The following is a 72,089-nucleotide window of genomic DNA, read 5'->3' on the forward strand; positions in this document are numbered from 1 at the left end:
CTAGCCTGCGCATCCACGCAGACAGGTCAGGATCCATGCTTTTCACTTTCAAAGCCTATATCAATTAGAGAAACTGTTAGCGAACAGCATGGATCCTGACCAGACTGCGCTAATGCGCAGGCTGGTCTTGATCCATGCTGGTCGCAAACCTATTATGTTGGTTTTCGCATGGCGCGGCTCATTTTCATTGATTGTCATTTCAGTTGTGCATAGAGTGATGCCGGATATAACACAAATAGCTGAAAGTGACCTGTCGGGAAAGACATTCATTGTCTATGTCAATCTAATCCAGCCGATAACTCGGAAGCAACGATAGTGACTAGAATTTCATTTGTGAATGGAGAAATGAAAATTCGAGGATAGATAGTTCAATCTGTACATGTTAAGGATGCTGTTAGCCGATTCTTGTCATGGTTGGAGCAGTTTAAAGATGTTGTTTTATGTGCCCATAACGGAAGAAGGTTCGACTTTCTGATCCTAGTTGAATTGCTTGAGAAACTTTATCTTAGTGAAAAGTTTAGTTCCTGCTTTGTTGGACACAATGAGCATATTCAGGAAACAATATCCTAAAAGTTCACTAAAACAAGAAGATCTTGTCAAAACTCTTTTAGGAATTGCATATGATGCCCACAATGCTGTTGGTGATGTTATTAGTCTGGGCAAGCTTAAAACATATACGAATATTGACAAGAAAGAACTTATCAAAAACACCTTTTCAGTGTCTGCAGTTTATAACAATTTACAATTCAATAATGCAAAGCTTAGAATATCCAATCTCTTGATGTCTTGATTTACTCAGGAGTGTGCAAAAGACCCACCGCAGAAAATGTGGCCGGGTCAGGTTTGAACCTCGGCTACCTTCGGCTCATCCACAAACTTCGAGGCGATCGAGGACGGACTAAGTGATGTTTTTTTCTTAACTCAACAATGAAGGACTTCCAGGAGTAACCGATTCTAAAAAAGTATTGGAAGACTTTATACCAAAATTAATAGTCTATTTACTGAAGTAACATGCATAAATTTGAATAGTATTGAAAGTTTGTAGCAAAATGCAACAAATTGAAGAAAATCTGAAAAATAGGGTATACATTTTCTAACTTTTATTTCTTTACTTATAGGCAGTAAACTATTTTCAAATTGTGTTGTTATATTCAGTTGAATAAATAGAATCATGATTTTTTATAATTTTGCCTATGTCTCATTTTAGCCTATTTCCAAAGAAGCTCAATTTTTGACATCAAATATGCTAAATTTGAAAAAAAATCTGCAGTAAAAAGTTGGTAAAGTGTGTATTTTACTTGTTGAATGCTGAAATATCACAAATATCACAAATTTGAAGAATTTCATAAAAGTACCTATTACGGGATGTCACCATGAAACAATTTGTTTTAGGTCAACCAAGCTGATCGTTTCACGCACGTTAACCATCATTTTTATAGTTAAACTCGTATGGAATCTATTAAATACACAACTGATACAATCTTCAAACAAATACATTCAAATGGGTTGGTCAAGAAGTTATGTCATTATAATTATCTTGGGTCGAATTTGCATGTATTCTTTTGCAGCTGTAACGTGATAAAACGTATTGTTGTTTGATGGCCCTTCATGCTTCCGTAAAATCAACATTCATTACAAAAGTCTATGTCAGCAACATTCAGATACAGAAATTAATAGCACTTGACTTGTCTGTCTGCAATTTGTAAAGCCGTCGAAATTTCAAACTACTGTTGTTTCCCTGTTCCTGCAAAAAAAAAACTGTCTACCAAGAGAAATTGTGTGAGTAGGCATTTATTGTCCTTCTAAAGCGCAGTAAACTGATTTAAAATAGACAGACTCTGAATCTAGCAACATTTCATGTAATATTCGCGAGATACCAACTGATATAATACTTGCTTATCCTCTTGAAACGAATCGGTGATTTGAATTATTATTACTGAAATGTATAATGGATGGATATGATCAAATTACATTACTTGCCATACTTCAATAGAATTGTGTATATATATCGGAGTGTTTAAGCCTGACTAAACTTCAATAATAAATATCTATGTCTGACTGAGACACGGATGTCAAATCTTGTAGAACTACAGTTAACTACAGTTTGCTAACGATAATTTCGTTTTGTAAGTGCAGGAATGGTCAGAAAGAGTAGAAGAACTATATGAAACAGAGATAATTTTAACAAGAAATTTTAAGGAATGTCACTGCCCTACACTATGTAAAGCAAATGCTATATTTTCTTATAGCAGAAACGATTCGTAAATTGGAATGTCAAATTGATTATGTATGTCAAACAATCAACTTATCCATAATTTCATGCATAAAACACAAAACTAACTATAGTTATCTTTCGCTTTATCCTGTTATTACAATCCTATAGTCGTATATACGTCCAGCCCTCTTCAAGGTCTGTGTAAATCTGTCCGATTGTGGTGAAATTTTGCAAGTCTGCTAATTTAAAAATTTAAAACGTACGTCGAGTCTCATCATTTAAATCTGCTGAATCTAATTTATTAGGCTGGTTTCTTAGAATATGTTGAAACGCTCACTATAAAACCAGACATTCAATGATGCAATTATTGCTTAAATTCAATTTCGTGTAAACCTATTGTTCTTTCACATGATAAATTTAGAAGCATTATTATTGTCATATTCAAAAATACCCCCGAATTGTATTATATTGGGAAAAGAACATAAATGAAATATCGTTCTGATGTGAATTTATTAATTTCGAAGTTACCTTTCTTCAGGATAACTCATGCAACAGAATGGCCACAATTTACATTTCAGTTTAAAACGTCCAAGTCGCGAGTGGTTAGATATGGGGGCGTGGGGGTATTGCACATTCCCTTACCTCAACAAACATTTTCAAACCGTGTCTGCTGATATTTTGCTCAGTGGCTTTATATGCTTCCAATAGATTTTCTATTAGAGTTTACAAATTATCACAAAAGCAGTCTTCAAGTTCATAGTGACGGCTTTATTATACTTCCTTATCCGTTTTTGGATCATGTAGTTCATTCAATTTCTAATCTGACAGAAATCCATTTATTAATAATCAGGTACTAGGGAGCGTTAGAGGTATTGTCCATTCCATTTCCTCTAATGACCGACTCGATCAAACAGACTCTTCTGTTGTTTTGCTTGGTTGCGATATGTGTCCCTAAAGGATCTTTTACAGATTTTATTACATTTTATGTATTCTATTTCCGATGTATGTGTGAGGTATTCAACTTGCGGGGATAAATGTTATTTAGACTACTTTGAAATTTTGGAACATGGCACTATTTAAAGAAAGATTTCATGCAGCATTCACCGGTTTAAACTCCAAAGTGGTAATATTGCTAATGACCGCTTCAAGGAACTGCCCACTGTGTTCCTATATTTGTTTGTTCCGATCCTCTTGTCTTTGTTTGTATCTTTGTGCGTATGTTAATCATGTATATATGATTGCAGTTTGAAAAAGCTGCATTTTTTGAACGTCGCTTTCCCAATAGGATATTTGTGTTTTTCATAAAATGATCAGATTGGTTAACTTTTGTGAAATGTAAAATTTCTTCAACATTATTGTAAATTTTAACAACAGTAATGTAGCTTAGTCGTCTTTGTTAGTTGCTTTTTTTATATTTAAGTTATTCTTATTTTCAATCATTATAAGGGAATGTTTAATGAATCTTTTTCTTTGCGTTTAATCTAAATTGGTCCTTTCGACTAGTTCATGTTATTGAAATTTTTAAGCGTGTTTTATAGTGGAGAAATGTGCCCTTCTACTTCTCTTGTTTGACATTGAAGCTACTTCAAGTAAATTACTTCACTTACAATAATATGTCGTAGTCTGAAGTATGCATCCTGGAGTAATTTTATTCTCAATTTCCTGAATGTTTTATTGCTAACAGCGCTTATCGATACGGCCTTGATTCAGTTTAAAACCATGACGTGAAGTATTTTATCCAGCTTGAGAATCAGGCACTCAAACATAAAGTTAAATCTCAATCAAACTTGAAGCTGACATAACAGACTGTAATGACACGCTGCCCAAATATGCATTATGCAAAAACAGATGCGACAGATTGTTCGACAATATTTGTGTTTCAGTTTAAACTTTCTATTAACAAAGGTATAGCAAGTAAAATATGTTTTGTGTGTGTTCTGAAGTTATTTAACAGCGATTGAAACTTATATGATGTTACCGAGCTGTAAAGTCTCAATTATACATATTAAATATTGTTACATCTTACTGAAATTCTGTAAAGCAAGCCGCAATATAGGTTACTTTGATTCATTTCATATTTCTGTCACAGTGGATTGTAGTAATTAAGTATCCTACTTTGTATTTTATAGTATCACCTGGACGAAACGATGGCTGAGACACTAATAAAACAACTTTTGGTGGCTGCAAAATTAATATCACTAAATCACATTTATTTTGCCTTTGTTGCACAGACACAAGTATAGGTCATATGGCGACTTTCCAGCTTTGATCGTGGAGGGAGACCCCGGGTGCCACTCGGTGCATGATTTCATTACGAGCGGACACTTGCGTTCAATCACCGACCTTCCATAAGCCAGCTGGATGGCTTCCTCACATGAGGACTTCAACGCCCCGAGTGCAGCTCGAACTCACTTCGGTGAGGACACTAGACAGATTTACGTACGAAGGAAAACATGCAATTTCAGTAAACTTTCTATATTTCAAGCACAGAAACCCTTTTCATACAACTTGATAAATACAGTTTACAGGTATAGTGATAACAAAGAACCCGCGTATCTAATTTTGCGAGAGACAAAAAAAAGTTGTTTTTTTCTGTTCAGTTTCGAGCAGCTTTAATATTTCTTTACTAGAGAAGGCCGGTAGCAGGCACTCATTTAATTAAGGCATTGACTTCTTGGTCTGTATTTCCGTGTCATGTTTAACAACTTCTAGTTTCCCATATGCGCCATCAATTTTCGGTTTTATTATCACCTAAATTTCCCCCGGGAAGTATATAACAAGATGAAGTGCGTACAGAAGAACAATGTCAGATATTAATAAAATTGGAATTGCAGAAGTATGTCAGATAAGCGTACAGTTTGAACTGTTATGTATGCGATGTGGCAGAAAATAAGAATCACTTTTGCTGGCTCATTGTCCGGCTTACTAACTAGTGTCCGGCTCACTAATTAGGAAATGCAGAGACGTATAATCTCATACATAAGATCATACTTATTATGTCTTCATTAATGGTCAATGAGAATTATGTAATTTTAGGCTGTACATCATTCAACGGTCATAATAATACGTATTGGTCCAGTGGTAAAAAGACTGGATTAATTAATAAACATGTGGGCGAAGGGTAGAAACTTTTGTAAAGAATAACACGTACGGTTTATGTAGCCGAAAACATAACTATAGAGAAATATTATTATAGAAATACTAGTATTTCTTAAGATAGAAAACAAGAACAAAAAGTAACAATTTAAATACATCGAGGGCTTTCACAGATGCGTTAGTTAGTCTTAGTATTTGACAAAACAAAAAAAAAATGAATAAAATACTGCTATACGTATAAACAAACATGAGGGAATTTAAAAACAGGCTTTGGTTTTATAAATAATAGCTGCAGTTTATCATTTCCGTATCTATAATGTTTCATCATAAACTTTTCATATCTTTTTCATACTTTAACTTTAGTCTTTTAAGTAAGTAATTTTTGGAATAATGGAAGTAATAAGTGACGTAATTTAATCACGTGACGTCTGAACTTAGTAGCACATATATTTTTGTATAAGTAGCACGTATTATTTATGGGAGCCTACGGAGGTATGGTGTACCCAAAGGAGCAGTTTTATGCCCTGACTTATTTGTTTTGTTATGGTGCTTACCATATGTTATATATTTTAGCTTCTTCTGCCAGACGATTTTACCTGGTGATGTCATAACCCGGAAGTACAATGCCCGAGGTTCACTTGTCTTCACTCGCCTGGATGTGATTTTCCCAGCGCAGAGCTTTTGTCCCATGGTTGTGCCGTAAACCGCAAAGACGCTGATTTTTGTTATCCTCTGAAGTCAGCTCAGGGATGCAATCACCTACCACCATATGGAGCCAAAACGGAATCAACGTATTTACGGTTTAAAGGGACTTGATTTGAAGATATGTTATATATTTTTTGTGGTACTTAAAGTTCGCAATTAACTGAAAGATCTGTGCTACGTCACATTAAAATGGAACTGTCAGTGATAGAGCTTTGTATCTAGAGATACTGTACTTTGATTTTTTTTCTTTCTTTCTTATAATCAGTTTCTTTTCTACATATCATTTATTCATTGTTAATACTCATTTTATGTAAATAAATTTGTAAATATTGTAAAGGGTGTTGATTTGTTCTGATAGTTATTGTCGCCGGTACGGCCAGTCTTGTCACACAGATCATATCTTTATTTGTAAATTACTAGTATTTGTTTTCTGTAATAATGAGTACAAACACTATCTATCATAACATTGTATCATATAATAGGATTATCTAAACTCACAAACAATACAATTTTTATACTGAAAGACCAGACATATTACTCTTTTCTTTCTGTTGTGCCAGTTTCAGTCAGTGTTTTGTTGTTACATTCTTGTTCCTTTTTTTATTTGTTGTATAGTTTAGTACAACTAGATGGACACAGTCACACCCAAAGTCATCAGAAGAGAACTCAAGCTGCAGTAGGAAATGTTTTGCAATAATTCTTATGTGATTTTACCTACAGTTACACTACAGTTAATAAAATGTATACCAGGATGACGGTGTACTACCTTTTCATGTCTGTATATTTTCAATATTGTAAGGTCTGTGATTGTTTCACTCACAGATAGACATTATGCTTCTGTAACTGGGATGCATCAGGCAAATACTAACAGTTATTACACAAGTATTACATTTAGCCAACATAGTGCATTTGATCAAAATTCATTGTAAGGGGAGCATGTATAGATATTTGTCCATATTACTCACTAAGATGTTGTATTTTGTTGATAGCACTGTAATATAAATTCGCATTATCTAACTTATGATATATAAAACAGGGATTTGCGAAGTTGGTGTTTTTTCCAGGGGAGTACACATTCGGAAAGACAGTTGAAACGACTGAGGAAACTGGCGGATAGAGCCCTGATACCGTCCTCTAAATGTCGGCGACTGGAGCTGAAGAAAGAACGGACTGTCATACAAGGGGCCAATGAAGCAATGGAAGGGGACACATATCAGTCTGGCGTATTATTATATTTGTGAACTATATTTAGCCTCAGATATCATTTGTTACAATTACCAAAGGAAAGATCTAGACGAGTATAGAATTTTTGTATAGAATGGTATTCCTAGAAACTTCTTTTGATATTCATATGATTTATAATACTGCATGAGCCACCTCAGGCAAAAACCTATATGAAAGTGATTGTGACCATTTTGGATCCAGTCAGCACGGAAGTGTTATCTGTTCAATATCCAAACTGTTTGCGGCACATTTCTATAATAATGACTGAAAAGCAAACAGATCCATATCAGACTACTATTTAGCATAGGGTGGTTTTTGCTTGATGTAGCTAATATATGTAACAGATTATGTGAGTCTGACATCAATATTTAGGGACAATTTCATCTTTCCTACAGGGATTGGTCATACGGATATATAGAACGTATACCTGACACAATTGCCCGCGGCAACTTCAAACCAGTCGTCATAGATGGTGAGCCAACCGTCATAACATTTGATTTAGAAACAACTGGACTTAGTAAGGTTTTTTACCTTGAAATATTACAATGAGATATTATCTACTACTTTCCATAACAACCTTTCCTGGCAAGTAGAGTATGTTTGACTCAAGCAGATGGGTGTCCTGTATAAACAGTCACTTTTCAGTCCGACAGTAAAATATCCTTCAGTTGCTTAGCAAACAGTATGGATCCTGATCAGACTGGTCAAAATTATTCTAATGTTTGTTTTCATTTGTCATTTGAGTCGTGTCATGAGAAAACCAACATAGTGCGTTTGCGACCAGCATGGATCCAGACTAGCCTGCGCATCCACGCAGACAGGTCAGGATCCATGCTTTTCACTTTCAAAGCCTATATCAATTAGAGAAACTGTTAGCGAACAGCATGGATCCTGACCAGACTGCGTTAATGCGCAGGCTGATCTTGATCCATGCTGGTCGCAAACCCATTATGTTGGTTTTCGCATGGCGCGGCTCATTTTCATTGATTGTCATTTCAGTTGTGCATAGAGTGATGCCGGATATAACACAGACAGCTGAAAGTGACCTGTCGGGAAAGACATTCATTGTCTATGTCAATCTAATCCAGCCGATAACTCGGAAGCAACGACAGTGACTAGAATTTCATTTGTGAATAGAGAAATGAAAGTTCGAGGATAGATAGTTCAATCTGTACATGTTAAGGATGCTGTTAGCCGATTCTTGTCATGGTTGGAGCAGTTTAAAAATGTTGTTTTATGTGCCCATAACGGAAGAAGGTTCGACTTTCTGATCCTAGTTGAATTGCTTGAGAAACTTTATCTTAGTGAAAAGTTTAGTTCCTGCTTTGTTGGACACAATGAGCATATTCAGGAAACAATATCCTAAAAGTTCACTAAAACAAGAAGATCTTGTCAAAACTCTTTTAGGAATTGCATATGATGTCCACAATGCTGTTGGTGATGTTATTAGTCTGGGCAAGCTTAAAACATATACGAATTTTGACAAGAAAGAACTTATCAAAAACACCTTTTCAGTGTCTGCAGTTTATAACAATTTACAATTCAATAATGCAAAGCTAAGAATATCCAATCTCTTGATGTCTTGATTTACTCAGGAGTGTGCAAAAGACCCACAGCAGAAAATGTGGCCGGGTCAGGTTTAAACCTCGGCTACCTTCGGCTCATCCACAAACTTCGAGGCGATCGAGGACGGACTAAGTGAAGTTTTTTTCTTTACTCAACAATGAAGGACTTCCAAGAGTAACCGATTCTAAAAAAGTGTTGGAAGACTTTATACCAAAATTAATAGTCTATTTACTGAAGTAACATGCATAAATTTGAATAGTATTGAAAGTTTGTAGCAAAATGCAACAAATTGAAGAAAATCTGAAAAATAGGGTATACATTTTCTAACTTTTATTTCTTTACTTATAGGCAGTAAACTATTTTCAAATTGTGTTGTTATATTCAGTTGAATAAATAGATTCATGATTTTTTATAATTTTGCCTATGTCTCATTTTAGCCTATTTCCAAGAAGCTCAATTTTTGACATCAAATATGCTAAATTTGAAAAAAAATCTGCAGTACAAAGTTGGTAAAGTGTGTATTTTACTTGTTGAATGCTGAAATATCACAAATATCACAAATTTGAAGAATTTCATAAAAGTACCTATTACGGGATGTCACCATGAAACAATTTGTTTTAGGTCAACCAAGCTGTTCGTTTCACGCACGTTAACCATCATTTTTATAGTTAAACTCGTATGGAATCTATTAAATACACAACTGATACAATCTTCAAACAAATACATTCAAATGGGTTGGTCAAGAAGTTATGTCATTATAATTATCTTGGGTCGAATTTGCATGTATTCTTTTGCAGCTGTAACGTGATAAAACGTATTGTTGTTTGATGGCCCTTCATGCTTCCGTAAAATCAACATTCATTACAAAAGTCTATGTCAGCAACATTCAGATACAGAAATTAATAGCACTTGACTTGTCTGTCTGCAATTTGTAAAGCCGTCGAAATTTCAAACTACTGTTGTTTCCCTGTTCCTGCAAAAAAAAAAAAAAACTGTCTACCAAGAGAAATTGTGTGAATAGGCATTTATTGTCCTTCTAAAGCGCAGTAAACTGATTTAAAATAGACAGACTCGGAATCTAGCAACATTTCATGTAGTGATGAAACGATGATCGAGTTAAATCGAATAATCGTCGCCGGCAGCCGCAGGTCGCCGACTATCGATGTTGGAGTTCTGAAATCGATGTCGCTAGCGCTTTTCGCGCAATTGATCCCTTTCCGTTCATTCCATATATCCGTAATTTTCATACATTTCGTTAATTAAACCGCAAGGGACGTCACTCTCACACGTAAAATGGCAGAAAAAAGTGTCCATGAAAAGTTCGGTCGACTGTGTGGGCTTATTTTGGCTTCGAAAAAACAAAACAAGGACCACCTATTAAAGAAAACCTCAACATGCAATCTGTTATTTGCAAACTCTGCCGAAAATCATATGTGAACAAAGGTATGTTTTCGTACCCAAACTATTCGAACTCTTCGTAATTCGTATGGACTTTGTGAATTATTTAACAATGATCCCGATGTACCTCTCTGTGTCTGTCAATTTGTCAACCTTATTTTGAAATAGTCTTGAACTGTCTTGTTTTATATTTATCTTATCAAGCCAACGAGATTGAGATTACATTAATCAATTTTATACTTATAGAAATTTATAGTTAAAAGTAAAAATGCATTCCCTAAATACATTAAATGTATTCACCATGATCACTTGACACTTGTTATTGGTTTAATTTACTTATCAAGAAAAGTATTTACGAGTACAATTTTAATAAACATCCCTAGTCCCAAGTAATGATAAAAGCATAGTATATTTTTGTTTTATGAAATTATCTGAAATGTATTGCCTAAGTGGAATCTATAATAAGAGTATAATTATAGGTAAGTCTGAATGCTTTTACTTTCGATTATATAATCGATTGTGAATCGAAATAGCTGTTCAGATTCGATTCGATTATCGATTTTGTTTTGAAACCGATTTTACAACACTAATTTCATGTAATATTCGCGAGATACCAACTGATACAATACTTGCTTATCCTCTTGAAAGGAATCGGTGATTTGAATTATTATTGCTGAAATGTATAATGGATGGATATGATCAAATTACATTACTTGCCATACTTCAATAGAATTGTGTATATATATCGGAGTGTTTAAGCCTGACTAAACTTCAATAATAAATATCTATGTTTGACTGAGACACGGATGTCAAATCTTGTAGAACTACAGTTAACTACAGTTTGCTAACGATAAATAGTGTCGGTAATTTCGTTTTGTAAGTGCAGGAATGGTCAGAAAGAGTAGAAGAACTATATGAAACAGAGATAATTTTAACAAGAAATTTTAAGGAATGTCACTGCCCTACACTATGTAAAGCAAATGCTATATTTTCTTATAGCAGAAACGATTCGTAAATTGGAATGTCAAATTGATTATGTATGTCAAACAATCAACTTATCAATAATTTCATGCATAAAACACAAAACTAACTATAGTCATCTTTCGCTTTATCCTGTTATTACAATCCTATAGTCGTATATACGTCCAGTCCTCTTCAAGGTCTGTGTAAATCTGTCCGATTGTGGTGAAATTTTGCAAGTCTGCTAATTTAAAACGTACGTCGAGTCTCATCATTTAAATCAGCTGAATCTAACTTATTTCGCTGGTTTCTTAGATTATGTTGAAACGCTCACTATAAAACCAGACATTCAATGATGCAATTATTGCTTAAATTCAATTTCGTGTAAACCTATTTTTCTGTCACATGATAAATTTAGAAGCATTATTATTGTCATATTCAAAAATACCCCCGAATTGTATTATATTGGGAAAAGAACATAAATGAAATATCGTTCTGGTGTGAATTTATTAATTTCGAAGTTACCTTTCTTCAGGATAACTCATGCAACAGAATGGCCACAATTTACATTTCAGTTTAAAACGTCCAAGTCGCGAGTGGTTAGATATGGGGGCGTGGGGGTATTGCACATTCCCTTACCTCAACAAACATTTTCAAACCGTGTCTGCTGATAATTTGCTCAGTGGCGTTATATGCTTCCAATAGATTTTCTATTAGAGTTTACAAATTATCACAGAAGTGACGGCTTTATTATACTTCCTTATACGTTGTTGGATCATGTAGTTCATTCAGTTTCTAATCTGACAGAAATCCATTTATTAATAATCAGGTACTAGGGAGCGTTAGAAGTATTGTCCATTCCATTTCCTCTAATGACCGACTCGATCAAACAGACTCTTCTATTGTTTTGCTTGGTTGCGATATGTGTCCCTAAAGGATCTTTTACAGATTTTATTACATTTTATGTATTCTGTTTCCGATGTATGTGTGAGGTATTCAACTTGCGGGGATAAATGTTATTGAGACTACTTTGAAATTTTGGAACATGGCAGTATTTAAAGAAAGATTTCATGCAGCATTCACCGGTTTAAACTCCAAAGTGGTAATATTGCTACTGACCGCTTGAAGGAACTGCCCACTGTGTTCCTATATTTGTTTGTTCCGATCCTCTTGTCTTTGTTTGTATCTTTGTGCGTATGTTAATCATGTATATATGATTGCAGTTTGAAAAAGCTGCATTTTTTGAACGTCGCTTTCCCAACAGGATCTTTGTGTTTTTCATAAAATGATCAGATTGGTTAACTTTTGTGAATTGTAAAATTTCTTCAACAGTATTTTAAATTTTAACAACAGTAATGTAGCTTAGTCGTCTTTGTTAGTTGCTTTTTTATATTTAAGTTATTCTTATTTTCAATCATTATAAGGGAATGTTTCATGAATCTTTTTCTTTGCGTTTAATCTAAATTGGTCCTTTCGACTAGTTCATGTTATTGAAATTTTTAAGCGTGTTTTATAGTGGAGAAATGTGCCCTTCTACTTCTCTTGTTCGACATTGAAGTTACTTCAAGTAAATTACTTCACTTACAACATTATGTCGTAGTCTGAAGTATGCATCCTGGAGTAATTTTATTCTCAATTTCCTGAATGTTTTATTGCTAACAGCGCTTATCGATACGGCCTTGATTCAGCTTAAAACCATGACGTGAAGTATTTTATCCAGCTTGAGAATCAGGCACTCAAACATGAAGTTAAATCTCAATCAAACTTGAAGCTGACATAACAGACTGTAATGACACGCTGCCCAAATATGCATTATGCAACAACAGATGCGACAGATTGTTCGACAATATTTGTTTTTCAGTTTAAACTTTCTATTAACAAAGGTATGGCAAGTAAAATATGTTTTGTGTGTGTTCTGAAGTTATTTAACAGCGACTGAAACTTATATGATGTTATCGAGCTGTAAAGTCTCAATTATACATATTAAATATTGATACATCTTACTGAAATTCTGTAAAGCAAGCCGCAATATAGGTTACTTTGATTCATTTCATATTTCATATTTCTGTCACAGTGGATTGTAGTAATTAAGTATCCTACTTTGTATTTTATAGTATCACCTGGACGAAACGATGGCTGAGACACTAATAAAACAACTTTTGGTGGCTGCAAAATTAATATCACTAAATCACATTTATTTTGCCTTTGTTGCACAGACACAAGTATAGGTCATATGGCGACTTTCCAGCTTTGATCGTGGAGGGAGACCCCGGGTGCCCCTCGGTGCATGATTTCATTACGAGCGGACACTTGCGTTGAATCATCGACCTTCCATAAGCCAGCTGGATGGCTTCCTCACATGAGGAATTCAACGCCCCGAGTGCAGCTCGAACTCACTTCGGTGAGGACACTAGACAGATTTACGTACGAAGGAAAACATGCAATTTCAGTAAACTTTCTATATTTCAAACACAGAAACCCTTTTCATACAACTTGATAAATACAGTTTACAGGTATAGTGAATAACAAAGAACCCGCGTATCTAATTTTGCGAGAGACAAAAAAAGTTGTTTTTTTCTGCTCAGTTTCGAGCAGCTTTAATATTTCTTTACTAGAGAAGGCCGGTAGCAGGCACTCATTTAATTAAGGCATTGACTTCTTGGTCTGTATTTCCGTGTCATGTTTAACAACTTCTAGTTTCCCATATGCGCCATCAATTTTCGGTTTTATTATCACCTAAATTTCCCCCGGGAAGTATATAACAAGATGAAGTGCGTACAGAAGAACAATGTCAGATATTAATAAAATTGGAATTGCAGAAGTATGTCAGATAAGCATACAGTTTGAACTGTTATGTATGCGATGTGGCAGAAAATAAGAATCACTTTTGCTGGCTCATTGTCCGGCTTACTAACTAGTGTCCGGCTTACTAATTAGGAAATGCAGAGACGTATAATCTCATACATAAGATCATACTTATTATGTCTTCATTAATGGCCAATGAGAATTATGTAATTTTAGGCTGTACATCATTCAACGGTCATAATAATACGTATTGGTCCAGTGGTAAAAAGACTAGATTAATTAATGAACATGTGGGCGAAGGGTAGAAACTTTTGTAAAGAATAACACGTACGGTTTATGTAACCGAAAACATAACTATAGAGAAATATTATTATAGAAATACTAGTATTTCTTAAGATTGAAAACAAGAACAAAAAGTAACAATTTAAATACATCGAGGGCTTTCGCAGATGCGTTAGTTAGTCTTAGTATTTGACAAAACAAAAAAAAATGAATAAAATACTGCTATAAGTATAAACAAACATGAGGGAATTTAAAGACAGGCTTTGGTTTTATAACATGAAAAAATATTTAAAGTGACTGTAAACTTCAGCTACATGTATATTATGTGTTAATTTGTTGTTGTAGCAATCAGGTTATAATATCCTGTTTAATATACGGATGAGTTAATACTTATTGGCGGTTGCCTACAATTTGCTGAAACTTTTTGAATTTCGTCAGCTCGTTTAAACGCAAATTTTCCTTTAAAGGGACTGGTCTCCAGATCATTTGACAACAATTTTTTTTTAGATATCTGGAAATAAATGCTATATTTCTTAAGAAGGCTTTAAAACTTAATTACTGACAAACTATATGTTACAGAAACACATGAAAATAATTTTGCTGTTTTTACTACTTTTAACAATGAAACTCGAACTTTACTCAAGGTAAACTATCTCGATTATAAATATCTATATTTTGAAGACATAATTCACTAATTCCACTATAGCGATATTGGTTACGGCGACGGGAAAATGTCTTTATTGCCGCGGCGGTCCGGGATTCGATTCCCGACGCGGTCATCTTTTTTTCTTGATATGGGATTTTTAAAATATTTTAGAAACAAAAACTCATATTCTAATGTTCATGATATGACCAAACTTCAGTTTGAAAGAAATATTATTTTTAGCTGAATCTGGAGGTCAGTGCCTTTTAACTTTCTCGGGTAGAATTTTGTTACATTATTCAAACTTTCAAAAAACGTCCTGAATGGGGAGTAATTTTGAAAATTATATATGATGTTCAGAAAATGGATTTACTTGTTTGGAATGTGCAAAACACAAACAGACACAACTGCACAAGAAGAAATTAATCAATATAGATTTAGTAGTATGAAATAAGACAGTGTAACAAATAAGAATGTCAATATCGCGTGTAAGACAGTACATTTCCACTGCAAACTTACCAGTGAATTTATTATTCTTGTAAATTAAGCATTCCCTATAATCCTTTCCATTGGTCTAAAGACGGTGCACTTTAAAGACATCAATGAAAGAATGTCGTATTGACATGTAGACCTAGACATCATTACATACTGGTCTCTATCAGTGACGTCCTAACATGAAGGCATAACAAAATGGAGGTTGTAATAAAATTTAAGAACATTTGGGATGTATTATATTTTATATGAATACGGCTAGCCTTTATATAATTATACTCATTTCACTTTTAGACACTGGTCTTTATCTTAAAGTTCTGAAATGCAGTCTGTACTTTCAAGAAATTCGGTTTCAAATTAACTACGGATCAATTTTATCGACAGACCATCTGACAAATCAAAAATAAAAACGAACTGAAGATTGTAATACGGCATTTCCAGGGGCTTTATTATTAAAATGCAATTAGTAATTTATCGCATTGATGTTAAAACAATCAGCTAATGGTCCATTTTCGCATCCAGATAGTGCAAAACAATGATCCATTCGTATTGCTGAAGCTAGAAAACAATGCCTTTTAACAATGCCTTTTAATTTAATTTAATGTTTTGCAGTATGCATCGCTTATTCTATGATTGCCAGAAGACTTTTTTTTTCAAATATACTGGACTGACGGACGGATACAGGTAGGTAGGTAGGTAGGCAGTTAACTAGGTAAGCTGATAAGGAAAGTATATTATTTACAGTATGTACAAAAACAATGTATACATGGACACATTAAATTGATGGCAGATATTCTCGAATAAATATTTCATTATACAAAATTACTATGTTATTTAAATGAGCATAAACATACACATTGGAACTGTCATCAGTAAACTGTTTCTTACAAATGCAAATAAATGTACGTTTACTGATATATATTATGTAATCAAAGTTCATAACATGATGTTGCATATCAAAGTTTTATTTAAGATATTATTAATTTAGTATCCGTTAATAGCGTTGATCTTAATAAACAAGGGAAGATAATAGAATAGATTTTTACCCAGTTCTTCAGTATGTTAGGTCATTTGATTGTAATATTATTCTTTTTACATAGTAAGATCCATGCTTTCTGGTGTTTAACCCTTTGATTTCGAATTTCATTACTACAGGATCTTTAGAACGAAGATGTAGTGGCCTGGTATCGGATCTGTATGACGACTGTTTGAACTCCGCAACCGGATCTATAACCGCTTACATAGTACATTATTGTATCAGATGGTCTAACATATATTGTATAACATAAGCGAGTAAAACATAACTTTCTTCTTCTATTACATTATGACTATACACATTTTCTTCGTTCGACTGTCCTCGAGCGATTACGAACAGTTGATGCTATGCATCTACGGAACGTAGCGATTTCACATGTATGTTAAGGTTTAAAATATGGTTCTGGGTTAAAATGTGTTAAGAAACAGCTTACTAACACCCTTCACCACATGCGTGAAAAAAAGTATCAAACCACGCCCCCTGGAATAAAGGAGAGTGACAAGACATATCATCAGATAACTTACTGCATAACCGAATGCTTCAGGGGGTCCGGTAAACTAAATTTAAGTAACGTATAGCCTTACTTAAGGTAGAATACTACGCATTCACTTGTTGTGCGACCTGTTTACCTGTTTAATAGGTCACACGTACACACGATACCATCAGTTTAATTACCTTGTTTAAATTTGATCTGTTTTATCCTGTAAATAGTTCTGTTATTGTATAGATATGTATGTTAACATCAACCGATAATACGCTAATGGTTTTTTCTAGCGTGTAACAGGAGACATTTGCAATCGCGACCATGGTCCTTAAGATTTGCATATGAATAAATGAATTGCAGTTGGACACTTAACATGGTAGAATTCAAAGTGTATTCTGGGCGTATGAAAACAATCATGCGTAAAATCTGCCGCTGTTTCTCAACTCATCTTAGGATATTTGGATTAGCGTGTGTTATATTTCTTTTCTTCTGGATCTATCAACGTAAGTGGCTGTTTCATTATTCAAAAACTTAATTTAGTAAAGAGGTTACACGCGCTGTCTTCGTATACCAAGTTCATAATTGTAATTGAATAGCCACAGGCGCTTTTATGTTACAAGCATACCATTGTTTATATGCCAGATATACACTCAGGATAACTATCGCATTTTTTTTTCTCTGCAAAACTGACCATGTGTAAATGTCAACAGCCATAAATATTAGTGTATGTTAAACTAGGACCTGTCAAAAACGCGTTTGTTATCTATAATGGAGACAATAGATTCATGAATTAATATAAATATACTGTCTGTTGTTTCTTTATCTTTTTCAACTTATATCTTACTAAAGATTTAAACTCTACTTTTCAGATTATTCATCATAAATAACCGTTTTAACCCGAGTCTAAATAAATTTAAATTACATTTTCTGTTTGTTGATGATCATAAAGATAAAAATTATATGATCATTTGTGATAATATTACCTTATTTAGTATTCTAATGGCGCACAGGTGAATCGTCTAGACGAGGTAATAAATAAACATTAAATTTTATTATATGAACTATAAATAAATGAAATCTGATAGGCCAGGATATCAACCTCAGCACTCAAAATACCACGTGATATGAATTTTCGTATTTTCCCTTCGTATCGCAAAAATGGCTTTGCATAAAATTAAGATACAGTTACAATTAATATATTCCATCAGTCACATAACACGTTGAATTGAATTAGCCGCTCAAATAAAACAGTTACGGAATTTTATCAACTCATTTTTTTTCTAATGCATATATAATATCATACTGCACAGTTGTAATTATTATAAACTACTGTATAGCATCATGAGAAACCCGTTATCGTAAACTAATAGTGTCAGGACAGTGTATTAAGAGCATTGACGGCAAAAATGCAGTTTTTTAAAACAGGCTGAAATTGTTACAAATGCGTTTTATGGTCGTCACTTATGCTCAATACATGTTAAAATGCTAAAAATATTCGCTAAACTTAATCAGGGGCGGGATAGTGGATGAGAGGTCCTGACCATAAGTGTCTTTGGCTTCGAAATACCGTTCTTATGCCCAATCGGCTGAGCTATATAGTCGCTTACGATAATTTATACTAATAATTTATATTTGTAATTATTATGCTTTGTTTTACCCATAGAAGAAACTTACTCTGTTTTAAGCCTAGTGCCACTAAGAAAAAGCTATATATGTACGAATTTTAAACATAAAATCAGCAGCAATGTAAGGACAGGGCCCGGGCCTAGGGGGCTCGTGCAACCCCCCCCCCCCCCCCCCCCCCCCCACGACTACATTTTCATAACTGTATTTCAAAAATGTCCAGGAGGGAGACCCCTTGGGAAGACTCCCCACCCCCTCCACATACCTTCCCGCACTCGGCGCTGTGCGCCTCAGCGGCGACGTCTTCATACTAGACTCGCCCCCACTCTCCAAATCAACTAGTTCAGGATCCGAGCCCGAGGACTCCAGTTGATATTTGGCGAACCGTGAGAAGTTAAGCACTCGAATCTATACAGTATTTGGCCACATAATTGATTTTTTTTTCTATACGTGAAAATACGATAATTTCCGATAGAAAGCCATGTAAAAATTAAACGGAGAACCAATATTTTCAAATCGGTCTAGGAAAAAAACAAGCACAGGCCATTGTCTTTTTACAGTAAGTGAGTGAGTTGGGTTGTACGGCGAATCGACACAAAATGGTCAGATATCGCCGAGAAGAAGTTATATTGAAAACGCCAATTGTAAAGCATACCTAAAATCATTTATGTAAAAATGTAAAGCATAATCTAAAATCATTTATGTAAAAATGTAAAGCATATCTAAAATCATTTATGTAAAAATGTATATACATGTACGTATAAATATATACGTACGTTAAAATATCAGCTGCAAACATAATAATATAGCAAAAGATTTGACAGGCTGAATTTCTCTCAGATTAATGTTGCTTTGTAAAAACGGTATGATAAAATTCTACAATCATGTCGAGGAACATTATTTGTTTCGAACTGCCGAACTACGATTACTCTACTTCTACAAATGCCCGATTATATTTTAATTATTAAAGTGAATCTATTACCATTTGACAAAGAATTCTGGTATGTAAGTGCCAAGTGCGAGTGTAGGACTTGTTTTGTTCAAGCATTTTTATATAACTTCTATTGTTTCATTGATCTGTTGATAATAGATAAAATCTGTTTTAATATAATTATGTTTAATGCAACTTTTTGAAATTTTTTAATAAAACGTGTCTTATTTCGCAGGGAGAAGCATCAAATACAGTACCACTGGCATTAAGAGATTTTAACAAAACCGGTCCCTTCCGACAACATAATTTGAGCCGTGCCATGAGAAAACCAACATAGTGGCTTTGCGACCAGCATGGATCCAGACCAGCCTGCGCATCCACGCAATCTGGTCAGGATCCATGCTGTTCGCTTTCAAAGCCTTTTTCAATTAGAGAACCTGTTAGCGAACAGCATGGATCCTGACCAGACTGCGCGGATGCGCAGGCTGGTCTTGATCCATGCTGGTCGCAAACCCACTATGTTGGTTTTTCATGGCGTGGCTTAATTGTTTTCAACGACTCAAAAAAGGAATTGAAAAAAGTGGTCTTGTAAATTTATAGGTCTCTACATCAAGCCTGAATGTATATTAATCAGATATTTTTATGCTGTTAATGGAAATTACAAAATGGGTAATCTTTGATCTTAACAATTAGACTACACGGCATATCTAGAAAGTGTATTTTGTTTTACAACTAATATCATCACGCTGTTTCGATCATGCACTGACAAAGCAAGATTACATACCATTCAAGAAAATTCAGTCTGTGTATATTCCCAGTTTCGGGGTATAAAGCGAACAACAATGTTTAAAGGTGGATAATCAGATTTTGGCCATGTAACGGATTTGTTCGAAACTTTAGCATCTGATCATTTACACTCATTTATGTTCACTTAACACTTAATACAAATTAGATTTTCACTAGAGGTATCTTTAAAATTTCATTTCCCTATCCTGGTTGCCCAACCAAGATAGAGTTATTTTATCATAAGTATAAATTTGATAAACATACTTTGCCTAAGGAAATGTATAAATATTAGACATATTGTAATATATTTGTAAAATATTTGCATTAAAAATTATGTATTTAGATGGAATTCATTAGAAACGCAAGTTTGAAAAATTATTATTACCTCCCTTCGCCTATCTTGGTTGCGCAACAAAGATAGATTGGAAATAAATGGATTCAGAAGCTACACACAGCTTTAAAACTTGCATTTTGGTTCAGATTGTTCATTAGTTGATATGTCTATCAAATGCAAATGTAAAACTAGACATTGTATCGAAATAAAAAGAAATACCCAGCTTTTTATATACTTTCATATTAAAGGGAAGTAATTACAAAATTTTATAAAAATAATAAAATATACATTTCAAATAGGAATCTAACTCTATGTAATCGGCCTTTTTGTTCCTTAAATAATTCTCTACCAGAATATACAAAAAGTAAAAAATGTCATTAAATGTTGATTAAATGTGATTAACCACCTTTAAAGAATGCATTTTTTTTTCAGAATATCTAAGCTACCGCACACTGATAACAATGGCACAGCTGAGGAAGGATCTTATTATACCCCGTGAGTATAGACAAATGAGCCGTGTCATGAGAAAACCATCATAGTGACTTTGCGACCAGCATGGATCCAGATCAGCCTGCGCATCCGCGCAGTCTGGTCAGGATCCATGCTGTTCGCTAACGGTTTCTCTAATTGTTACAGGCTTTGAAAGAGAACAGCATGGACCTTACCAGACTGCGCGAATGCGCAGGCTGGTCTGGATGCATGCTGGTCGCAAAGCCATTATGTTTGTTTTCTCATGGCGCGGCTCAAATAATAAAACACGCTAATCACTACCATCAACCTTAGATTTTGATGAATTTTCATTGAAAACTGATAAAGTATGTTCGCACAATGCTGCTTATAAGTCACGTTACTTATTCAGAACTCGAGCTAATAAATGACTACTGCAAGAAAAAATGATATCTGAAATCCAGTGTTTTTTGGGGTTTGGTCTTGCGCCAAGTAAAGACAAATAGAAGATATTAACCTGTCTTTTTTCTCCTGTGTGATTCACTATAGTAACATTACGTCCTATACTTTTTATAATAAATCCATTTAATTATTTTATAGCCTTTGCTGAACAGGAAAATGGCAAGCACGATATTATTCTAAGTGCATATATGAACAGTGGATCAAGATTTACTGGCAGACTACTTGGCTTTATCAACCAATCATTCTTTTTCTACGAACCGCTGTGGAAGTTCACTGTCTGGGATTACTACAAGCCCCCTGATGTACGATGTAGCACCACGGAAGGCTCGTGTAGGTTAGATATTATTCAATTTATATGAATTTATAATCACAATAACCAAGCAAAGTACATCTTTATCATGATAACATGTTTGTTTCTACGTTACATCTTGTAGATAGGTTGCCATTTAAAAAAGTTAAGTAAACATTATATGGACTGAAATAGTGTCAAATCAGGTGAGCCAGTCATATGCAGTATTGGTATGGCGAACAAAACACTGATGGGCTTTCATACAATTCGTGTTGCTAATTCCGCGAATAGGTGTAATTCTTAAAGGTTTCTGTAAATGTAGCTGCATGTATGACATTTGTGCAAATGTTTGTTTCCCCCCCCCCCCACACACACACAGAATTTGGCTTACACGGCTTAGTATAACCGTTTCTCCACTTTAACAAATATTGTTACATACCGAATAAGTTGCATTCACTAGTATTGACATATAAATATTTCAGTTTATGGGATCAGGAAAATGATGAAATATCATTCTGTATAACAGTTCAGCGTAAACCGGCTCGAGAATGAGATAGGGGTGGATGAAAGAAACTGCATATTTCATTCCCGATTTCATCCATAATGAGTTATCATCAATATTTACTTGGTGTTCTAATCAATCTATTAAATCTGTATTTCGTGACAGGAAATAACTGTGTTTAAACTGCATCATGCAAAATATATTTTACATACCAGTAAACTTAAGTTTTGAAGTCCTATAAAATTACACCAGGCTATTCACATCTATTTCAGTTACATGCTCGATGTTATTTGCATCTGTTTCATTTACATTTCAAAGATTATACAATTATGAAAGTTTATTGAACTTTTATTGAACTAAAAGTTGATTAACACCTCTCCTATTCATCTGGTAATAAAATGTACTGATTGATGAGTAAGGATGCACTGCATATAACATCATGAACATTTTATTGCAAAGTTAGCCTGTAAGCTTATCTAAAAGTGAGTTTTCCCCTCACGAAATGCGTGTCATCCGTTGTTTAACATTAATTTCTTAAAATGATATTTCTCCTACACAATTTAGCCAGTTTCAGCTTTATAATAGTTGATTAGTCCTAAGGCCACACCAAATTGAAAAGTTGTTCATCGGATTTTTTTTTCTGAAAAAAAATGAGGCGGCGAGCGAACAAATAATTCAAATATTTGTTTGGTTTTTGAGAAAATCGGGAGCGAGCGAAGAGCGAAGAAATACATTTGTCTTCATTTGGCCCACGACTGACTAATAAAAACCTTAAAATAGAATGTATAGCTCTTTTACATTAAAAAATAATTCTCCAGGGATTGAGAAAATCTGACATGCAGACGCACAACAAAGCGAACTCGTGAAAAAAGGTAACAACATTGGCATAGTGTTCAGTGTAATCAAATAATGTATGCTTTTGAAAATGCTGTTAGAAAATATGTAATAAACAACAATGCATAACCTTAAACCATACTTATCACATACATAATTATGTGACTTGAATATTTACTGCTATGAAAATGTAGCATTTTTAGCTGACTTTAAAAAGTTTTTGATACATCAAATATCTCTGTAAGTGTTACTAGATCTATTAAAGCTTTTGATTTGAAACTTAGAATAGTTATTTACTGTCAAAGTCCACACCAGGAGAAACAATACTCTTATATCTGAATTTAGACAGAGTTATGTCCCTTTTAACATTGAATATTTTTGTTTAAGTTTTATATAATGACCAATAGGAGAGATAGTGTTTGTACACAAATCCGTTGTATTTTCTATTTTTATAACTGATAAGACAGTCATCGGGTGGACAGACCGTCGAACGTCCATGTTTTTTGTAAACAGTGATGTTTTTCTAACGGCCTAAACTTTCTCAAAACACAAATTATATCAATAATTTTTTTATCAATGGAAAGGTTATAAAGCAAGCAATTTATTAATTACTTTTAATTATTATTTCGAAATAAAATGGATTAATTATGAACGCTTAACTTACAGTGTTTTCCTAAAAGTTTTGAACATCACTATGCCGCTATTAAAAGTATATGTCATTTAAAACGATTTTCATTTTAAAAAGATATTTGAATACAAAAATATGAAAATTATAAGTATTTCAAAACTTTTTGAATTTTGAAAATCCATAAATGAACGAAAAATTTATTAAAAATTAAAAATTACGATCACATAGTATTACACAAACGATGTAAAAACATTTGTTTTGCCCACCACCAGATAAACAGATGTTAATGTGTGAAGTCACGGCGATCTCTCCTATAGCTCTGTTACTTTCAAAGCTTCTGACTATTATGCCCCTTTTACTGGCAAAGCTCTGATTCAGAAAAGTCGAGCATGAGGTCTTATGTACAGCTCTTTTTCTAACTTTAAACTTTCATAACATATTAAATTTGTTGAAATAAAGTCTCAATTAAGGTCTGAAATGGAGATTAACGTGCAATAACATTAGTCTACTAAATGATTTGAAAATCGAAACTGGTCTGAAAACAACTCATAATGTAAATTCCTTACCCCACCAACTTTCGTACATTTGGACAGGAAAAACAGAAAACAGATAAGTGACATGCATCAATAAGTATTTACCCTTACCAAAATAATGTAGATTGATGTAATCAAATAAATTAGTATGTTTTTCTTCATCCAGTTTTCAGTGAAATAAATCGATTTTTATGCCCCCGAAGGGAGGCATATAGTTTTTGAACCGTCTGTCGGTCTGTCGGTCTGTCAGTCTGTCTGTCGGTCTGTCAGTCTGTCGATCTGTCAGTCTGTCCGCAATTTTCGTGTCCGGTCCATATCTTTGTCATCATGGATGGATTTTCAATAACTTGGCATGAATGTGTACCACAATAAACGACGTGTCGCGCAAGACCAGTCCGTAGCCAAAGGTCAAGGTCACACTTAGACGTTAAAGGATTGTGCATTGATGGGCTGTCGTCCATATCTTTGTCATCTGGATGATTTTAAACTGCAGATGTGACACAGTAAGACGCGTGTCGCGCAAGACCAGCTCCGTAGCTCAAAGGTCAAGTCACACTTAGACGTTAAGGCATTTCATATAGCATTATGGTGTCCGGTCCATATCTTGCATTATGCATGTTTAAAATAACTACGCATGAATGTGTGACACAGTAAGACGACGTGTCGCACGCAAGACCCAGCTCCGTAGGTCAAAGGTCCTTAACTCTAACATCGGCCATAACTATTCATTCAAAGTGCCATCGGGGGCATGTGTCATCCTATGGAGACAGCTCTTGTTGTAGCATGTAATTTGATAAACATTTGAAGAAAATGGCGTAACTGCATAAAGGGGAAATAACTTTAATGTAACTAAATGTCAGTGTTATGATATATCATAAACGATGTGTGCGTAGTATGTATTTAATTTTATTAAAATTTATTTGAGAACAATCTGGGAGTGGAATTATAAGCATTTATACACTTTTACGTCCGTAAAAAGTAGCGCACCAAAAAATTTTGGCATGATTTTTTTCAATGGGGCGAGCGCAAAGCAAAAACAAAAAAAAATATTTTTTTTTGTGTTTCTGAAAATATACGAGCGGCAAATCCGATGAACAACTTTTTAATTTGGTGAGGCCTAAGGTGTGTCTCTTTAATACCCGTTTAAGTTCGAACCCTGGTATCCTTAACAATCAAACTAGGAACGAAAATTTCAAGGGCTTCTAATCAGAAATTGCTGGCCCCATTTAGATAATTTCACATAAATGTTCCTTGGGTGATCCTTGATAAGACTGGTTTGCCATAATCTTTATGGGGAAGCACGATTTTATTGAGACTTTAATACCTTTCCTGTTACATTTTATTATAAAATTCTCCAACTCTAGACTTTTTTTAGGAAAGAAAAATCATAGAAATAATGAGTAGATTTTCATGAAAATTGGCCAGAATATAAAATGTGTTTATTACGCAACAAAACGATTGCCACTTTACCGATATACGCATTTAATACAATGGTTTTAAGTAAGTTATACATACTTGTTCTTTGCAACATCACGTGCTATACGTTACGATCTCACTATGTCGTTGCATTGCGAGAACTATGATGAAAAATTGTCAAATAGTTCTATAAGTTTCCACATTCCTGTTACATACTACGATGGAGTGTACATCATTATATTCGTATTATATTGGTATTCATTTACATCTTTATTTAAGAAATAATTTGTAGCAAAAGAGTGCTTTAACACTATCTATGTACGATGGGCGGTTATATGTCGGGCGTAATAATTGCACGAGGGCGCAGCCCGAGTGAAATTATTTGTACGACGTATTACCGTCCAAGTGTATAAATAGTGTTAATACACTCTTTTGTAGACTAGCTCCTAGACAATGATATATCTTTTTACATTTTAATGATTGAATGTAGTGAACTGAGCCAGTCTATATCCTATGTCCAATATCATATAATTTCAACATCAGTCCTGTGTGAAAATCTCTAAAATAGACTGGCTTTTGTCTCTATGAAATTGAATTTGCCAACAAGGGAAAAATATAGAAATATAGTTATTATCAATCTAGTGGCTAGTCTAACTCTTTTGCTATAAATTATTTCGCTTCTAATATGCCCTTAATCTAAAACAGTAGATAAAATATAGAAGCGCTCTTTCTGGGTCGCAGCAAAAACTTTGACGTCACCGCACGTTAACGTGACGTCATTCTAGCGTTAGAGTGTTTTAACAGAGACGAGCATATTAGAAAAAAAAATATTTTGCATAGACTTTCCGATTATTTATAGTTTATATTCTTTTACATTCAAGTCGGTTGTCCCAATACAGCGAAAAATAAAAATAATATTTTCACTGCTTTGAAACAACAGAAATATCAACTTTATTTCACCGACGTATTCCGGTATTTCACTGAAAAGAACAGAAAATAACTTTTCAGTTTGCTACAGATATTGCTATTGAATTTGGATACCATTCATGTAGAATTATCTTCTTAGAGCGCTATTTATAAATATTTAAAAAGTAATTGATACCTTTATCAGTGTGTACATGTCTCCTTCAAACATAACTTTAGATTTGGTTAATCTGTTTTAATATTTACAAGTTTATTGAAAGTTGCATTATATCTCTTTTAGAACTGTGCAGACTGAGAGCGAAAACGAGTTCTACAAAGACCAGTTTGAAAAATCTAAAGAGGCTATTGTTGCAGGTATACCAAGGTCAGTACCATTGACAACAAATAAGCATTTGTTATTAAACAGTCCAGCTTGTTAATATCATTTGCACAGTAGATTTTCTAACTTCTTCAGATACATGTATCTTGAATCAGGCGATCAGATTTGCCTGTAATTGTGACAGAACGGTTTAACAGAGCAGAGGCATTTGTAACAGGTTGTGAATGTTACCGACATTGACCGATTAAAGCTGCTACTGACGGGCTGTTAAAGAAGGCTTTGTAAAGTGCATCAAATTCGAGAAGGAACGTCTCTCTTAAATAGATGCAATCATGCATTAGCATAATCTTATTGTTACAGTAACAAAGAATTTTATAAATCATATTAAAGTGCTCTTATGGTGATATTTCCATTGTAAATCAAAGACCTTGTAGTGTTATAGCGTTTTAAAGAGAGATGGGGAAGATGCGGATTTACATGTTAACCTTGAACTCAAGCATGTTAAATAACTTGACAGTATATGATTAGTTACTTAGCGAAATATACCCACAAAATTAATGGTGAATCTGATTTAGATGTTTTAATTATTTCACTAACATGGACAACAAACATACTCCTACAGAGTATGACAGAACAGGTAATACCACCATATCGTTTACATTGACGCTTATTGCTGCAATAGAGCATGAAATCTCAAGACGGGCATGAAGAGGTGATTATATCTTGTGCAAAGCATTTCCTTTTAACTTCAGTGATACACAGCCAATTGAATTGATGCTGCATGTGTTGTCTAGTATATTCGGCTGTCGCCTTGTTCACATGAAGAATGTTATACAAGAAAGAGTACACGATCATGCTGGTTATGCAGGTATAGAACTAGTTTTTTTGTCATTTAATTTAACAGGTATAAAGGGCAACACTTGTGCATTTTTAAAACGTAGTCTTTTCAGAGTTCATTTTGTCTTGCACTTAATGGACAAGCAAACCTGAAAATATACATATATAGTTATACAAGTTTGATAAAAACGTTTATTCATTCTTTCATATCTTTGTGATTATTATCTTAAAGATAGGGATATGTTACTTGTATGACCTTTAGACCAAAACGTCTTGCATAAATTACAAAAACACAAATAGCTGCAAGAACATGAATGCGCATTCATCATCTGTGAGAAACTGCAGTTTTGATTGTCGTAAATAACATGCTTTCGTTCCAAGAATGTCATTCAAAACCCAATAAAGGTCTAAAGTCATAGAAAAGCCTTTATTAATTGTCATATTCGCAGTAATATTTAGATTTATGAAGAATGTATTTTCTCAGTAATTTTAAATCAAGTCAGTGATTCATGGAATTATTTGCATATAGATTTATGTCTCTCTGCAAATGAGGGAGATATATTGATTTTGTGTTATCTGCCAGTCTGTTTTTCTGTGTTTCTATTATGTCTGTCTGTGACAAAATTCTATCCCGACTAATGCTCTGAAACAGTTACTGCTGGTGGGAGTTCAATCAAACTTTGTGGAAAGGTTTAGTACCAAGGCTCGTTCTGCATACATGTAGCATTTTTTTTTTATATTTATCTTTGATGGAGTTATGAACCTTTGAAAAAAGTTATATTTCTGTATGCTTACATTGTAGCGCCGTTACATATACAATTTGGTTCACCGCTTTTAATAGGCTACAGGTAAAATAGCAGTATTTTGGTAAAAAAATATGCTTCCTTTTCTTTTTCTTTTCTAGAAGCAAATATATGGATATCTTGTGGAAAATAGGTCTACGACGGAGTGAAAATCTAGAAACTGTATCAAAATTGATCTGAAGTAGCTGAATTTTATATGAAACAAGAACAATTTCTTTTATTGGTATATAAGCCTACAAGAGGCAAATCGTGAAGTTTTCTCAGAGTGGCAGTAGACAGAGCGGAACTTCATAATTCAATTTCTAATCACGTATAACGACGTTTGGCCACAAAACAGAGAATTGCTTTGAGATTTTGGACCAAATTTTGAACACGAGGTCATAATTTCGCCAAATCGGGTGCCTTTCAAATCTCGCATGTATGATTTAGACATAAAATCATGATGATTTTGTTAAATCCGTATTTTGTTAGATGAAGCAGTGCTTATTTTACCTTCTGCGCATGAAAACATTTGCTAAACTCATATAATACACTCGAAAAAGGCGAAAACTTACACATGAGGTGACATTTTTGGCCAGAAAAACGGACATGGGCGGCCTCGGTAAAACGCGAAATTCCCGACTTTTACATATGATTTCGGAATGAAACTGCGCAGATCGTCTTTACTGAAGGTTTTCTGAGAAAAAAATGTAACAGTACATATTGTCGAAAATTAAATAAAAAGTTCGAGTTATAGGTTATATAGCAGTAATTCGGTTAAAAATGTACTTCCGTGGTGTAGTCGAAAACAGTCCCTAATAAATAGATCCTAATTTTCTCAATTTTAAGCGCATTACGCGTAAACCGGTGACCAAATGGGCATTATTTTACTCGTAGAATTCGAGTTGTTCATTCGTTTACTCCTATTCCTGAAATGCGGCAACATGAGGGTACCTGGATTCAGTTGACTTGCATTTCACTGCATAATATTCAACACCCCTTTTCCTTTTCGTTTTCTTGAACGAAATGTATGGATATGATATTTTGTCGAAAATAGGTCTACGATGGAGTGAAAATCTAGAAACTGTATCAAAATTGATCTGAAATAGCTGAATTTTATTACTTCTTTTATAGGCATATAGCCTACAACGGAGTACTAAGTCCATAGTTATGTGCCCTTGATTTTCAAAAAAATGCCATATGTCTTAATTTCTTAACCATTCTATTTATATATTAGGCAGGATTTTTATACCGATGAGATATCTTTCAGGATCGAATATGATCAGATTAGTAGGCTAAGAGACATTGCAAACTCATTTATCCTGCCAGTTAAATGAAGCGGCATTGAGAACATGTGCTTTTAAGAGTGAACTCAAGTTATATATTACCCGAGTTAATGAGAAATTCAATGAAAACTCACAAAACTATGGTGATCATATTTTTCTGTATTTCATTAACTTTAAAATGACAGGCCAATTAAACAGAAGTATTCGGGAAAGCTTGATTCCATTTATTGTAGTAGAAGTGAGATACTGAGGAGACCGTTTAATGAAGACAAGACAAAGAGCAGTTAATACACGCGAATATTTATTATGGTCATACCCCATATCTGCATTACTCATTTACATAACATGAATTATTTATGTTCGCAGGTCCAAGCTGGGAGTCTTATAGAGCATGTTTGTCTGTATTCAATCCAAAAAGTAGATGTTTACGTCAACTGGAAGATATTTGCAGAAATAAAACACACAGAGTTTTGAAAGTGCTACGACTCTCTTTTACAACTTTTAAACCTTTGATGGAAATTAATCCGCGATTGAAAATAGTGCATCTAGTCAGAGATCCACGGGCAATTATTCATTCGCGGCTGTATTCGAGATTTTATGCTATAACTAACCCGAGAAAGAATGAGTCGTTAGAAAGGAATCTTTGTGAGAAAATGTTGAATGATATTAATGGAGTTATTCTTCTCAAAAAACATTATCCCGACAGAATAATTGTGTTATATTATGAAGACTTGATAAAAAACTTACATGTTAGATTAAAACAGATTTATAGTAAACTTAATTTGACATATATCCGTGAAGAAGCGGAAGCATGGAGTAAAGTAAAAATTAATCTATCACCACCAGAACTGGGAGGTAATTTCACAAGAGACAGAAAGAATGATAATGCATTTTGGTGGAGAAAGTTCATGTCTTGGGACGAAGTGCAAAAAGTAGATGCTCACTGCAGAGACGTGTATGAAGTGCTTGGGTATAAGCAACTTAGTGAAAGCGAACTACGTGATGTAAATTTACCAAGTTATGAAATTCCTACATTTCTAAAACTGTAAGATTTACTATTTCATCACAATATGCATATATAACAAGATAACAGATCTCTTTTAGTTTAACAAGAGGGTCATCATGACCCTATACTGCTCTGGCTCAAATGGTACATGATGTCTTGGTAGGGGACCTCTACACAATGCTATATACCAAATACCTAAGCTTTGGTCCTTGACGTTAGAGACTCTATGGGTGAGGCCAATTTGACCACTGAGGCATGATGTGAATAAACTTGGTAGAGAACTGCTACACAATGTTTCAAGTTCAATGACTCGAGGCTTTAGACAACAAGATTTTAAAGTTTTTCCTTCGTAAGTCGATGTAAAACAAGTAAAACCCTGGACAGGACCAATGCCCAGGGGCATGATTTGCACAAAATTGGACCACTGCACAAAGCTACATGCCACATATCTAAGTCTTGTGGTTTTAGAGAAAAAATTGTTTAGGGTTTTCTTATATAAGGTTATGTTAAACAAGCGAACCTCGGGGCGTATCCATTTTTCTGTGAGGCCGATTTGACTCCACGGGCATGATTTAAACATCGTTTATTGAAGACCAGTAGAAGTGATGCATGCCAAATATCTAAGCTCTGGGCCTTGCAGTTTTATAGAGTAGATTGAAATTTCTTTTTGGGTTGCCATAACAATCGAAATTCTGCGTGGAATGAATTTTTGTAATAATTTTGGTAAAGGATCATCCTAGGAATACCCAGGCCAAGTTTCATCAACCTCCGCCAAGCAGAGTAGATGCCGTTTGAAGAAACGTTTTGAAGGACTGACGCACTGACAATAGCTCAGCAATCGCCCTTTTTCGACACACTGTTTATTGACTTTTGACGTCGTCGTAGTTGAAGTAGTTTCGTTTTACACTGACTCAATTTCCTTTACCATGAATTTCTGTACCATAATGAAGGCTAATGTCGCCGAAACGATGTTAATAAATAAAGGTGGTAGTTATCACTACTTTTAATACATGTATACAAAAGTATAATAGTGACAGTATTTTGGTATAATTTACTTTGATCTCTTGGCTTAAAATTAACATCTTATAATTTATAAACAGTTATTGTAAAATCGTATTATTGTGAGATAAATATAAACAAGTAAAAAATATAAATGTTTGTCCCACCTTTCTAACAAATTGGAATGAAAGAACATCTAAATACCTCCGGATTTCCCGATGTACTTTACTTTCAGAGTGCTTCTCTAGCAAGAGTATGCACCACATTGTTAGCCCAATGTCATACACTGGAAATCATTCAAATAGTATTCCGACCAGTCACACAACACAAACTATCGACCGACGTTTTTAGAAGGCGTTGTGTAATATCTATAGAAAGTTATATTTTTTGTAGAATGTGTATTTTTCCAGCATCATTGTCGTTAACGGGATTCTTTTCCGTATTCTCATCTAACCTTCTTTATAACATTTATTACTTTCAGTGAGAAAAGTATGGTCTTCCAAAGAAATGATTTGATTATTTTGGCTCAACAATCACGCCAGATGTTCCCTGTATTTGGTAGATCATACTGTTAAAGCAGGAAATGAACTGTAACATTGGCACTTACATTAGATCAGTTTGTTTCCATTTAAATGAGTTGTAAGAAAAAACCTTGAAAAAACTCGTCTTACGCCCTGGGATGTCACGCGCTTTAAATGACGTCAATACAAACTACTTTTAATTTAACAAACCTACGTCAAAGACGAGACAAAATTAAGTTGTAAAATAAATAAGAAAAGACAATTATTTGTTTGTTCTCTTTTAGCAATTTGGTAAAAAATGTAATTAAGTATGAAACATTCGAAAGAGAAAATACTAATAAAATAAGCCGTGACAAAATCGGGGAAGCTGCACAAGACGGGCCAGGTGGTGATAAGGGGCGGACATTTGAAGATCTGAGAATGACCCATTCACATTCGTCTTTTGTATATTTTGGATTTCCGATATTGCTTTTTTTATTGTCGCAAATCTATTTTTTTAACCAATCAGACGACTCTTTCAATAAACATTTGGCTGAACCATCAAAATAGCTTCGAATGTCACAGGGTGAGAAAAATATGCAGTCAGTCCAGGCTCGAACCAGGGACCTCTCGCTTACAGGGCGAGTGCTCTATCGACTGAGTTAACCGGCTGCCTGACACATATTCTCCCCTTACGTGACCAAGTCCGTACCGTGACATATAATACCTCTAAAAACACGAGGGCGTAGTCATGTGTGGTCGTCATAAGATTTATCATTATAAACATGAAAAGCCCAGGCTAGATAGATTTTTATACTTCTACTTTCACATACAATATGTTGTAAGTAAGGCTCTGATTGGCTAGCGGAAGGGTCGTCAGAACGAGGCTATTAATAGCACGTCTTCAGATCCAGTGTGCGTAGCGTTAATTGGAGATGTACTTTAGTCAGATTGCATTCGGCTACTAATTTTGATTGACAAGCTAAAATTCCATTTTAAGCGTTGGTACTATCACGTGGAGAAGCGTACTTTATAACTGAAATAAAGAACGGTTTCCAGAAAGGTCAACATTTCCCTACAGTATTCTGTATTGTAGACGGGACCTAAGACATGTTCCCTAATGCCTCGGTCAAAAAATTGTACGATGTACGGTTTTAAAAAATCGTACGAGTCCACCAATTTTAGAATCCTTACGGTCTCTGTACAATGGTAGCGTCTGGTCACAGTACCTACAGGCCACGTACGATCTTTAAGGATGCAAATGTGTCCGCACATTCCTGTTTTTATACCACCTTAAATCGCCAAGGAATTCGTGCGGAGCCCGTACGGCGATTGTAACGCCCGAACGTTGACCGTGCGAATCCCCTGCGATAGTCGTGCGAGCATCGGCAAGCCTCGCATTTTTCCAAATCCACACGGACATTGTGCGATGCCCGTACGAGCTGTTTCGGGGCCCGTGCGAGGCTCTTGCGAGCTGCTTCCGACTTTGAAAATCTCTACGAGCTCGTAAAGAACTCGGGAGCTCGGTGAAACATTTTCACCGAGTTCGAGTCCTCTTCGTGTTCAAAAAATCCGTACGACGATGTACGAGTCAACGAAGTCCGTACGGTCGCCGTACGAGTTTGCCAAAATTCGACGCAAAACCTGCTCGTACGGAGCTCGAAGCGTTCTTGTGACCAGGGTACGGTTTATTGCCACGACTTTTCCTCATTTGAAGAATATTACAGATAGAAGTTAACAGTTATAATGACACTGCAGGTACATCATGATACAATGTATAATGTACATACTTCAGTCGAGAAGTAAACACAGCTGCAAAGCATGAGCTTGTATCGTGGCGGTATCGGATATGGCGCGGTATCCGAAATGGCGCAACTCGAATATTATTGTTGTTGTTCTCTCGCGCGATGACGTACATTATCGGGATATTTTTGCGGTATCCGAAATGGCGCCACTCAGAATGTTGTTCTCTCGTGTTTAACACGCGCGATGACGTACATTATCGGGATATTTTTGGAAGGCTGCATGGTTCAGGTCTAATGTAAATAAACAATGCTCAAAGCGAAACTTGGTGCTTTCAGACATCAAAAGGTAAGTATACATACCAATGTTCGACCATATATATTTACTTAAACCAAAGAGAGCAGATCTGACTAGATGAGAAAAAGATTTGCAGAAATAAACCTATCAAACTCCAATACATAAATACCAATAGATTTAAACAAAATAAAAACGGTTAGCCAATCAGAGCAGGCGGAACAAACGAGATCTATATTTGAATTCAAAGGGAGAAAAAGTAACGATATAACTTAAACAACAAAGTCGCCTAAATTACAATAGCATTGGCAAGCTGCGAACGAGCAAAAGTTTATTCCTTTATCATTATAACCCCACAATATTGTAAAATGAAGTTTATTTTCTAAACTTTTCTGTAGAGAACACAGGCGTCAATGTTAACACAAGGTCACGTGAGCAAAGTGTCCTGTGCACATGTCAAAATCAGGAAAAGACTTGTAGATTTTGTTAAACTGTTAGCACAGGTTTGATATTGGTATTCTCGTGGAGAGCTGTGTAACCTTGCCAGAGTTTGCTTTTGATCTCGGCCTTAGAGATAGGGAACATCCACTTTCTCTCCAATGGTATAGAAATTCTAGAAGTCGATGGCCAGAACTGACTGCAAAAGTTCCAAGAATCCTTTCAATTGCTAGAGCAAAGGCAACATCTGAAACTGTTGTGAACAATTACTTTAAGGAAATTAACACCATTTTTACTAATTTTTAATATCATCTCAAGGACAAACCGCAGAACATATACAACATTGATGAAAAGGGTGTCACATCAGATCATTCTCCTCCTAAGGTAGTGACTGAAAAGGGTGATAATCCTGTGGTTGTAACTTTTGGTAGATCGTAGACGGTTACAATTGCTGACAATTCAATTGGAGCTTCTGTTCCTCCTTACTTCTAGGTGCCACCCCGCGAGCAACTGGAACAGTCAGTAACAGTGGCTGGTCCAATGGAAATATATTTCGTAAATACCTGCAGGAGTACTTCTTGACGCAAGCTTGTGATTCAACACAGCCTATTCGTTTGTTGTATACTCATCTGAACAAAAAGAGAAACTATCCAGATGTATAATTGGGGTATCTTAAACAAAAAACTGACTTTTCTTCATACCACATTACACTTGAAGAACTTCACGTGTTAAATTTAAAAAATCGATCAACCGTCAAGTCAGTAGTCCCACAATAGCCTGGAAGTTATATACCGTTATATAATGTAAATAATATAAAATATGTCACCAATTAGGCCTGTTTCATTACATGTTTAAAAAATAGAACTGATAAAAACTTTAAGGAAGATGAACAATTTATTCAAATATTTGCCCTTAGAAACTATTAAGATACTCATTAATGGGTATAATGCAATAAATTGTTTTTAGAAAAGCTCTTAAATTGTGATTTAAAACTACAGTGTGTCACATATTGATATTTGAACAATGTATTTCTTAAAAAAACCCTTTGAATTTCGTGGTCTTTTCATTCAACAAAGTGATCACGCAGTCTTTAATTGTATTAAATCAATTATGTATCTATCATTAAGGCATCTGAGAAAAAAGTTTCATACTAAAATCACAAAGGTTAACTCGTTTAATACGACTATTTTCAGACATTTTATCAATACAGACTTAATATCAAAATGCGTCCTTGATCATATTGCGTTCTGCGGAATGCAATTTAATCCCGACACTGATTTATGTTCAAGTATAGAGTATCTTTTAAATTTGTTGAAGGACTGATTATATCAAACCGGAAGTAACTACGCAGTGTTACATTGTGAAATACGGTAGTCCAAAATATAGTTCCATGCTGTTGATAAAATATAGCAGTGACAAGCAAGTGAAATATGATGTAACAAGTTATATTTTGGTTTAGTTTGATAGCAGACTGTGAAAATATCTAAACAACTGTCATTTCCATGTTTTAGTATATTTCATTGAGTAAATGTCTACCTACGCGTATTTGCTCGATAAACATTTTCCTGGAAGCATTTTCAGACGGTGTTGTTTTTCTGAACAAATTATTTTTCTTATATGTAACATTACATCTTCTGGTAAGTAGACATGTTATACTAACTGATTATATATGGGTTTTCATACCATTGAAATGCTCTTAAGTACTTAAAATGGTCTCTTAAAATTTAATTATCTATATGAAATAAAGAAGGAAATGAATTGGCAGAATGTAACCTAGAAGATTATCCGGATGCCACATATCATCTGCTTTTACAGTCATGGTAGGGGGTAATTTCAGAGATATTGAGAGGAAAATGGAAAGAAACTGCATGCTAAATCCTGAAAAGGGCTGTATTGTTTGCACAGGGGCATGTTGTGGAAATTAAGGGCCATAATATGGCAAGATTAAAGCTAAATTTCCACAAGATGACTCTTCCAAAGTACATTTTGTTCACCGTTTAGCAAACATGGTTCATTTTAAGTTGGTTTTAACATCAAACAAGCCTCTCACAACTGTGTTGCAACTCTTTGTGCTTTAACACAAGTCACCTTTCCCTAGAACATATGAACATCAATCATGACAAGAAGACTTGTGTTGTCAGATGTAAATGCCTTGGAAAGACCGGCTACCCTAACTGTATGGTTTGAACCCTGAATGGAAATATCACCTAAATCTAATTTTGTGACAATATCTTGTTTATTTTATTATTGTGCACAACCTAGACTACTGAAAACATATGAGCCGTGCCATGAGAAAACCAACATAGTGGGTGTGCGACCAGCATGGATCCAGACCAGCCTGCGCATCCGCGCAGTCTGGTCAGGCTCCATGCTGTTCGCTTTTAAAGCCTATTGGAATTGGAGAAACTGTTAGCGAACAGCATGGATCCTGACCAGACTGCGCGGATGCTGGTCGCAAACCCACTATGTTGATTTTCTCATGGCACGGCTCATATCATAAGAAATATGGAGAAATTTACAGAAAAAGCACTTGTTTTAAACCAAAAGTAAACTTTCTTATATACACATTTGTCCGAGTCACATTTTTTCTATGTAGACATCTAAACTTCTATTTCATTAATCATGCAGTCTTATCACTAAATTATGCAATTTTATACCATAGCAGTGGTCTTGCAAGTGATTCACTATACTATAATTTAGTTTAGAATCTGTAAGACCCGATGAGTAGTGAATTCTTTCATGAAATTTGTACCTCCGAGCTCGAGCAGCATACCAAGCTCTTTTTGCTTTCTGTTTCATGTTGCACCGAAGCCAGGTACATCTAAATTTTTCGGTTCTAACAATTTGTTTTACTACTTTTGAACTCTTTGAAATGTAAGAACTCAGATTTTCGCATGACATATTCAGCAAAACCATGGTTTCACTTAGTAGTTTGCCCATGTATGCGTTCTGACGAAGCACGTGCAAATGTTGTTTGTTTGGGAATGACTGCTTGATATGAACGATTGACAGCTTCATATTTTTTGTGGTGATATCATAAGTTTGGTTTTACTGATCAGGACCAAGGAGAATATTACTGCACCTTCGCAAAACATGTTCATCGCATTAAGTCATTCGTACTTTGACATTTGCCGGTGTAATGAAGTATTTCGACCCCCATAGAATAACGACCCCCGGTCATTATTCTATAGAAAATGTGACTCCTTTCCTGTTAAATATTGACTCCCCTTATAAAAAACTGACTCCCTTTGAAAACTCTATAGAATAACGACCCCCCGGTCATTATTCTATAGAAAAACTGACCCCTCCAAGTAAAATACTGACTCCCTAAAGATGACTCCCTTCGAATCTCATAGAATAACGACCCCGGTTATTATTCTATAGAAAAAGTGACTCCTTCCATGTAAAATACTCACTGCCGAAATTATTACATTCGAACTCTCATACAATATCGATTCCCGGACATTATTTCATTTAAAAAAGTTACTCTTTCCGTGTAAAACACTGGCTCCTAAAAAGACTCGACGATAATATCTATTAAAAAGTGATCCCGACCAAACCTAACGGACAATTTTACTAGACCTACAACTCTAATACCCTTAATTGCCAATAGTTAACATTTTGATACTTCTTCTTCTTCTACTAATACTACTACTACAAGGGCTACTACTGATACTACTATACCTGCTTCCGCTAATATGTCTTGTACATCTACCTCTTCTTCTCCTGCTGCTTTGTTGCTGTCACTTATTCCTCTGCTGCTGCTGCTGATGCTGCTGCTGCTGCTGCTACTGCAACTGCAACTGCTACTACTACTACTACTACTACTACTACTACTACTACTACTACTACTACTACTACTACTACTACTTTCTGTTGTTGCCGCTACCGTACTTTACTGCCACTGCTAAGTATTGCAACTTCTATTAATACTAAGTTCTATGCTAGCAGTTTGTTGTGCAGTTTTCTTCTGAAGAATTACTTCATACCGAAGTTTGCAAGGATTATTGACACTGGTGTGTTTTGTGAACGTATTGTGAATTGTTATTTTCCTGAAAAAAAATGTATACACCAAGATACAGCGTCTAGAAATAGAATCCCTTTTCCCGTTGCGGAATGCTCTGATTTCTGTGTCAAGTGATGGTATCTGAGGCTAATGGTCAAACGGACGGACGGACGGACGGACAAGGGCAAATCAATATGCCCCCTCCCCAGAATAGGGGCATAAAATGCAGCAATTAGGCCTTAGATACATGAGTTATCACTAAATTTGACCAAATGACCGGGGGTCGTTTTTTTATGGGAGTCAATATTCTTCGTGAGGTTCAGTTTTCTTCACGTGGGGAAGTCATAGTACTATAATCTGGAGGTCATAATACATTGACCGGGGGTCACTTTTTCTATAGAATAATGACCGGGGGGTCAATATTCTATGGGGGTCGAAATACTTCATTACACCGGCATGTAACTGTAAGCATGTTCGAATCATTTTTACATGTTTGGCCGCAGTACCCTTTATAACACAAATAAATGGCAGATATCACTTTTGGCGTTATTGATTTTATTCTACTTGTGTCACCAGTATGTGCTTTGTGAGTTTTTCTAAATTCAGCAACACACCTCAGCTTTAGAATAGCAAACCAGTTTTTAAGATTTGATTTTTGTTTACTACAGTAACTGCATTTAAACATTGAGCTAATGTCACGTCGCAGTGAATTGCTAAGATGGCAGACAGTGTTACTTTATTGTTTTGAGACGTCAATACTGATATGACTCTTTGAGTCATCATCTCCAGTGTCGGATAATTATGCCTTTTTTAAAAAAAACAAATATCTACCTCTTTTACAAATTTTGCTACTAAAATGGTGTAAAAATGACTTTTTATAACCAAAGAACATGTTTTATTTGGTTAATTAATAAAAAGCAATGTGTCATTTAGTGATTAAAATAATTTAGAGATTAGATAATCCATGCTAGGGGCTTTATTAAGGTATATTGCCATGTCTGTACAACTGGTTGTGAAGAGGTGTTCCACAGGGTTCTACACTATCACCTGTTTTCTTCATAGTCACTTAACCTGTTGTTTTGTATAGATCAAGATGTAAAAATTTAACAGTATATGCATGTGTTATTAGTCATAAGTTATTAAATTTTATTTATTTTTTTTTTGTCACTAAATTGCACAAAATGGTTCGCTTGGATAAACAAGTTAAGCACTGCCGTAGTGTTGGGTACAAGTAAGGTGCTCCAAACACAGATAAAGGTATGAAACACAATTTCAACACTGATAATTTCACTGTGTGTAGCTTCTATGCAAAAAAAAACACAATCAAAATTGGTCGGTGTTTACATTTACTAAACAAACAAATTTAAGCACGAATCTTAAAACAGTAAGTTAACAAGTATGTCAAAAGTGCCTGATTAAGTGAATGTAGAAGGAGATTCTTGTTATAATAATCCCATATTTAACTCAGATTTAACCGGTACAATTGTTGCGACTACTTTATGCGAGAATAATACCAATCAAAAATAAATCATGCAGTTAACTGCGTAGCAACTGACTGCGAGACTTTGCAATAAAGGCAAAAATGTAGATGTCCAAATCATGCAGGACATTGTAGTGCTAATGTTCCTGAATCTGAGTCAATTGGTGATGAGGGTAGATGGAGTCAAGAGGTAGCAAGTAAACTGTCAATGCACATAGCATATGTTTCAAGCCATGTTTTAAAAGTAGGAAATATTTTTATATGTGAAATATTTGACTTCTTACCATTCAAATGTCATCCCAGTAATACCAATAGCATTTAGAGTCTTCTTTTTTAAGAAATAAAAGAAATATAAAAAAAATCCGTTAAGACATATTTCTGTAAAAAAATCTGAAAAAAGCAATTGTCCGAGTCTGAAAAATATCATCATTCAAGAATGCGTATGTTGAGGGAATGCATGCATGGATTCCTTTGAAATTTTAACATGTCTTTGGTAAAAGGTGGACCTAAAGTTCAAATTTAATAAACAAAATAGTTCCTTAAAAGACTGTTTAAACCAAACCGGAAGTAACTACGCAGTGTTACATTGTGAAGTAGTCCAAAATATAGTTCCAGGCTGATGATAAAATATAACAGAAACAAGTGAAATATGATGTGACAGTTATATTTTGGATTTAGTACATTGCAGATTATATTGGGAAAAGATCTAAACAACCGTCCTTATGCATTTTCATGTTTAGTATATTTCATTGAGTAAATGTCTACCAATATTTATTTTTTTATTTCTCGTAAATAGACATGTTATACTAACTGGCTATATATGGATTTCATACCATTGAAATGCTCTAAAGTACTGAAAATGTTGTCTGAAAATTTAATTGTCTATATGAAATAAAGAAGGAAATGAATTAGCAGAATATAACCTGAATAGTTTATTAACAATGATGATGTAAAACATTCATACCTTCAACACATGATAAATGCGGTATACTTAACATCTTAGTTAAAAAAACACGCTTCAAAATTGAAGGAGCAGATTTGGACCTTATATAAGTTCGAGCAAGTTATGCTGTTGCCGACGTATTTCGGCTAAAGGCTACATTATCGACTGTCACACCTTGCTGTATTTAAGTTTCAAATATATTATACGAGGAATCTTTCAAAATAAGTGACACACTTAATTTACCCATCATACAAAACTTTTTAACTATTATAAAACAATTAAGTAAAATAAGAACTGACTTTTAAGATCGGTCGTAGAAATATAGCGGTGTGCCGTAACCATGGAAACGGCTACAGAAGCTGGTAATCGCGTTAACCCAAAACCTTTCTTGTGTCATATTTCAAAAGGTAATAGTATTAGAAACTTGATTTTTTAATACTTTCATTAAGTTATGAATACCAAGTGTTTGCAGTGATTATATTCTAAATATCTTATTAAATTTCTTAATTGTCATCAGCACGTGCAATTTTAGTAATTTGCACGTGCATTCAGTTGTGAACCAACAAGGTGCCTTTTTTAATCAGAAAATTTTTTTTGGACTTAATTACAACTATGGCTGATTTTTAGCTTGAAAATGTTGTAGAATACGCATGCAATTAAAATTCAAAAATTTTTAATACGTCAGTTTTACATCATTTTATATAATAATGCAGTGGATTGCGTGTCATATAGGATATTAATTCGCTTCCTTTTTCAATACATATGGACAATGAAGTTAATTAACAACGCTTTAGATATCAGCTTGGAATATTTAATGTATATTATATGAAAAACAACAAAGTTTATTTAATTAATTGTTGGAAAACATGTGGATAAATTGTTTTTGTGACATTGCCTTTTGTTACCTGTCAGTATTGTATAGATACGCCTAACATATTATAATGCATGCATAAAATTGTTCCCTTTTTCGTTGATATTTTTTCTATTACTGTTACGAAATCAAATATTTTAGATTTGAAACTTCTATCACTAATATAATTAATCATATTACCGGACTTCTCTTCATAATTCAGTGGAACCATAATGGGAGTAAACTAGGCCTAGAGTAAAGGCTTCCGTTGTGTGTGTAGAGCGGTTCTACCAAAGTGATGCTAATGTTCATATGGAAAGAATGTATGATAAAATTTGCGAAATAATAGTAATACTTTGCGTATTTCTTATTCTGGGGGTGGGTCACTTATTGTTACTCTGATGAAATCTCGTATTATGCAATAAATTTTCCGGAGATATCATCACCATTGGTATGTTATCAAGTACACTTCATAATTTTGTATATAGCCCGGATGGAAAAATCAAAGGAAAGAGTACGGTATGTCTGTATTTCTTTCATGCACATTTGTAGTAGTAATATACATCCTCTGCATGCGGTTACGAAGAAAATATATAATTATGTTAAAGTGACAGTTTGCAAAAGATGGTCAGTAAATGTTATCGAACACTTTACAGTTTATTGACAAAATGAAAAACAAAATGAAATCCAAATGATCGTTTTACTATGATGACCAACATTCTAAACATTGAAAAACATACATATACCATAATCTCGTTTTAAGAAGCAAACAGAACGTTAGTATAGGACTATGTGTAAAGACGATTTTCAAGTGTTAATGAATAACTCCGGATGGCCAAACCCCGGATCCCCAACACGCACGCACTACCCCTTACTCAATTTGAGCGACTTGAATAAATCCTAGAAGTCTCAGTGCTAGGATTAATTCTTTATTGCAACTTTGTACGACTGTTCCGGTACTTATCAATATGCATACTATATTAGAATCCTTTGTTTTATATAAACAATTAAATCTTGAGACTTCATTTTCAGTGCTTTACAGCATTTAAATGATATAAAAACATATATAGCCATTAACTATAAACATGTCTTCTCACCAAAAATGAAAAAAAAAAAAAAAAAAAAAAAAAAAAAAAAAAAAAAATATATATATATATATATATATATATATATATATATATATATATATATATATATATATATTGAGATGTTAAGTTACATATATTAAAGAAACATTATCTGTCTGAAAAACATCACCATCTGAAAATACTCCCATGAAATTTGTCATTTAGCGATAACCCGTATACATGTAGACATGAAAATTCACAGTGAAAATGATCTAGATCTTTTCTGAATACTATAGGCAATACAGCTAAGCCAAAGCTATAACTGTCACATCCTTATCTGATTCATATACCAGATCTCATCAACAACATGGAACTAATTTTGAATTGCAAAAACAGAACATTAACATCATCTTAAATGCTTGGCGAACTTCTATTTTCGTAGCACTGGGGCTAATTGTCCCTGCGCAGTTAGTGGGGACCGATGCGCTATGCTAACTGCTGCTAAATAAGAAGTTGTTAATGCTAAATGTCAATAGCTTAATGTTAATGTCATATACTTAATGCTAAATGCTACATACAAAATACTATATGCTGTATACAAAATGCTAAATGTCATAAAAACTCTACATGCAGCAACAGGAAAACACTGCAGCAATTACAAGGCAGAGACTGAAGCACTCATGAAGGCCGTCTCAATGGTTGAAGACTCGGCAGAAGGAAGCTCCTCAGTTGTCTTTCTCACAGATGCACTGTCTGTTCTGATCAACAATTAAGCTCCGCAGCTAGCCAGGAGAATGCAGAGCCCGAGTATAACCTACAAAGTAGCATTTCTGCGGATTCTATCCCATTGTGGACTTGCAGGCAATGAAGAGGCAGACAAACTGGCTAAGCTAGAAGCTCAGTCAGAACAACCAACAAAACCTGTGAGTTACAAGGATATAGTCGCCATCATCAAGGCACTGACGAGACAAAGGATAGAAGAAGATGCTTTTCGTCTCCTTGATCGGTCTGAACAAGTGATGCTGGTCAGGCTTCGCTCAGGGCACAACAAGCTCAATGCTCAAATGTACAAGAAATACAGACTGGCACCATCGCCAACTTGTTCATGTGGTGAGGAAGATCAGACTGCGGAGTATATACTCCAGAGATGTAAAACGCATGGCCATGAGCGAGCTGCGACTTGACCGATAGATACCGCAATGCACCAGAAACTGTATGGAGGCATTGAGGATCTATGGCAAACAACAAGTTTCATCGAGGCTACTGGTCTGACAGTGTAGTTGCGAACGAAAAGAAGATAAAAAGAAATTCTTTTTGTCAAATGATAATTCTCAAATTATCAATCTTTATGATCTTTATCTCTTCAACTAATGAATGTAACTTTTACTCATTTGAAAAAAATTAAATGTTCTGCCTTTCTAATCTAAAGCAATAACGTTGCAGATGTTACGGGGACATGGAACCGACACATTCTGCTGTAAAATGTTTATTATATAATAGACTAAGATATGTAACAGAGACAAAGTTATGTAATGAAGGGGAATGATTATATAACTAATATATTCAGCTCTTTATTTCAATGAAAACTTAGCAATGAGCATTTTGACATTTATTGTTTTAACAAAAAAGCATTTATCATTGACAATTACCGTTTGAAAGCCAATATTTGAAATTAAGCAGTTCGTAAATAGCATTTTTCATTTTGCATTAACATTTTTGCAGTTACCATTGCGCATTGGCCTTAAGCATATATCATTACGTATGTTGCATTTTATGTTAAGTATTTTGCATTTTGCATTAAGTAATTGGCATTTAGAATTAAGTATTTGGCGTTTAGCATTAAGTTATTGGCATTTAGCATTAAATATTTGTCATTTAGCATTTGGCTATATTCATGGCGCACCGGCCTTCAATACATATCAAATGCCATATGCCATATCCTTTGTGCTAAATGCCTGTAATTATTGCCAAGTGCCAAATGCTACTCGTCAAATTATTTAACTTTGTGAGTCCCTTACACTAATGACTGTTACTTTTAATCACGTGAAAACACATAAAGTTCTATCAGCCTGATTTGAAGCAATAACATGTTCTAAAGGAGATGACATTATCGAAACTTTTCACTCAAAAATGTTAAGAAATATTTTTAATAGAGACAAAGTTATGTTACAGAGGCCAATGACTATTTACAGGATGCATTTATACACTGATATATTCAGCTCTTTATCTGAATAAGTACTTAGCAATACGCGTTTGGCTTTTATTGTTACGTATTTGCAATTAACAATAAACAATTATCATTTATTGTTTGACAATTACCATTTCACAGGCAAATATTTGACATTAATCATACGGCAAAAAGCATTTTGCAATAACTGTTTGTCATTTAGCATTTGGCAATTAGCATGGCACACCGGCTTTCCACAGCCTTCCATAGTACTTAATAAATGTCATTTCGTTTTCAAAACATTTTGCATAAGGTTTTTGGCATTTAGCATTGATATCTGATATTTACATTGTGTAGCAACTGACAAATAACATGGCGCACCAGGCTTCCATATGAGTATGAACATTAGCATCACTTTGGTAGAACCGCTCTACACACAATGGAAGTCTTTACTCTAGGCCTAGTTTACTCCCATTATTGTTCCGCTGAATTATGGAGAGAAGTCCGGTAATATGATTAATTATTAAAGTGATAGAAGTATGACATCTAAAATACTTTAATTCGTAACAGTAATAGTAAATATATCAACGAAAGTGAGAACAATTTTATGCATGCATTATATGTTAAGCGTATCTATACAATACTGACAGGTAACAATGTCACAAAAAACATAATTTATTCACATCTTTTCCAAAAATTAATTTAATAAACATTTTTTTCATATTACATATGTTAAGTATTCAAAGCCGAGATTCAACGAGTTACTCCTTCACTTCATTGTCGATGTGTATTGAAAAAGGAAGCGAATTAATAACGTATATGGCATGTAATCCGCTGCATTAATATATGAACTGGTGTTAAACTGGCGTATCAAAATTTTTTAGAATTTTAATTGCATGCGTATTATACAATATTTTTAAGCCAAAAATCAGCCATAGCTGTATTTAAGTCCAGAAAACATTTTCTGATTAAAAAATGGGACCTTGTTGGTTCACAACTGAATGCACTTGCTACCTACTAAAATTGCACGTGCTGACGACAATTAAGAAATTTAATAAGATATTTAGAATATAATCACTGCAAACAATAGGTATTCATAACTTAATAAAAATATGAAAAAAAAATCAAGTTTCTGATACCATTACTTTTTGAAATATGACATAAGAAAGATTTTTTGTTTCCGCCATAACCAGCTTCAATAGCCGTTTCCATGGTTACGGCACACCGCTAAATTTTTACGACCTCATTTAAAACCTCCATTTGTTGCCGAACTGTATTTTTTTATAGGTGAAAGAGTTTTGTATGTTGGGTTAATTAAAATCCTTACGGAGGGCCCGTACACACGAAAGCTTCTTCAGTTATATATTATATGCAATTATTATTTATTTTCTTTATCTAATAGATATAAATTCTATGACAGAATATCTTTGACATTGTGGAATCTACGTTACCGATGTTTTTAATATCCAACTTACAACACAGTAAAAATATTGTATCAAGAAAAGAAGAGGTAAGTTTAAGTGTACCCATTTTTAAACTAATTTAATTTAAAATCATTCTTTGATTTAAAAACGTTTCGGTACACTGGTATATCAATATAGTGGAGCAAACATTTTATTATTTTAACACTCATTAATCTTGTAAGTCTTTTTTGTGTACATGACAAGAGAATAAAGTTCTATTTATAAATTCATTGTACAAATTGGATTTTATAAGCGGTATCGATTCTTGGCTTTATAATGATATTGTCATGATTTTCCGCGAAGAGAACTGAGCTGGAGTAGCGGTCGGCTGTAAATAGGTTTTGCTTCAATGTTATATTTGAATAAGACATACATGTATTTTTGAATAAAGGAAAAAAAAAAACAGAGGAGAGCTATTTTTGTATAAAGTGTTAACTATATGCATGACATGTCCACCTAAGTATAGCAATTTCACATTTGGACATAGCACATCGAAATTCCTCATTGCACCTCAAGAATTAAAAGGGGCATAACAATTTCAGCTAAAGGCCGATATTTAAAACATCCATTTGCCTTATAGCCCTGGAATACATTGTCCATAGTGATGTGTTATTCTAGTGTGATAAATAACATTCTACCACAGCTCTGATCCAGCACATGGTTGGATTGGTACAGGTAGCATAATCTACAATGGTATAATGTATTGTAAACCAGCATGTCACTATACCTCCGTCCAGCCGACTTGATACAAGGCAAGCAGAATTCTAACCGGCATCAATGTCGACATGGATTCCTTCCCTCTGGCATCACGCTATAGAACTCCCTACCAGCCAACACTACGTTGATGTTTTTCGGACTAGTGGTTGTGGAAATGGAATGTACCTGTTCTAAATGCATAGTAGACGGCCTTTACATTAACATAGTTTTTGAAAAATTGTGGCTTTCCTCCAGAACAGTCATGCGTAATACTATGAAGAAGACGAATCCCTTCTCGTAAACGGTCGCCTCTTGGTCTGATGCTATAAAACATTGACAGGGCACACTGTTATGGCCATTGTGAATGACAAAATAAAATGTTAATTTCAAAACTAATACTTATTCCTAACGTTATTGGGGAGTTGCGTGCAAGCTAAAATAGTCTTTTGTTCTACATAATTTCAATTTAAACATTAATACTCAGTAGACTCGCTACAATAATGAGGCACTTTATATATTTATTATAAATTCAAAGCAATGATTCAGGTTCTTGGCTATATTAATGTACTCTTAATCTTATTTCAAAGTATGCGCTGCACTGTAATCCAGTATAGATAAAATAATATTTACTCTATTAAGCTAGAATCACATTGCTCCGAGTGGGCTTGCGGACAGGTTCCGGATTCCCATCCCCGGATTGCGCCGGGTGTGTTAGAAAAAAAAAGGGTTTTGCGAATATGAAACCGTTATAAATCACTAATGCGATCGTAACAGGAACTTAATTAACCTTCTTAGAACCGAAATAAAACCATAATAGCTCGTATTTTTTACCACAATAATTGTCTTCCGGACTGTTACGATCTTTTCAGAACTGCACAGATGCTATCCGGAACTCATCCCCAAGCCCTCCGGGGCAGTGTGATTCTAGCTTAAGATATTCAGTTTATATCGTATTTTGAAACAACGATATAATATTTCATATTTTCGAAATAACATTTCGTTTTTACGAAATGCGAATAGAATGTAATCTCTAAAATGTAAGCGTCTGATGATACAAGTACAGACTAATTCTTCAAAACAAAATGCTATTTCCTATTTTCGAAAAAGTATATTTTCGTAAATGCGAAATAATAATTCGAAAAATAACAACAACATATATTCCGAGAAAACGAAAGGATATGTTTACAAAAAATATATTTCATATTTTCAAGATATCATTTAGTCATGATAAATGAATTTACGAATTAGAAAAGAATAAAGAATGTTATATCGAAAATAAGTGTCGATTGTCGATTTAGAAATTCCGTACAATTATACAATAGACATATATATCAGCATATTTTTCGCAATCCTTAAAAGGATCAACGTTTCATAATCTTCTGAAATGCCATCATTATCTTATTTTTTACGAGTATTACAACAAGCAACCATATAAGTATCTTGTTTGTTTTAGATACGATCCTGCAAAGGAAGAAAAAAACAGTGAAACTAAGTAAAGAAATACTTCTGATGCTTAGAACCTACCAGGCCCATCCTACGAACTGGTCTCATAATAGAGGAAATAAAAGGAAAAAAGTTTGGAACGCATAGTGGATGACGATATCAGGTAATACACAACTACATAGAACAGAGACTAAAACAAAAACTATACTATCTGGTAGTATTGCTGGATACAAATCTGTGTTGTGTTTCATGACATTTAAAATATTTATTTTTTCAAGCATGGCAGTCATTACATTCAACAGTAGTAATTTTCAATTACTCCTAAACTGTCGTCATATAGCACTAATGACGAGGGTAGGAACTCCGTGGCCGGCATCTGTTATCAACAAAAGCTGCAAAGTCGCGGTATGGCCTATGATATTGGTAGAACTAAACTTTAAACATCTTTTGTGGACCTTAAACCAAACTCGACAAATATTTCAAATAAAGAGCTAATCAACAAGATATCATATGAAAACTACACTTGTCTAAACCGGGGATTTGCAAAGCGCCACGGACAGACATGCGAGAGGCTGCTCTAGTGGAATTTTCTGATTCAGATGCAGATGACGGTTCCGCATGTCGTAATACAGGGCAAGAACAGACTGCCACTTCTTCCACACGCAAAACGTGAGACACAAGCCCCAGTGTCAACATCCAGAGTAGAAGAGGAACATGTTCGGTCTACTCAAACCACATGCAGTAGAGGGATGCCGGGAAAAGGTCACTAATGGATATAGTCCGTAAATCACCTACACTACAAGAAATTCATTACGAAAAAGGTGCCGAATTTTCTGCGTCAGCTTTATGTAAGCTCAGATGGATCTGACTTACGTTGCTTGTTAAATATAGTCAATAAACAAGTTTCCATAACCTCAGACCCCCTTTCTAAATTCCAGTTTGTTTAACTCTGTCAGTTGTTTTCTCGTTTAGGGCAAACCCATTATTTTAATTGGGGACCATACGCCGCTTTTCATGGAATTACACAAGTGTATCATTGAAGGGTTCAATGTGCACCGCCATATGAACACGTCTGTGGATGTCTGTTTTGTACCGTTAGCAACTTAGCATGTGTAAATGTTGAGGTCTGCTCAACCCGGGGCTAGAGGGCATGGACGGTAGCATTTCCACTACCGTCCGTCTACAGGCTCAATCAAATAGAGAAAAGTGGAAACTTCACAGGTCGCTCAACAAAAAAGTGAAATAAGTACTAATCCCCAATGATAACGCGATTCCCGCCGAAACGCGAGGACGAGTCTTATTCATGATAACTGACGAAATAATAATTCATAATGGTTACATATTTACTTGACAATTAAATATTGGTATTTCTTTCATTTTAAATAGTTGTTATGTATATGACAACATAGCTCAGTTGGGTAAACTGCAGACAACATTTGGATATAAGTCGTTTTGTGGGTTCAAATCTTCATAAGAGTTTTTTTTCAGATTTGTTTTTTTTTCTATTCGTTTTCATTTTTATTTCATTACTTTTGTTTGTTTCTTTCTTTCTTTGATGGTTTGAATTTGCATATATGTCTTTATATAACACAATAGCATGTTCATTATTTGCATGACTTGAGTGCATGCATTTAATCTATCATCTTTGATATATAATAAACTATTCTGATCTGCCATATCGGCTTTAGATACCTCTCTGTCGTATTGTCACAGAGCTCATGAAGGAAACCTAATTTTTATGCAAAAGTGAAATAAAAATTAATTCTCAATACTGAGTTTCGAACCCACACGGCAAAAGATCTGTTGACCATGGACATCATGCTTTACCACTGAGCTAATTTGTAATTTGAACAAAATCCGGAAATATTTAGATTGTAACATGCTAGAAAAATGCTGAATTCCCTATGTTCCGTTTTAATCTATTTATAGTCATGTTTGTAAATATCAAGTTATCGTTGGGGCATAGTAAGCTAAAACACATCATTTAGTTTGTTTACAAAGTAGTACATAAGAAAAGATATGGTGGTCAAGGAATGCCACATTCCAAAACTAAAAGAGTATATTCCCCTTAATACATTAAACATTTATTGTTACAGAAGTCGAGTGGCTTACAATAAGGGCCTGGAAATGTTTCCATTACTAAGGACTTCGGACACTTTCTATATGAATTTGCCTACTCCAAGAGTAAAAAATAAACCACTAAGAAATAAGTATTTAATTACATACACCATCAAAATACATATTTGAGATTATTTCTTAAAGTCAAATTTTCAATATTTGTTTCATAAAACGGTGAGTTTTGCTCTAAATAGAATTACGTACCCTGTTATTATACATATAAAAGCTATTTTGTTTTATACAACATTGTTCCCACCCGTGCATCAAAACCATATTTGGCCAGCACATGTAGATATTAATTGTACACATTTTCCGTGACTATTGTGTTGATGCAAGGGGTGGAACAGTACTTTTAAACAAAAAATATAACTACAGGGTGTTCCTAAATGTAAAGTAACCAATACTTTTTACATTCATGTTTAATAATTAGATTGTCACATATTTTTACATCTGTTTGTAACTCAAATACTATGCAAATGTTTGAAAGGGTACACATAGGCATTTTATACATGTATAGTAGTGAAAGAAACAACTACTGTGAATATTATTCGTTGGGTTAAATTTTCATTGGCTTATCCTGGTTGTTTGTTGCAGTAGATTGGCAAATGTGTGCTGTAAAATACTAGCAACACACCAGCTAATCTTCTGCATGCCCTCCTCGCGACGCGCACGCCAGCCATTAGCGATGAGGATGTTATTTGTTTTCCATTTTATTTTTATTATTTTTTTGTATTTTTATATATTTTTCATTTCTTAATTGTTTTATCTTCTTCTGTGCGTTTATATTTATTTCTTTTAGACACGAACTAAATGTCACACGGATTCATTACTTCATGTTCTTCCTTCTGTGAAACTGAATTGAGTATTGTTCTTTGCAACGGACTAAACACCACAAAAAAGAGTCAATATGTGCACAGCAGATAATCTGATCCTGACTATAGTCCATCAAACAGAAATAACGCTTGTTATTGATATGCCTGTGATGCATAGGTCCAGAACAGTAGCTTCTTGGCAGGTCATGACAGTGACGGTTTCACATTCAGTGTGATGCCACAAAAGTGATGTGTCAAGTCGCGTTCCATGCAGATGACATATACAAAAACGGCCAGACGCGAAAACGAACTGAAAGGTCCAGCCGAGTTTCAGGTGGAATTTTTATGCATCGACTTGCTTCTACTTTAGCCCCAGGGGTGGTATAGTACGTCATCAACAGGTGCGCGCAACACTTCCCGATGCGGCTTTTTTGTGTCAAAACATCTCGATTCGGTGAGTAAACTTGCGATTATTACATTGATAACTAATAGATTCGGAAATGACGTATAGTCGAAAGTACCCGCACATGCGTCTAGTTTATCATTTACGTTTGCATTTTTCAAGAAAGCCTTCCGTTTAAGAGAACATTCGTGCACAATGCACTTCATGGAAACACTTCCCTATTCACCACATCATATTATGTCGCATAACAAGCGTTTACATGCATTTCTGATAAATCCAAGCATTGACGGGTGTTCTTTTATGGTAAACAGATGTCAGTGATACCTTGATTAGTCATTAGAATCTAAACTTTCCGAAAAATCAGTAAACTAAAATTTCGCCTTCCCGGTTCACCAACTGAATTGATGTCCTTCCCGGCTCACCAATTTCCGGCATGACTAACATCGGGCTGGTGCTCATGTAAATGTGATCACACTTGCCTGGAAGTTCTATTAATTCGAATAACTGATTGTTAGAGTGCTTGCACTAGATGGTCCATAAACTTCATTTAAGCATTTGAAGATAATATTAAAAGAACGAGGCATATCTTGAACATATGTTGTATACTATAAACGTGCATATGTATGATATAATTGTGTTCTATCATGTCCTTATGTTTGTTATTTTAGGTACATGAAAGATGAAAAAGGAAACAAAACTTCTAGTCTGCTTCAATGGAATTGTCATTATATGTTAAAAAGATTGCTGAGTGATCGGCATGCAAGACGTAATAAACGTATTATATTTTCCAAAAGCTGTACGACATAATATTTGAGAAGTGGAGAACATCCTCTAACGGAATTACCCCAGACAAAGATTTCAACGCTCAACTTGGTCTCCGTACCAAACTTTGTCACGACTGTCGGTTGCTGCTTGAAGGTATGGATACAAATAACTGATTTAATTTCAATAATGTTACAGTAGATAAACCTTAATAAGGGGTATAGTTAGATAGGCACTTCGACACATGATAATATAAATAGAAAGTATTTTGGAAACCATTAGTTAACTTTTTACTCTAATTTGTTTTTCATGATAACTATATATGGCGTGTCATCGAAAATAGTCGAGTATGATGGCTTTGATTCCAAACTTGAGTACAAGGCAAGACTCGATGAGACAAATAAGAATATGCATTGATAATTATGCTAAGTAAAGCAAAATTATACAGTTAAATTATTATCATGTGCTGTTTTTTTAAAGGAGCAACCTTTTGATATATTTTTAAAGGTATAAAGTCGCACCAATGCAGTTTAGTCTTTAATGATATGCTACTATTAATTTTGTTTAACGTTTCAGGGCCACGTGATCATCACAATTGCTCGGAAAATGAGAAATTACTGTATCGCGCCAACGAAATGTTCTTATTAAAGAGTTTTTAGATGTGCGTAGGAAAGACCAAGAGTGACTGCAACCGAATTATAATTACCACGTAGTAGAATGGGACATCAATTGAATCTACACTAGAAAACGGTTCAGGATTTAACATTTGACTAATGTTCAGATTTTGCTTGCAAATCTTAGTGCACCCAATTTACATGTTAAAACTCGAAGTGAGCTTGAACAGTGGTAGAACAATTTTACTTGCAATGTAAATTATTTTGCTTTTCTTAAACTGTTTAGTTGTTGAAAATGTTGCTGTATAAAAGATTATTTAAAACAGGAAATTTTACTGATTTTTTATTTAAACCCTTACACAGTGGAAGCCGTTGTGACATAAACAATACGCACATACACTCTCAAGACATAGCAACATCTTCCTTTTTATCAGCTAATGTTATATATTTACACAAATCAACGAAAGTAGATTGTAGCAATTCTAAATTTTATACACACTTATAAATACGAGTATAATGATAACGTTTCATTAACTTTGGACGTAATTCTTTATAACTCAACATTTAAAAAAAATGAAATTCACCTTAAGTTTCATTAAGATCGAATATCTGACACATTCTTTCCACAATGTATGCTAGCCCGCCCGCTTAGCTCAGTAGGTAGAGCGTCGGTCTACGGATCGCGAGGTCGTGAGTTCGATCCTCGGGCGGGGCGTATGTTCTCCGTGACTATTTGATAAACGACATTGTGTCTGAAATCATTAGTCCTCCACCTCTGATTCATGTGGGGAAGTTGGCAGTTACTTGCGGAGAACAGGTTTGTACTGGTACAGAATCCAGGAACACTGGTTAGGTTAACTGCCCGCCGTTACATGACTGAAATACTGTTGAAAAACGGCGTTAAACCCAAAACAAACAAACAAACAAACAATGTATGCTTTAATTTTCTTCGATCAAGAAGAAGTGTACATCTCTATGTCACATATTCTCAACAATTGGAAATAGTCAGACACCACAGAAAGACATGAAGTGGAGATCAACAAAAATCAGAATATAATAGGTCTTGAAACCATTAAACTGTTAAATGTTGAGGTTTTGCGCAACTACGCTAATTATAACTCAGAAATTTCATTAAAAACACACAAAAATTGATAAAGTGGCAATGTAGTATAATCTGTGAACGTTTATTGACCGAAACATAGAGATAACAAGAATATTTACATTGTGTGTTTACCCGTTATGAGCATTATTGTCAACTACATTTCATACAAAGTTAATACTGCTTTTGCCTTTCATCAAAAATCTGTCAAATGTTATTTAGAAGAAAGGAGAGGCACTGACAAGACTCTGTGACTTCAACACAGACAGACAAAACAAAACATGTTTCAATAAAAATTCACAATTGTTTGGTCACGCAAAATCACATTAAATCCGTCTACAAAAGCTGTCCATGGCTAGTTATTGTATGGTAGTGGTCACACGTAACAGTGAGCTGTTTTAAACGGTGTCTGCACATATTGCCGATGAGTGAGCCTCAAACAACGACTACTTTTGTGGTCTTCATTCTGACGTTTCACAAACATCTACAAGCGGGTATTGTTCTTTCTACAATTCTGTTTTTTTTTTACGTGTCATTTTATTCCCAAAAATGCATGAATTACTATATGCAGTTTATGTTCATCTGTCTACGGATATCATACTGCTAAACCCCAAATGTTTAGCTTCATAATTTAATTCTGATAAACAGAATATCTCCGGTGTTTCTTTTGTGATCTGAAAAGAAAGAGTAAATCTGTCAAAATATAGCCCTTGAAGGTAAATTAAACACTGTTTTTACTGACATAAACGTTCATTGCTTAATACTAGTTTTGCTAGTATGGCAACCGAAGTACCATGCGTCAAAATAAATTGAAGAGCTACATATAACACGATGCCACACGGGCGGTGAGCCGGGAAGTGCATCGTTTTACCTGGTGAATCGGGAAGGCGAAATTTTATATTACTGATTTCTTTGAAACTATAGATTGCAATAATTAATTAAGGTATCACTGACCTCTGTTTGCCATAAAAGAACACCCGTCAAGGAATTTAGTCGTTAGAAATGCAAGAAAACTCTTTTTATGCGATGTAATATGGTGTGGTGAATGGGGAAGTGTTTCCATGAAGTGCATTGTGCTCGAATGTTCTCTTAAACGTAAGACTTTCTTGAAAAATGCAAACGTCAGTGATAAACTAGAGACACATGCGGGTACTTTAGACTATATGTCATTTCCAAATCTATTCGTTACCAATGAAATAATCGTAAGTTTACTCACCGAATCGAGATGTTTTGACATAAAAAAGCCGCATCGGGAAGTGTTGCGCGCACCTGTTGATGACGTACTATACCACCCCTGAGCCCTACAAATGATACATTTCGAATGTGTTTTGCTCACAACTTCTGCCCTGATTACTAATAGACAACATTATCTTTAAATGGGCTGTTGTCAGACTTATCCCGATTTAACTTTTTTCCAATACAGCTTCCTTAGGCAATCCCCACAAAGAACTGTCATTTCGGATACATTTTTATTAAATGTTTAAGCCAAATGAGCCGTGCCATGAGAAAACCATCATAGTGTTTTGCGACCAGCATGGATCCAGACCAGCCTGCGCATCTGCGCACTCTGGTCAGGATCCATGCTGTTCGGTTTCAAAGCCTATTGGAATTAGAGAAACCGTTAGCGGACAGCACAGATCCGTGACTAGTCTGCACAGATGCACAGGCTGGTTTGGATACATGCTGGTCGCAATTGCACTATGTTGGTTTTCTCATGGCGCGGCTCAAATATTATCTGTGCCACTGGTACTTATTCCAAGCAAGAACCCACCCTACGGCTTGATAAGATGACTGCCTTTTCGTAGTATTAATGTTATACAGCACACAAATACCTGCCATCACTTATAACACAGCTATACAGACATGTACATGTACCTAAATAACTACCTGAACCACTGTAATAAAACTGACCGGTCACTTATACATGTATATCTATTCATACATGTAATGCATCAATAACTTTACATTACGAACAGTGTATAGATAAATCAAGTACAGGTTGTTTGCAAAAATATCGCTCGCTTTTTTATTTATTTTTAGGATTTTAATTTTAAAATGTTATTTTTTTCCTTAAATAAACAGATTTTGTCACTTTTTTCGACTGGAATTCATATATTTAAAACTTCCGTAAAGTGATGACATTATATTTTTACGGAAATTAAACATTTTATTTTTTCAAGAAAATATATCATGGCTAAGATAAAATAAGAAAAACATCTTGATAGGAACAGATAAAAAACAGTTTCTGCTGTAATAAGTTAACTAACACATTATTTATCATTGACTCGAAACGATTTGGGTATTGTTTAAATACTTATGGAGAATTTTGCATTCAAAATGTAGGCTAGAAGCATATGATAGTGTCCGAAGTCCTTTTCAACTTGTTATTCATGAACTACAATGCACTTAAATATCAAAACACATTGAACAAACTTTTGAAAATGTATTGTTTTCAAAAATCCATCCCTAAAATAAGGTATGAAATTTGGTTGAGAGGTCCAATTAATGTGTATATGTGCAAAAGTAACATTCAAATCTTGTTCACAAAACTTACTAATACACAGCAGGAATGTCAATGATCAAAACTGGACGAATATACAGTTATCCTGACTTTAATGTCAATTATAATTTGTCCTTGAATTCTCCACCATACTTTTCATAACTCTGTTTGCACGAGTTGCACAAGAATGCCGTCATTCACGTAAAAATGGGGTCAGAGAAGTTGTAAATGCAATATCGTCTAAACGTAATTAATGGATTATGCAGTTCAAGAAAAACTTTATCTCAACGTAATGAACAAGTATAATACTTAAACTGATCTAAGTAGCAGTCGGTTTATAAGTGACTTTATTGATTCATTTTGTTGTCTGTTATTGTTGTCAAAAAGTATAAGGGAGTGCCTCACAACTGAAGCGGAAACCAGTTTGATGCGCAAAGTAGTCAATTGTAAGAAATATTTTTTGATAAATGTCCATAGAAATTAATAATTTTCTGATATTAAAGACGAATCTCTGAATAGGATTTGTTATTTGATAAGAAATTATAATCATCGACATGTTTTTTTAAAAATCATACACGTGCTGACACCTAAGTTGTCTCCCGTTGTTTATTAGAGTTACCTTTCGTCCGGCGCAGTAATATATTTTGCAGTGAATCGCCGAGAAGTCGTGGGAAAATTAAAAACCATGTAAATAAACTAAAATTAACCACCTTTTCAAGATCAATTTCAAGTGATCGACGTTATGCATTTAACCCACCTGACCTGTGTAGCATCTTAGATATCTATTCTAAGGTATTTATTGTGTAGAATGTCATGTTTTGCCCTTGCAATGCTAATCCCACTCTGATTTTTTTGTTTACATTTTTTATCAATGAGACATATGGCGTCCATCCCGAGCTGAAATGACGTGGCCTTAAATTTTTACATGTTTAAGCAAACCTGGTGTGTTAGAAAGAAAATTTCATCCCTTCAACATTATTTGTAACACTGGTATTGTAAAAAACATGTTTTTTCCTTATACAAAAGCTTAATATTTTGTGTTGAATGTACTGTCACAAAGACCTCTGTTTTCCTATTACATTCATAGTACCACATCCTTATCCACAAAGTATTGAATATTACAGGTGTCCATCAGTATTATATCAGTTTAGGGATATGTTTTTTATCTTCCCACCATCGATTTCTTGAATATGCACCCCTTCCGCATTTCTGTATGAACGGTGAATGTAGCAATATGCGTCCCCTTAAAGTACAAAAAACAATTTAGAGACATCCGCAGATGTATGCAAACGGCGGTGAACATGGAACCTTCAATGATACACGTGTTGAGGCGTGTAATTCCATGAAGAGCGGCGTTTGGTCCCCAGATAAAGTAAAGGGTTTGCCCCAAACGAGAAAACAATGGGTAGAACTAAACAAACTGGAATTTAGGAAGGGGATCTGAGGTTATGGAGCCTGCGTATCACAGGAAATGTCAAAAGACAAAATTAAAAAGCAGGCACCATATCCAAGGGGTGATTAAACAATGCTCAAGGCTATGAAAGCGGGAGTATTGGAACCACCCAGGCCGAAATGGTCATGTTGAGAAACTATACAGTACCAATAACACGACATAAAAGTCGTGCTGAACGATCTGAGAAGATCGAAATATAACAGCCCTGATTGAATGTACGGGAAGACTTTTTACGGCCGCCACACGGCACAAACAACGCTGCTGTGATAATAAAATAGAGAAAAGTGGAAACTTCACAGGTCGCTCAATACGACAAAAATGAAAATGTTGCAGGCTCGGTTTGATTGAGTCTGTTCAGGACGGTAGTGGAAACCGAGCCGATAGCATTTTCATTTTTGTCGTGTTGAGCGACCTGCGGAGTTTCTTTTTCTATTTTATAGGAAAATACTTGTTCATTTTTATAAATAATAAATTGGCCTTAAAAAGTTACGACCACATTTTAATACTAAGTGTTGGGATGACCCATCTCTTGAATCCGTCTTTCACTTTCCAATGTTCACGTTTACACAATAAAATCTGTAAAAAGATCCTTTGGAAACATAGAATGCAACCAAGAACAATAATAGCAGTGAAAAGTGCAAATAAAATCTGTATTATGATCCTTTGGAAGCAAAGAATGCAACCAAGAAGAATAATAGAAAACTCGGTTTGGTCGAGTCTGTTCATGAGAAGTAATGAAATGTGCAACACCTCTTACGCCCCCTAACACCAGCTTCAGCGGAACTCTTATTACCCATTTGGATCACCAGAAAATATAACAACACTGAATCCAACTTCTCACGCCCCTAATACCGGCTTAATGGGATTTCTATTACACATCCATTGAATGCACCCCATGGTCTCAATGGACCAGAAAATATCACAACATTGAATCCAAATACGGTGAGAATTTTTACAGACGCTACACGGCACTTAAAGATTGCTGTTGTGATAGGCTATAAATAAAATCTGAATACTAGATCCCTAACAAGGCAAACAATGAAAATTGCATATTCGGTTTAAAATCTGTAAAACGATCCTTTCTTTTTCTATTTTATAAGAAAATACTTGTTCATTTTAATAAATAATAAAACTGGCCTTAAAAAGTTAGGATCACATTTTAATTTAATAGACTCTGTTTGATTTCATTACCTCTCATGAACAGGCAATGTGCCATACCTTTCACGCATCCTAGCACCGGCTTAAAGGGCAAGGAATGCCTGAAAATAAGTTAATTTGATATGAAAGCCATCATAAAAAAACAAAGACAAATATCAAACAGGGAATGCCACGTACCAAAAACGCAGCCTCCCCAAAACGAAACCCACAGCACGCCGACGTGCACACCAAAAACACACACGATGACAAAACGAACAAACAAAGGAACACAGTGGGGCACCGCCTTGGAACGGTCAGTAGCAAAAACACCACTGGGGAGCTTAAACCGGTTTATGGTGCACACCCAACCTCACTCTTACCCCCACCATGTTCCAAAGACACGGGACAGTGTAAATAAAAGTAATCAAGCCTTTCATAACGCTGAAAAAAAAAGTTAAAATCTGACCACTATTGAAAAAGATGGCAGTTTGAAATTTAAGAAAATGGCCGATCATGGAGGCAGCCATTTTAGTATGTTTATGACGTCATTTACATACTGCTGAATATTTTATTTAGCAAATAACCTTTTAATTAGAGTAATTTCATGTTTCTTGAGTGTAAGATGTAAAACTTTGTAATTTCTTTCATTATAGCTGGAAAAAAGTAGTAATTATTTTAAGGAAATAAGTAAATACAGTTCAGATATTTATCTAGAAATTTAATAAATCCGCCATTTTGTTTCTTGTTGCCATGGAAACAAAATGACCACCATTTTGATCAAATATTTAAATACTCATAAGTTTCTCATTTTTAAACGATCTAAGAAATCCTAACACTCAGAAGGAATTAACATAAAAACTGCATTGCCTTTCCCTTTAAGCGGAACTCCTACATATCCATTGAATGGACCCCATGATCCCAAAGGACCAGAAAATATATCACACTGAATCCAATGTCTGTTTCTTTTCCAATAACATGCACAGCATACTTGCTCAAATATCAACGTCATGCTTGAACATTAAATGATAAAAACATTAAAATAATATACATGCATGTAGTAGAACCCGTCTTGCATTATAAGCGTCGGTCATTTTATATGTATACCTAGACACAATGTCTTTTGCAATAAGTTTGAATAATACATGCCGTAAACTATCTCTTCCACAGGAGCATGATCTACGCTTAATGTACCACTTTTGTCATATGCGAAAATTTTACTGTTTGAAGGTCCCTTGTTTGCGCAACATTGTGCGGGTCCTGGCCGCCCCAAGTGTTCCGTTTGACCGGCGTGGATTTTAATTAGGGCTTAAAGATTTAATACTGCTTAAGCCGGTGCTAGGGGGCGTGGGCAGTGTTGCATTTTCCATTACTACTCATGAACAGACTCAATCAAACCGAGTCTGCAATTTTCACTGTTTGCCTTGTTTTCGGTGCTTCCGAGGGATCTACTTTTCAGATTTTATTTACTTCACAACAGCGGGTGTTAAGTGCTGTGTGGCGGCCGTAAAAAATCGCCCCGACTTCATCTCAGTGTTGTTATATTTTCTGGTCCTTCGGGATCATCGATTTCAACTGGTTTAGATTTGAAGATTGAATACTGCTTAAGCCGGTGCTAGGGGTCAGATTTTATTAAAGATGCGCAATCGCCACATTGTGTTTTTAAAAAAATCCTCACAGGCTAGGTACCGTCTGATCTGATCTATTATCCACAATTGTGGATAGACAGTCCTGCATACAGAGATAAACATGTAAAAGTCTAACACTGCCTGAGATTCATCGATTCCTCACATACATAGTTGCAGAGTCACTGGTCTTCCTCAACATGTTAACACTGTACCTGGATTTATGCTTTGGTATCACTAAAATCTAAGATCCTTTGGAAGCACAGAATGTTCTTGAGAGGAAATGGAAAGTGCAACACCCCTCACGCCCCTAGCACCGGCTTAAGCGGAACTCTTATTACATAAAGATATTGAATGGACTCCATGATCCCAAAGGACTAGAAAATATTACACTGAATCCAAGTACGGGGAGACATTGACCTGTGAAGTTTCTACATTTCTCTATTTTATTTTCACAGCAGCGTTGTTTGTGCCGTGTGGCGGCCGTAAAATGTCTCCCCGTACATTCAATCAGGGCTGTTATATTTCATCTTCTCAGATCGTTCAGCACGACTTTCTTGTCGTGTTATTGTACCCTACGACAACAAAGTTGTAAGGTGGGGGGGGGGGGGGGGGGGGGGGGGGGTATACTGGTTTCAGGTTGTCTGTCTGTCTGTGCCCGCGAAATGATAGTTAAGTGACTGCATAACGGTACTTTCTCTTTGATGTCATTCATTCCGTTCTGTTTATGTGACCTTTTTCTTTTTATGTGACTGTTAGAACAATAGAGAGAACAATGGGGGTGTCACATAAATACCGTTTCGTTAGAACGTCCGTCTGTCTAGTCGTCTGTCCGTAGACGCGATCTTGTGCGCACCATCTCTCCTTATCCCCTTGACAGAATTTAATGAAACTTCACACAAGTGATCAGTACCAATAGTAGTTGTGCATGGGGCATGTGAGGTTCTTTTAGAAAATGTTTTTGCAGAGTTATGGGACTTTGTTTTTTTTGTTACTATACTATATACATAGACACAATCTTGTGCGCACCATCTCTCCTCATCCCCTTGACACAATTTAATGAAACTTCACACAAGTGATCAGTAACAACAGTAGTTGTGCATGGGGCATGTTAGGTTCTTTCAGAAGTTTTTTTTTGCAGAGTATGGGACTTTGTTTTTTTTGTTACTATACTATATACATAGATACAATCTTGTGCACACCATCTCTCCTCATCCTCTTGACACAATTTAATGAAACTTCGCAAAGTAATCAGTAACAACAGTAGTTGTGCATGAGGCATGTTAGGTTCTTTCAGCGACAAAAATTGCAGAGTTATGTTTCTTGTTAACATACTATGTACATACAGTCTGCATATGCAATCTTGTGCGTGCCTAATCTACCAAACCCTTGCGCACAATTTAATGAAACTTCACACAAGTGATCAGTATAAACCCTAGTTGTGCATGGTGCATGTTACATTCTTTTAGATAAATATTCTGCATAGTTATGGGACTTTGTGTTTTGTTACTGTACTGTAAACATACAGTCTATATACATACAGTCCACATAATTATGCAGTCTTGTGTGCGTCAAATTGCAATGTACTGTGTCAGTGCATGCGGGGGGTACATTCATCACCTTTAGTGATAGCTCTAGTTGGTACTGTTTAGTTTCTAAACATGACCATTTCGGCCTGGGTGGTTCCAATACTCCCGCTTTCATAGCCTTGGGTATTGTTAATCACCCCTTGGATATGGTGCCTGCTTTTTAATTTTGTCTTTTGACAGTTCCTGTGATACGCAGGCTCCATAACCTTAGACCCCCTTCCTAAATTCCAGTTTGTTTAGTTCTACCCATTGTTTTCTCGTTTGGGGCAAACCCTTTACTTTATCTGGGGACCAAACGCCGCTCTTCATGGAATTACACGCCTCAACACGGGTATCATTGAAGGTTCTATGTTCACCGCCGTTTGAATACATCTGCGGATGTCTCTAAATTGCTTTTTGCACTTTTAGCATGTGTAAAGGTTGAGTTCTGCTCAACCCGGGGCTAGAGGGCGTGGACGGTAGCATGCATTTCCACTACCGTCCATGAACAGACTCAATCAAACCGAGCCTGCAACATTTTCGTTTTTGTCGTTTAGTTTCTACTTTTCTCTATTTTACAACATTATTCTTTCTGTTTTATCAGCACTGAGTTTGAGCATGTTACAATATGGGGCAATACTAAGTGTAGCTTTTACAGGCTTAAAAGAAAAGAATAACTGAGAGGCGTTGGTGTAGTAATAACAAATCTTCCGTCTCCTTTTTCACCAACGATAAATATATGTAACTTTTGGGATTCAGTTTGTGACCCGTAGGTACACTGTGTATCGTCAAAACATGTGTCGATAACTCCCCATCAATGCATACTATTTGAGAGTGATTGCTTAAATAAATGACATCCGACCTTCAAAATGGTGCTCAAGTCAGTGCAACACAGTCAGATTGTCAATGGTCATGGTTCTTGTAGTTTGTAACATACATGCAGTTTGGTAAAAGAGACTGAATAATGTCGTTCTTAAACATCGTTAGGTCAGCCTTTTCTTTCATTAGCGCATATTCAGTTGAATAAATTTTTCTGTATGTAGACTTAAGTCCCTTGACTTTGTTCTTTTCTGCATGGTGCTCCTACTGGATATCAGCTACCGTCTCCAAAAATTTAAAATGGGTGGGAGACTGGATACAAGCATGTTGTTTTTGTGGCTGTTGGTTCTAGCCTAGGTTTCTTACATTTCGAGTCTAATCAATCTGATCTAAGTGATTTGTCTTGTGTAAGTGTATAGCATTCCGTATGTTTTCAGATTTATTGATACAAAAGTCGCTGAAATTATATTCAGAGTTCCTTAGCAGAAAACTCAAAAGGAATAGCAAGATCACTACTGTTTGATTGTTTCGGGTTTAACGCCGTTTTCAACAGTATTTCAGATATATAACGGCGGGCAGTTAACACAACCAGTGTTCCTGGATTTTGTACAAGTACTAAAAACAAGGATGAATATCCAACAGGGAAAGCCACGTCCTAAAAACGCAGCCTCCCCAAACGTAAACCCAGCACGCGGACGGACACACGACCAACATACACACACCAAGTAAACACACAAGGACAAAACAAACAAATAAAGGAACACAGTGAGGCAAACCGTGGATTGAACTCACAACCCCGCGTAGATCTGCGCTGTCCCTATTGAGCTAAGCGGGCGGGCTAGATGACCTGTCTCCATACATATTTTTGACGTCTTGTAAAAGGCCTGTGCAATGTAATAATCAATTCGATCCTGGTATTACCAATCACTTTATATTTGATTATTCATTGTGATTTTGAGTGTATGCCGCTTACGTTCAAGCTTACTTTTTAGAAGTTTGGCCTCGTCAAATTCGTCTGTAATTAGGTGCAACTTGGTGAAAATACGACTATTTTAAGCGGGCAAATGAATGCTATCTATCAGTGAACATTAGCTGTTTAAATACGCCACATGCATATAATTAGAGGGTAGTTTTCAAAACAGTCATATGATATGTTGATCGTCTGATAACAAAAAAAAAACAAAGAAAAATATCAAACAGGGAATGCCACGCACCAAAAACGTAGCCTCCTCAAAACGAAACCCCCAGCACGCAGACGCGTGCACCACACACACATACACACACCCAAAGCCAACACATAAGGACAAAACGAACAACACACACGCACACAAAGCCAACACATAAGACGAAACGAACAAACAAAGGAACACAGTGGGGCACCGCCTTGGAACGGTCAGTGGCAAAAACACCACTGGGAAGCTTAAACCGGTTTATGGTGCACCTAACCTCACTCTTACCCCCACCATGTTCTAAAGACATGGGACAGTGTAAATAAAAGTAATCCCCTCCAGGTGAATCTCTTACACACGTAATGGAAACAAAAAGGCATGGCATGTAAAACACAAAAATGCTCGTGTATAAATATATAAAAAACAAACCTTAAGAACCAAAAACGTATGTACTCAATGCCTTTTCAGAAGACAGAGCAACAAGAGAAACACCCTTAAGGGCCTGACGAAACAGGCCAGAAGACAAATATCAAAACAGTTCGGTCCTGGTAGGATTTAAAAATTGCTTATCATAGAGTCCTCCCTCTCTTCCGTCAGACGCAATCAAAGAGGGAAGCGTAGTGTCCAACTGTAAACGGGTTGAACACTAAACATGCGGTATGTCTCAAAACAGTTGGGTCGTAACCTCTTTAATAAAACGTTTGATAATCTTTCCAAATACATTTGGAAAATTACCGTGACCCAAGATCTTATGAAGTTTGTAAAAACAAAGAAAAATATCAAACAGGGAATGCCACGTACCAAAAGCGCAGCCTCCTCAAAACGAACCCCCAGCACGCAAACGCGTGCACCACACACACACACACACACACTCAAAGCTTACACATCAGGACAAAACCACATCCCCATAAAAAACGGGTTTAGAAATACCTTCTCGCAGAAGTGTCTTTAAATTACTATTGAATTTTAAAACTAAATCAGAATTACAATAATAAAATTTAGCAAAATATTTACGCAATTTGTAATAACGGTAGCCTTGCTGAAGAAGTTTACCTGTAATATATTGATTACGTTCATTGAAATGCTTGACATGACTACACGCTCTGGCAAACTAGGATGATTAACAGCATACACACTGGAAACACACCTGTAATTATAATAGTTTGTGGGCAACCCCTATATGGGCTTGCCTAATGTAAACTGAATTTGGCTAGACACTTGCGACGAAGATGAGTATGGTCTTTATATTTCACACATCTCTTGAAAGAGCAAATATGACAAAATAGAAAAAGTGGAAACTTCACTAGATCAATATAGATCTTCTATACATGTTCGTCAACTGACCGGCAGATTTTCCGAATATTTGGTTGAACGTTGGCTTAAGTTGTAAAGAGCCAGCCTAAACGAATGAAAACACGACTCAAATATGCGTAAATATCGGGCAATCTTATACAAAACAAAGACAAATATCAAACAGGAAATGCCACGTAGCAAAATCGCAGCCTCCCCAAAACGAAACCTACAGCACGCAGACGTGCACACCACAAACAGACACAAGCATACACATACACGTGCACACACACAAAACCAACACACGAGGACAAAACCAACAATCAAAGGAACACACACACAAAAACAAAGAGAAATATCAAACAGCCTACACAAGAGGACAAAACGAACAAAAAAAGGAAAGTGGGGCACCGCCTTGGAAAGGTCAGTGGCAAAAACACCACTGGGGAGCTTAAACCGGTTTATGGTGCGCACCCAACCTCACTCTTACCCCCACCATGTTCCAAAGACACGGGACAGTGTAAATAAAAATTATCCCCTCCAGGTGAATCTCTAACACGTAATGGAAACAAAAAGGCATGCCTTGTTGGCGTCGGGACATGATACATGTATGCTTTAAAATAATGCCGTTGGCTCAACAGGGCTTTTCCAAAACCATATATCTGTAGAAATTGTACTAGATCAATATAGATCTTCTATACATGTTCGTCAACTGACAGGCAGATTTTCCGAATATTTGGTTGAACGTGGGCTTAAGTTGTAAAGAGCCAGCCTAAACGAATGAAACCACGACTCAAATATGCGTAAATATCGGGCAATCTTATACGCCATAAAGGATTTCCAAATAGAACGGGAAGCAGACGATCATTTTCGCGGGAAAACAGCACGTGCCTTCCATGATGCTCCTTTTGTATTGACCGCATGTTAACAGCAAATTTAGTATTTGCGTTATATCTTTTTATTATTCAAGTGTTGTCTCGATACAACTAAAGTCATGTGAAATCCAATTGGGAAAGGACTATATGTCGAATAAGAATCATTTTGCTTTATATTCTTGACAAAATTAACAGTAGAAAGTGGTTAAACTGTCAGCTAAAGATTTTTGCTTGATGTGACAGCATTGGTATAAAGTAACTGGCTTTGATAGCATGTTTTTGAGAACCCAGATTTTCTTGAAAATATCACTATCCACGTGCAGTAAACTTTACAAAGTATTGCGTTGGTAGGGAAAAATGTTACCTGTGTTAATTGTGGCATTGCATTCAACGAAAGGAACGAGAAAATCGCGATTTAAAATAGTGCTTTCTGTGAGAGCTTTTGGACTTTAGAACGGACATTTTTTGAGTTCGGCGATCTATCCAGAAATACGCCATTTTTTTTGAGCGAAATTCTACCAAAATGATCTTAGATCTCAAAGAGAACGCAGCGGTGACAACTAGTTGGTCGTTTATCAAGGAACAGTCGCTTGGGTTTGGTTTTCAAGCCATTTGAAAATACGCTTGCTGTGGAAGCATTGCGGTTTGTCCGGGTAACCAGCAAAACTAAAGCAGACACGGACATATGTTATAGCACCGGAGGTACGCATTGATATAAGGACTTGCACCAGCTAGGTGTCATTTTACAAAAATATATCTTTAAAAACTTTACCTTCAAAAACAACGTTTTGTTTACAAATTCTGCTTGGCGTGATACCCCAGTTGAAACGTAACAAGTCACGTGATTGTGCACCGTGTATGATAAGCAGTTTTTAGCTCACCTGAGCACGAAGAAGTGCTCAAGGTGAGCTTTTGTGATCGCCCTGTGTCCGTCGTCGTCCGTTCGTCGTCAACAATTTGACTGTTAACACTCTAGAGGTAACAATTTTGACCCAATCTTAATGAAGCATTGTCAGAATGTTACCCTCAATAAAATCTTGGATGAGTTCGACATTGGGTCATCTGAGGTCAAAAACTAGCTCACTGGGTCAAATCAAAGGAAAAGCTTGTTAACACTCTAGAGGTTACAATTTGGGCCCAATCTTAATGAAACTTGGCCAGAATGTTGCCCTCAATGAAATCTTGGATGAGTTCGATATTGGATCATCTGGGGTTAAAAACTAGGTCACCATGTCAAATCAAAGGAAAAGCTTGATAACACTAAAGATCACAATTTTGGCCCAATCTTAATGAAACTTGGTCATAATGTTACGCTGAATAAAATCTTGGACGAGTTTGATACTGGGTCATGAAACTTGGTCAGAATATTAACCATGATAATCTCAAAGTCCAGTTTGAATCTGGGTAATGTAGGGTCAAGAACTAGGTCATCAGGTCAAATCAAAGGAAAAGCTAGATAACACTCTACAGTCCACATTTATGACCATATCTGAATGAAACTTAGTCAGAATGTTAATCTTGATCATCTATAGGTCAAGGTCAAATCTGGGACAGGTGGAGTAAAAAACTAGGTCACCAGGTCAAATCAAAAGAAAAGCTTGTTAACATTCTAGAGGCCACATTTATGACTGTATCTTCATGAAACTTAGTCAGAATTTTAATCTTGATGATCTTTAGGTCAAGTTCGAATCTGGGTCATGTGGGGTCAAAAACTAGGCCACCAGGTCAAACAAAGAAAAAGTTAGTTAACACTTTAGAGGCCACATTTATGACCATATCTTAATGAAACTATCTTGATGATCTTTAGGTCAGGTGAGTGATACAGGGCCTTCATGGCCCTCTTGATAAATCCTACCAGGACTGAACTATTTTGATATCTGTCTTCTGGCCTGTTTCGTCGGGCCCTTAAGGGTGTTTCTCTTGTCGCTCTGTCTTCTGAAAAGGCATCGAGTACATACGTTTTTTGTTATAAAGGTTTGCTTTTTATATATTTATACATTTTGCCATGCCTTTTTGTTTCCATTAGGTGTGTTAGAGATTCACCTGGAGGGGATTACTTTTATTTACACTGTCCCGTGTGCGGATGTCTTTTAAATTGTTTTTTGTACTTTTAGCATATGTAAATATTGAGTTCTGCTCAACCCGGGGCTAGAGGGTGTGGACGGTAGCATGCATTTCCACTACCGTCCATGAACAGGCTCAATCAAACCGAGCCTGCAACATTTTCGTTTTTGTTGTGTTGAGCGACCTGTGGAGTTTCCACTTTTTCTATTTTAAACCCAACAAAAAATCATTTCATCTCATTTCATTTCATTAGATTCTATTTCTTTTTATGTCCCCCTTCGAAGGAGGGGTATATTGTTTTGCAGATGTCGGTCGGTCAGTCGGTCTGTATGTAGACCAATCCGTTTCCGGATGATAGGTCTGTATGTAGACCAATCCGTTTCCGGATGATATTTCTGTATGTAGACCAATCCGTTTCCGGATGATAACTCAAGAATGCTTGGGCCTAGAATCATGAAAGTTGATAGGTTGGTTGGATGATCATAACCAGCAGATGACCCCTGTTGATTTTGAGATCAGTAGGTCAAAAGTCAAGGTCACAGTGACCCGAAACAGTGAAACAGTTTCCAGACGAAAACTCAAGAACGCTTGGGCCTAGGATCATAAAAGTTGATAGGAAGGTTGGACATGACCAGCAGATGATCGCTATTGATTTTGAAGTCAGTAGGTCAAAGGTCAAGGTCACAGTGACCCAGAACAGTAAAATGGTTTCCGGATGATAACTAAAGAATGCTTGGGCCTAGGTTCATGAAAGTTGATAGGGAGGTTGTTCATGACCAGCAGATAACCCCTATTGTTTTTGAGGTCATTAGGTCAAAGGTGAAGGTCACAGTGACCAGGAACAGTTAAACTGTTTCCAGACGATAACTTTAGAATGCTTGGGTCTAGGATCATGAATCTTGAAAGGGAGGTTGATCATGACCAGCAGATGATCCCCATTGATTTTGAGGTCAATAGGTTAAAAGGTCAAGGTCACAGTGACCCGGAACACCGTTTCCGGACGATAACTCAAGAACGCTTTGGCCTAGGATCACGAAACTTGATAGAGAGGTCAAGGTCACAGTGACACGGAACAGTTAAACGAATTCCGGATGATAACTCAAAAACGATTGAGGTGGTTTCTTTTAAACGAGATAATGCGCCAAATACAGCTACAATAATAGATTTCATTTTGAAGCGACGATCAGATTGTTTCTGCCTTTCCTCTCAGTCCATTTTACAGCTTATGAATAATTCACTGGTGAACAAGGATGGCTGCGTATTCAGTCTCTATTGTCCGGAAACCCGAATTTAATTCTGTCGAGTATTAAGGAAGAAAATGCCGTAAATGTGAAATGTATAAAACGACTTTTTCACCGACACAGACGTCGATTTGAAGCTTGCAAAGTAAGACAGAAATATTGAAATGTCAACGGCTCAGTTGCCCAAAATATCGGCGGCTCAGTTGCAAAACGTAAACACCATATGTATAGTACCGCGCGGGCTCTGTTCGTCTAGAATGCTTTATTTCTTGCTTGTAACCTAGCTTGTCATAAAAAAATGTAAATGTAGATTTCCCGGAAGCACAGAACACCCCAAACACAGGCATAGAGCAATGTTTTGCAACAAAAAGAAGCTGTAACGGAAAAATATTGTAACTGGATTGCTTATATTTGTGTTGTTATATTTTCTGGTCCTTAGGGATCATTGTTTTCAACTCATTTAGATTTGAAGATTGAATACTGCTTAAGCCGGTGCTAGGAGGAGTGGGCAGTGTTGCATTTTCAATTACTGCTCATGAACAGACTCAATCAAACCGAGTATGCAATTTTCACTGTTTGCCTTGTTCTCGGTGCTTCCGAGGGATCTACTATTCAGATTTTATTCAACGCAGTAGTAAGGGGTATATAAAAGGGTCGGATTTAGGGGGAAGGTGGAGCAAGGATGAATATTCAACAGCCCCATGTGGTTCTGGGACGATCTATGTATGAAAAGAATTGGAACCACTGCCTTACCCTTGCATGATCGTAAGAGGCGACTAATAGGGTCTTAACACTTGGTTTTGCTGTAACTCTTGTGATTCCAGCAGGTATGCAAATTTTGATTCCATACCTCATGTTTTTTATTTCGATGTAAATGAGATGTGAAACGAAAATTTGCAGTCCTGTTTGGCGCCATATAACCTATACTGTGTTGGTGCGCCGTAAAACCCAAATAAATAAATAGAATATTCAACAGGGAAAGCCAAGTTCCTTAAACGCAGTATTCCTACAACGTCGCATACACGCACGTACAAAAGATAATAGGAAAGGGTAGATTTCTCGGAAGCACAGAGCCTCAGCCACGCATTTGCAAATTAGGCCCACAACAAAAGAAGCTGTAACGGAAAAATATTACAGATGGATTGCTTCAAAACTCCAACAAGTACATTTTAAATTTATGCAAAATATAGAAAGCGGGGAGAGGAAGGGCTAAGGGGGGGGGGGGGGGGGGGGTTAAGTGGAACAAGGATGAATATTCAAAAGGGAATGCTACGTTCATTAATCACATTGACCCTACAACGTAAACCACAGCAGCACAGACACTCGTATACAAAAGACAACACACACACACACACGAACACATAACTAACTTACATAGATAAACAGACAAATAAGATATAACAACACTGTAGGGCACCGCCCAAGACACTCAGATGCACAAGCACACAAACACACATAAAAGCAGAAAAAAACAACTATCGGGCACCGCCTTGGGATTCCGGCAGCCACAAACACACCCAAAACAAACAAACAGAAAAGTAAGAAAAACAACACTGTGTGGCACCGCCCATAACAAACGCGCAAATATACATACACACATAAGCAGGAA

The 72,089-nt window shown here is 35.6% G+C and overlaps 1 protein-coding gene across 1 annotated transcript; it reads left to right on the top strand.

The window, feature by feature from the left end:
* Positions 1-17,058: 17,058 nt before the first annotated feature.
* Positions 17,059-32,627, top strand: LOC123566380 (carbohydrate sulfotransferase 1-like). The gene is made up of 6 exons (XM_045360406.2): positions 17,059-17,409; positions 21,013-21,075; positions 21,628-21,823; positions 26,896-26,979; positions 27,687-27,802; positions 30,206-32,627. The coding sequence occupies exons 1-6, from the start codon at positions 17,256-17,258 to the stop codon at positions 30,886-30,888; spliced, it is 1,296 nt and encodes a 431-aa protein (XP_045216341.2). The 5' UTR covers positions 17,059-17,255; the 3' UTR covers positions 30,889-32,627.
* The last annotated feature ends 39,462 nt before the right edge of the window (positions 32,628-72,089 follow it).

This window comes from Mercenaria mercenaria, chromosome 8, assembly GCF_021730395.1.
Source record: "Mercenaria mercenaria strain notata chromosome 8, MADL_Memer_1, whole genome shotgun sequence".
Classification (NCBI taxonomy): domain Eukaryota; kingdom Metazoa; phylum Mollusca; class Bivalvia; order Venerida; family Veneridae; genus Mercenaria; species Mercenaria mercenaria.

Coding starts and splice junctions, on each gene's coding strand:
- LOC123566380 (XM_045360406.2), top strand. CDS start 17,256: ATGAATTGCAGTTGGACACTTAACATGGTAGAATTCAAAGTGTATTCT. Junction 21,824..26,895: donor ACCACGGAAGGCTCGTGTAG/GTTAGATATTAT, acceptor TATCTCTTTTAG/AACTGTGCAGACTGAGAGCG. Junction 27,803..30,205: donor CGATCATGCTGGTTATGCAG/GTATAGAACTAG, acceptor TTATGTTCGCAG/GTCCAAGCTGGGAGTCTTAT.